The sequence below is a fragment of the Pseudopipra pipra genome, chromosome 2 (assembly GCF_036250125.1).
Source record: "Pseudopipra pipra isolate bDixPip1 chromosome 2, bDixPip1.hap1, whole genome shotgun sequence".
Taxonomy (NCBI): Eukaryota; Metazoa; Chordata; class Aves; order Passeriformes; family Pipridae; genus Pseudopipra; species Pseudopipra pipra.
In genome coordinates, this window is record NC_087550.1 from 45124187 (window position 1) to 45181805 (window position 57619).

The 57619-nt window shown below is 37.0% G+C and overlaps 1 protein-coding gene across 7 annotated transcripts; it reads left to right on the forward strand.

The window, feature by feature from the left end:
* Positions 1-6550: 6550 nt before the first annotated feature.
* On the forward strand, positions 6551-51844 carry IFT88 (intraflagellar transport 88). Of its 7 annotated transcripts, none has more exons than XM_064645318.1 (26): positions 6551-6761; positions 7482-7575; positions 8528-8590; positions 9339-9395; positions 10539-10592; positions 10892-10955; positions 11032-11101; positions 12093-12183; positions 13576-13680; positions 14757-14859; positions 15496-15610; positions 15710-15941; positions 16632-16702; positions 17365-17451; positions 20020-20119; positions 24905-24991; positions 25641-25827; positions 26361-26469; positions 27935-28085; positions 29246-29361; positions 32664-32716; positions 34540-34605; positions 36246-36352; positions 40637-40691; positions 50081-50176; positions 50868-51844. In XM_064645318.1, exons 2-26 carry the CDS (start codon positions 7486-7488, stop codon positions 50987-50989), a joined length of 2451 nt encoding a protein of 816 aa, XP_064501388.1. In that variant the 5' UTR covers positions 6551-6761; positions 7482-7485; the 3' UTR covers positions 50990-51844. The 7 variants fall into 7 exon arrangements, 6 of the variants coding, with proteins under 6 accessions (XP_064501388.1, XP_064501390.1, XP_064501387.1 ...); XM_064645320.1 differs by lacking the exon at positions 6551-6761 and adding an exon at positions 6771-6999; XM_064645317.1 differs by lacking the exon at positions 6551-6761 and adding an exon at positions 7006-7373.
* Positions 51845-57619: the final 5775 nt, after the last annotated feature.

Genomic DNA, 57619 nt, shown 5'->3' on the forward strand with positions numbered 1-57619 from the left:
CATGGGAAGGACAAAAGCTGCCCTAAGCCCAGAAACAGCAAAGAAAGGACTTGGGCTCCACTAGGGAATGAAAAGTAGGGCTTGTCCTGCCAGTGGGAGGGGCCCAGGTGGAGCAAACATGCGCTCACCAGCGTTTTCTTTCTTCTAAGCCCAATAGCAGTTAGGAGCAGATTCAGCTTGTGTTGGGAACTGCATAGTTAATCTCTCCATGTTTTTAGTCTCTCTGCTCCTCATGTGTGGAGCTGAAATCTGCTACTGGCCATGGACAGGTGGGTTTACTGCAAGGGAGTAGCAGGGTGGTATAAAAGGGTCATGTAACAAGCAAGGGGAAATAACTCACATTAACTGGGAGCCACATAGAGGCAGAATACAAAGGAGATGTGAATTTCCCTTTAGAGAAAATAAAGGTATTGTATGCTTTAAGGATACAGAGGGTTCTAGATTGAGCTTTTGGCATGGGATGAAAACAGAGGCATAGTTCACATTTTGTTAAGTATTAGGTCTGTTTAATACATTACTTGCTCACTGGAGCGACCACAAAGTACATTTGTTTGGTAATGGACTATGGCACGTTGCTACTATGATCCTAATGGTTTGGAAAACATAATGCCTTAAAAATTATAGCTTTAATTAATTAATAACTTTATTGCTATTCTGTAGAGTTCTAACTAACGGTTTGCATACTGTAGTTATGACTAGTGATTATACTGAAATTACACTACAATTAAAACTATAATTTTAATTATCAGTAGTTTGTGCTGTTAATTTAGGTGGTCCTTTACAGTGCAAATGGTCTGATGCAAATACTCCCAATAGTGCTAAAATGCTGATTCTTAATGAAGCAATCTGCAGGAATTGGAAAGTAAATAGTAGTGAGATAGATATTACAAAAGATTCAGAAAAACTAGATAGAATTATATCCTTCAATAGTAGAAATACCTGTTAACAAGATAATTTTCCTGCTGCAAATGTATTTGAAACCCACACTATAACATATGGTGGGACATATAAAAGCACGTGGTATGATTCCTGGGGTGGTCCTGTGCCAGGGCCAGGAGCTGGACTTCGATGATCCCTATGGGTCCCTTTCAACTCATCATATTCTATGATTCTATATACCTTACCTGTAACATATGGTTTATTCATAATGAGGTTCTTCAATTAATTTTGTTTTCAAACTGTACATAAATTGATTTATTTACTTGCTTTACTAAATATAGACTATATAGTAAATTGATGTTTAGAACAGAACTATACTGAATATTTTCTGCCTTTAGAACTGTTCTGAAGTAGCTCTTTTAAAACTTTTCAATATAAATCTATAAAATATTTTTACATAATAAATTCCTTATTAAGAACCTAACTCTGAAAACATTCTGATGTGGTACTTATCATTGCATCAATAGTAGCTGTATACACTTTATTTTCTACCTTAAATTATCTTACTGTAATTTATATATGTTTATGCACAGAAACCTGGAGATCATAAAAACAAAATGGATGTTTAAATCTCCTTCAAGAGATGGAAGGCTTCTTTAACATACTGTTTCTATTTTAGAAAACATTAACTGAAAGAAATTGATTTTAAAAAGTGCTACAGAGGTATATTTTTAACAGCATTGAAATAATGAGCTAATACATAAAGATTCTAACACTCATACTGTTCATACACTTGAAAACAGAGGAAAGTAACATGCAACATATACCTGCTGATGGGATAAATAAGCTCAGAGAATCAAGGCTGTAAAATACACCAGTCAGCAAAATAGTAAACAGTTGAAGTTTGAATTTTCAAGTTTAGGGAGAGTATGAACCATCGCTTTAATTTTTTAATTGTCTTTATAATAAATGTAGTTATCATTAAGTTCAATTATCATTCAGCTCTTAAATTTTCAACCAAAAAAAATCTGAAAGGTTAAATATTATACAAGCTTTAATTTTAAATGAATGCTCTATTTTTGGGGGGTTTTGCCCCTCAGTAATTTTAGAGGTATGCTGACAAGATACATTAATTCCCTGAGGAATACTTAGATGTAGCTTCACTGTCTTTGGCAGTCAAGCTACCTGAAGATTCTCTGCATAACAGCAAAAAATCCTGAACACCTGGTCAGTCCAAAATTCCATGCTAAAAAATTACTTTTTAAAGATTATAATGGGAGAATTACTTTTTCAATTTAGACCATTTTCTGAAAACAATTAGTGGCTGATGAGACGAACAGTTCAACTGACAAAGCAAGGGTAAGGTACACACTAACAGTGATTATAACAGGCAGATGGTGGCCAGTAACCCCTGAACCCGAGTTTGTAGGTCCTGGAACAGTCCTTATTTTGAAATGGGAGCCTAAAAGAGGCCTAAAAGAGTTAACCGAGATATCTTGTCCTGCTAAGAAACCCCAATACCTGTTTTGCTAGAACAACATTCTAGGAGCATTGGTTAATATCATGTTCTATTCTCCTCACTGGACCAAAGGCCTTATTATAGAAAGAATAAGAATATACAGGGCAATAAATTAGGTAAACCAGACGTTTGAATAAGATATAGAAGGCCCAAAGCCAGGATTTTGCAAGCTTCAAGAATTCAGGTCACCTAATAAAGAAAATTGTTGAGCTGGCTTGCTCCCAGTGTTGAATAAACAAATACCTTGCTGCTTAAAGATGAAAAAGTCTCTGAGCAGTTAATCATACCGAGGTTTTTCGGCATCAATTTGCAATGTTACCACTGCAAAAAGACAGATATACCATGTGTTGAAAGGAAAAGAAGTTCATACTTAAGAGTATAGCTTCATGGTCTCCTTAATCTGCCCTAATTTTTCACTGATGTCCCTGCATCTTTTACTTCATGTCTTGAAAGGTATCTGAAGAAAAACCTCATCAGATCTGCAGTTTGCTTCAGCTGCACAAGTATGTAACTTGATGCCAGTCAGAGGACTGATCTGGGGCAGGGATGAAAATCAGAAGGTGGCAAAAGAACAGGAGAACTTCATTTAGTGACTCTGCTGGCTTAATGATTAGGAATTCACAGCATACGATGTTACTTGGACTGTATACTAAACTTGCTACACTTCTTTCTGTCATATTCGTGTTCCAGCTTGCCCTCTGGATTTAGCCAAAACCAGTAAAGACAATTACATCATCTTACATCATGGTTTCTTCCTGTAGCATCATCTTGTTAGCATCATCTTATAATCACAGCCCACTAGTATGGTCCTGTGTTGTCACAAAGGATCCTGAGGGTTTGTGTTAAATCTTCATCCATTTTTATACTTCACAGCACCAGAAAAAAAAAAATCATAGATTGACACAGCTTTTAGAAACATGAAGAAAGTCTGTTGAGACTCTCACGTTGTTGTGAGGATGTCAAAAGTAACAGCTGTACTGCAAGGCCTAAGGACCTGGGCCAGGGAGTGTTCCCAAGGTCCTGACCACTGGTGTACGCTCCAGCAGCACAGGCAACATGCAGCATTGGGAGGGGGCTGGACTGAGTGCTGGAGTGCTGGAGCTAAATGTCTCTGAGGTTGAAATAGCCCATTAAAGTGTTGGCCAATTACCATTCGCCCATATAATTTCCAGTATGGTCAGAGTCCATAGAGGCCAGGGACCACTTCCAATAACTGGTTTGAGTGTATACACCCAATTTTGGAGGGTAAGAAAATTTGACAACATGAACATGGTCAGATTCCAGTGGTGCCTTGGCACCACCTCTTTTACAAAGTAGATGCACTGCCGCCTTATCACAGTGCCTCCTCTCCACTGCCCTAGGTATTTGGGCTGAAACATCAGAATAGCGCTGGGCACCCGTATGCCCAGGTCTCCAATATGGACAAGATGGATAGCAGAGCTATCCACAGAATCTACCTACCACTCAGATACATATTGATGCATCTGGGGACAATGAGAAAATTCTAAAAACCATAGGTTCAATAATATATGAGGAGTCACAGGCAGAAAAAAGGGTGCTATAAATGTATATATATTTCTTATGCTGAAGTTCATAATTTGTGGCAAGGAATGCAACTGAAATATTTTCCCACCTTAAGTCTGTTATGCTGCAAAATACTTCTATTCCAGAAATTTAGAGTATAAAGATTCTCATGTCCAAAGTTCTCAAGTTTGAAGTTTCTGTGTGAAAGTGGTTCATGCATGGAACGTGAACAGGTTAATGCAAGAAGTGATAATGTCTTAATACTTCCTTATGTTATCTTGGTTTCTCTTGATGGGAGTCAGAGTAGAAAGACCTTTCACTCATATCCTCTTCACCTTATCTCTCCAAAAAGGACTTTGAGGCTGAAAGGTGAGCAGCAGAAGGCCCTGACATTGCATAATGTGCACAACCCCTGACCACAAAAAGGGTGTTCTGACTGACTTTGTACTGTATATTGTCTTTGCAGCCTTTTAATGCCATTATCATAAGGCAGTAGGGGTAGGTTACAATTGGTCTCATAAAATATTTTCTCTCTCAAAAATACTGTAGGCTTGTTCAGAGATCCCTGCTCTATTCTGTTTCCCATTTAGGCACATGAAACTTTCCCCAGAGTTAATGATTTGCTGTAAGCAAATCAGCTGACACTCGTCAGGGTTTCCAAAATATCAACAGAAACTAGTAAAAATGGTAGGAGGAATCATCTTTTTTTAAGACATTAGGGATTTTAATTTTTTTGTTTTGTTTCAGAGACTGGCCTATGGGAAGCTTTAATAACTTTTTTTTTTAATTGAGCTTTTCAGTTTTGAGAGCAGATTTCTCAGCTTATTGGAAAAAATGGTGTAGCTGAGCACCCTGAGAGTGAGTGGTGATTGTGATGAGGTCTCTGCCCAGAGGTGCTGGCTGCTGCCTGAGAGCCATCCCTGCAAGTGGAGTCCTACTGTGCTCCAGAGGACATGTGCCAGCAATAATTTGCAGCTCGAGAAACATGCTCTCAGGTACTCTCAGGTATGGGGCACATGCTTGAGTGCAAGCTTTGACAGCTATGCAAGAAGCCATTTACTTTATCAGAGTATATTTGCTTTTCTCTCACGAGGAAATCTATAGCATAAAATAACAATTTGCACCATAAAATGACAGTAGGTTGGCTTTACTATTGGGAAGAGACACAAAGAAATTTAAACTAGGTATAAAGATGGGAGAGATGTCCTGAGGTCCCTTCTACAATCCTGTAATCCTAAATTCCCTGCTATGGAGAAGCATAGATTTTTTTTCCCCCATTCTGAACTTTAGTTGCCCTCTATTTAATGTTTCAGAAACACCAACTAATTTATTCTAATAATTTTCCCTTTAAAGTCAGTAAATATCACCCACACCACAGAGTTTTATTTGCACACAGCAAAGCAATGCCTAGCAGACAATAGATCTTGTTTCCATTTGTTTCCTTATCCCATGGACAAAGGTAGGCAGTCCGATGAGCCCGCAATCCTTCACAGTTGTTTTGTGTTCCTCTTCCATAAGACAAGAAAAGCACAGGGAAAAACAAAATTTTATTTGTATGTCTATCACGTGACACAACTTTTGTTTCTTAGCACTCAGGCTCCCATATTGGTAACATGGATAACCTGACACACAGAGTCACAGAATGGTTTGTGTTGGAAGGGACCTTAAAGATGATCTAGTTCCAAGCTCTCCTGCCGTGGGCAGGGACACCTTTCACTGGACTAGGTTGCTCCAAGCCTGTCCAACCTGGCCTTGAACACTTCCAGGGATGGGGCAGTCACAACTTACCTGGGCAACCTGTAGCAACACCTCACCACCCTCATAGGGAAGCACTTCTCTAAAATATTGAATATATTCGACTATAATAAGCTATAATAAAGAAATTCTTCTTTAAAATATTGACATGATGAATGGAGCATTCAGATAAAGACCTTCATCTTAGGTGGATGCTGTAAGCAATGGATACAGCCCACACATCTCCTGGAAGCAGTGGGGTAAGATGGCAAAGGCAACTTCACAGAAGTCAGTTGTTTGAATGTTTGGATTAAAATCCCTTTGGGGGACAGAAAAACGCGGGTGTTTTTTATTCCAGTATGTGCGTTGTCCTAGTTTACTCCACCAACACAAGAAAAGGAAGTTTTATTCAAAGCCGACTGTAGTCAACAAACTCTTCTCACTCTTTGCCCCGAGTTATACCCATGGGAAATATATAAACGCCATAAGCACTAGGGAATCGTCTGCAGTTTTAGGCCATATCTGTAACGTTTTGGATTGTGACTCGGAAAATCAGGCGTACACTTATACGCTCGAAAGACCTTTTCTTCCTGTTTAATTTGCAGAAACGAGGTGAGGGCGAGCTCTTTCCACACCTCCCCGACGTTAAGCACGCCCAGGCCGAGGCGGGGGAGCAGCGCTGTCCCTCACGGCAGGCCCCGCCCACCCGGGGGCCGTGGCTCCGGCTGCGCCCGGCCCCGCTCGCTCGCACCGCCCGGCCGCGGTGCATGCGGGGACCGCCGCCGTGTCCCGGAGCAACGCCGCCGGGCCGCCATCGGGGCGCGGGCAGCGGGCCTCTCTGTGCTCGGGGCCGCTCGCCCTCTGCCGCCCTCGCCAAGGCGGAGCCGCCCTGGGCACATCACCGCCCCGGGCACATCACCGCCCCGGGCACATCGCCGCTCCCCGCCTCGGGCGCGGGCTGAGGGAGCCCGCCCAAGGAGCAGTTCGGCCGCGGTGGCTCCGCGCACGACGGGGAAGCGGCGGGGGACATCCTCCTCCTCCTGCTGCTGCTGCTGCCGGAGAGGAGCCGTGCGCTTCATCCTGGCTGAGACTCGCTTGCTGAAGGGCACGTACTTCATGTTACTGATGAAATCAAGCGCTGCCTTCTTAAGATTTTTATGAAAATAGGAAGCCAGGCAAAGAGAGACCTCCTTAGTGTCTGTGCTCCGTGAGGGAGAGGCCACCAGGCGAATGCAGCCGTATTAGTGGAGTGTTTGTGAAGAAAGACTTTGGAACCTGGGCTTGTTTAATGCTGGCATTTAAAAACCTTTTTGACTCTTCCATCTATATGCAACATTCTTCGTGTATGATAGATTCTTCATATATGATAGATTCTATTTACAACATTCTTCCTATCTTCGTATCTGTATAATACCTTTGGCTATGCTGATATAAGGACATATGAAGGAAGGAAGATTTGAAGCTAGGGGAGATACCTTTCATTAGATTTAACTACTATGGTTTGGCCTAATAAAGACAAACTTTAGAATATGAAAGAGTTATCGTAAACCTGAATTAACTGACAATGGAAAGATACTATTGGAAAAGTAGTAATACAGTTAGTTGTTATAATCATTTAGTTTTAATGATGAATATCTTTTAAACAGTTTTCATAACTGGTATAAGTACAAAACAAAATATAATTCTGTGAAATGGTGCCATTTAATACTGTTTATAGGTGAGTCCTAGCTCTTTTGAACTTGTAAACCTTACATTTGTATTTTACATTTTTAAAGATTTATATAAAACCACCGGGGTAACATTTGGCATGTTAAATGTTTCACAGGAAAATGATGCAAAATGTCCATCTGGCTCCTGAGAACGATGAAGATGATCTCTATTCTGGCTACAATGATTATAATCCCATGTTTGATACAGAGGTAAAAATTTGCTATTTTCCACCTTTCCCATAGATAGAATTATAATTTAGAAGTACAAGATAAGAACTTGTGTACAACTTTACTACTGCTTTGAAGTGAAATGTACTTTATTTAGCAAGAAACATAAAAAGCTTCACCAAGATTTTTTTTAATAGTTAATTCTTTGAGAGTTTTCTATTCCAGCAAAGTAGTTGTGTACATCTCAGGAAACCTAATACACTATAATAGTTAGAATTTATGAAGTATAAAATCTTAGTTATTTGTAGGCACATTCAGTGTGGTGTTTCCCAGATTACGTGCAGGAGCACGTTTTCTGACAAAAGAGGCTACTCATTTGCCAATAGGTCATTGATCTCTTACTGAGCTGCTGCTGCTGGAGCTCACAGTGAAATGGAATACTGTAGGTCTCTGTGCAATCTGGGATGTCTTAAGATAGCCCTGCAGACCACTTTCTGGTAACTGCTGGTATGGTGGAATTGGAACAACAGTGGGCTCATTTGATCCAAACCCACTAGACGTGGCATCCTGTGTGAAATCCCAATGCCAAATTCATAGGAGTTGCAGCATGACCTGAGAGACATGAGATGTCTTAATGTATTGGGATGGCAGGTCTTAATGTTAAAATTTAGAAATAGCGTGAGTAGTAAACATTTGGATGGAGATAAAATTTCATATTTTATCACTTCAGCACTGCTTCCTCAGTATGTTTTTACTTTTCAAAGAATAATGAGTTTTTACATTTCCTAGTCTAAAATACCAAAAAAGATAGACAAATACTGTCGTTGTAATTTAATGTCAGTAAAACCTGTTCTTCAGTTATCTTCAGGTCAAGTATTTTGGGAAGAATTACTGTGTTTTTACCTTTCTGCTTTTAGTAGTCTGAAGGTTCTGGAATTGTGGCTTTGGGTGTTGTCATTTTAAAAGGGTTGATTTTTTATTTTATCTTTTCTAGGATTTAGAAAACGATGTAGCTTTTCAACAGGCAGCAAGGACAAGTCATGGAAGAAGACCCCCTGTAAGTACCTTTGAAAATACATTGCAATAATGTAGAGCTTCTCTAGAGCCTTAGCTCGAACTTTGGCACTGATACAAACTTGAGAATCTCTTACTTTTTTTTTTTTTTGTCTACTACTAACATGAAGATACAGACTTTAGTTATGCATATGAAAAATAAGTAAAAAATTAGCAGAGCCTGATTAACTTCATTGCATTCTGGAGTTAATCTAGAACAACAAGGAACTTTGGTTGAAAATGCGTCTTCCTGTTTGATAAAATGAGGTAAAGCCTCGTTCAAGAGCACAATTATACATTCACAAAGGACTTTGTTTAATATTCCAAACATAGAATTACTGGCTCTGATGTACCATTACAAGATTGAAATATATACTAGACAGTGGGATTTAGAAAATCATGTGCTATTGTTCTGGTAACTTTTTCCTCCATATTAATGTAACTGACATCAATTCCCTTGTTTTCATCTAGCTTTGACTTAATCTTACATCAGTTTTCAAAACCAAATATGAAGTTGGTACCTGCACTTTAGAAGTACCTACTGAATGCCTAAAGAAGAGCTGGAACTGTCTGATTGTTACTTCTTTGCCAGAATAATCTGCTTCTACAATGAGAATTCTTTCTGTAACAGTTGAAGCATTATATCTGTGAAATCACTACAGAACTTATATAGAAAGACTAATAATTGACACATATGGTTGTTAATTGGTGAGGATTTTTTTTTTTGGTTCTTTGTTTTTTTTCCCATTCAGGTGACAGCCAAAATTCCTGGCTCAGCAAGTTCAAGACCTTTAGCTACTGGATTTGGGGTAGGTTTTTGTTCTATTGTATCCCTAATGAAAATGGTATTTACCAAAAATTAAATGTAACATTTAATTCCTTGCACAAAGTTAGATTATTTTCTTTTTTCTCCCAAACCATACTGTAAATCTACTTCCATACTTCATAAGGCATTAGAATCCAAGGAATTAACCAGATTCTCTTGCAGGGGAAACTGAATAGCTTGTTATTTTGGCTTGGGAAAATTTTTCTGGAAGTCTGAGTTGTTTATCCGCAATAACAGAGCTAGAATTTCCAAGGCATTGTCCACAATACTGTATCTTTTGCTCCACAGATTTGCTTCTCCTACACAATAATCCTTGCTAAGGTACATTGATCCTTAGCAGTAAAAATGAAAAACAATCATGGTGTATGTGGATAGTGAGTATAATAGTAAAACATAGGCCTTTGAGTGGGAAGTAGGGGAATACTTTTTCATGGCCTGAAACCCTTAATTTTTGTCCGTTTGTATTGTATATTTGTCGCAAGCTTTAGCACTTACTAATAAATGTTTCACATTTGTTTCTTTACATTTTTAACCTTCTGCAGGAAGACAGTATGTGTCATTCAGGAAACGGGAGAGATATCCATTGGCAGTTAAAAAGTTAAAAAGTGTGTCTGTATTTATGATAAAATAAATCTGCATGAAAGTAAAACTTAAGAATTAATTCGGGGACAGATTTTATCAGCTCAGAATTTTACTGAAGTATCTTGTGTAAATCACTTGTTCAATTTGAAGATAGTAATTTCAATAATTTAATAATGGAAAGCACTGCTGCCTCAGATAATTTTCTGAGGGAACTCCACAACATTTGCAGTAGCCTGCAAGTTTTACCTCAAGTGCTAAGAGAAACGGCAGGCAAATTCCCTCAAGTTCCCTCTTTTTAAAAGAGCTAACAGAAGTATCCAAATACATAAAAAAAACTTTATTGCAAATTTGTGCTAACAGAAGTGTTGAACATCTTTAAGTCTGCCAGGCACTGGCAGTATATTGTTTATGAATAACATAAATGGGAACTTTGCTTTGAACTTATGTGAGAGCTCAACTTTTAAACCTCAGCGTTGAGAAGACTGTACTTAGGCTTCTTATGCTTTCTGAATGCCAGTTTCAAACGATTTACTTATTTTTGTAGCCAAAGACAACTTTACCTTCATCTATGGGAAGACCAATGACAGGAAGTATACAGGTAAAGATTCAATATGTACATTTTATATTCATTTGGAACAATAAAGTTTTCTGATAAGTGTTTGATACAAGTATTTTTAAAAGATTGTAATATTTAAGTAATAAAAGCATTTAAAAAAGTTTTCAGTTTAGTGAGGTGGTAACTAATTTTTGTATTTAAAGGTTTCGTAGTATATAATTATATATAAATAATAAAATATATAAAATTATATATCTATAAATACATATAATGATGTTCTGTATTGTCCACAATATTATTTTTAGTAAGTCTATTTTAATATATCTTCTTCTTTGTTTGAGGATGGGGTTTCTCGACCAATGACAGCAGTGCAAGCTGCAGGTTATACTAAGGCAGCTATGAGAGGTATGGTTTGTAGAAACTGCCAGCTGCCCCAGGGAGATGTTATTTTACAATTTTCAGTATGCCATTAATTTTGCAGGTTCTTCATTTGATCCTCTTGGCCAAGCAAGAGGTCCTGCTCCACCTCTGGAAAAGAAAAATTCAGACAGGTTTGTTCAGTTTTGCATTAAATTATTTCAAAGCATTAACAGCAACAGAAAGCCAACCATGCATAGAGTTCAAAAACATCCAGGCAGTTACAAAACCTTGAGAGGCCAAACTCTTAACTTTGTGGAATAATGCCACAAACAGTATGCATGTGGTTAGCTGACTTGCTGGAGCACTTGCATTGACTTTCAGGAACATTTGATTTCAGTGATTTCTAGTTCTGAATAGCTCAGCAGCCTGGATGTAGGTGTTGTCACACAAATGCTGTTATACAGAACTGTGGAGGATCATGGAAGTGTGTGTGACTGGCAAGGAACACCATGATTCTTGCAGCTCTCTGGGAAGAACTTGAGGGAATTTGCCTGCCGTTTCTCTCAGCACTTGAGGTAAAACTTGCAGGCTAGTGCAAATGTTGTGGAGTTCCCTCAGAAAATGTCGTTGAGCTTTCCGATACAAAAGTTACGTTCCCCAAATGTAACTATGTAGGAATAGGGAATCCTACTGAAATGCTCAATTATTTAGCAGACGAAAAAATCTAGATGAATAAAAACTTTTTGTTATAATCTGCATGTGCAAGCAGTACTTTGGAGTTATCTGTGTAAATAAAGGTTCAATTAATTGCTTTTAATGTGATATTTCATTTCACTGGGTGTTTGACTTGAAACACCTTATCTGTTGTTCTGTTGTTACTTCTCCTGAACAAGCTGAGTTAATGAAATTTACCTGTCTGTATTGTTCTCTTAAGAGGATTTATGTTTTCTTAGGTCTCTGTTCTCAAATTGAAAGTGCAAATGTGATATCTTTGGAGGATCTTCTTTGGGCATAGTTTCTTGTGATATTTTCATTGATGGGAAAACCAGTTAGTTGCGACGTGTGATACATCACTGTGCTGTTTTACTGAGTAGTGTGTAAAAGAATTGAATTATGTGTAAAAGCTTAGTGTTTGCAGTTATGTTACTAATGTTAATCCTTTTATTGTTATTTTTGTTTTAGTCCAGAAGAGAAGTTGAGGCAGTTGGAAAAAAAAGTGAATGAACTAGTTGAAGAAAGCTGTGTTGCCAACAGCTGTGGAGACTTGAAATTGGTAATTTTTCTAGATTTCACTTTTGCTGTTGTGTGAAGAACAATTTGTATAGATAAGTGTTTTGTCTGTTATAGAAGGTACTAGAGCAATGTTGTGCCAGTGAATAGTGGCTAAGTAACAGGCTCTCACCTGTTCGATTTACATCTAGTGTAGATGTTTTTGGAGAGCTCAAGCTGTTTGGACAAATTAGCACTTTTGATAAATGTGGTCTTTCTGTTTGACACAAAGGAATATTTTTCTATGCTACTCCAATTCTGACAATTTCAAATATCTCCGTAGGTCTTATGAAATGTGGTGGGTACAACATCATTTAATCTTACTTCAGCTGTCTTAATGTACTGGATATGTTGGTGGATTATCTTTTTTCAGATGTCTTTGGTTTTGCTTTGAGATCTAGAATTCATTCAGCTTTCAGGAGATGAGCTAACTTGCTAATTTTTCTTGAGCCCCTTGCATGTATGTTCGAGAATATTCTTTTTTTCTTGATGTCAAAGGGTTGTTTCTTATGTAGATTATATCAGATTATTCCAAGGGTCCTCTAGGATGTTTGTATTAGTTTCTGGCAAGTCCAGCAGAATATCCATTTTTCTGCAAAAGCCATCAAAGTTGCCAACTCATTATCTATAGAATAGTCAAGTTGGATTTGCCTTCTGTCATAAGGGATAATAATCAAGCTGTATCTTGAAGTACTTCCTTCACTGCTGGCTGCCAAATCGCTACCTGGAGTGGTAACCATTACTTTCTTAATGATTGTACCCTTGTGAAGGCATACAGGACTGCTAATGGCACTTCCTAGACCCAGAGCATTAGTTGTGCAAAGGGTCTTGACACCAGTCTGCAGAGAATTATAATTGGGTATGTACATGTGACATAACCACTGTGGATAGATAAAAAGGGAAAGCAGTTTACCAGCACCAAGAATTAGTAAAGGTGTATGTACAGAATACATTTATGTGGTTGTAACCTGCATGTTTATTTCTTGCCTTCACTTACTTCCTTCCAACACTCTCCTACACTGAGCTTCTGCAATAAGAAAACATGCCAAACCTAATTGCTCCCTCTTTTTTTTCTTTTAACCATTTCTGTGCACTTTCTGTGATTAATAAAAGTAGAATAATCTTTTAGGATCATGATAATGTAGTGATTATGGCATATGCATATGTGTGACTGTACTTCTCTAAAATTATACAGCTAAGTAGACTGTATGTTTGTTTAGTGCTAAGTAACACCTTTTTGTGGGTTATAGTGCCATTTTTCAGGCATTTGGTACAGTCTATGCATCTAAAGAAAATCGACATGAGTATATTCTCTTCATACTTTTTTTGAGTATACTTTTGTCATCTTGGGTCAATAAGATTCAAGGCACTGTTAAATTCTAGCATTTTGTTTAAGGCTCTGGAAAAAGCAAAAGAGGCTGGAAGACAGGAAAGAGAATTGTTGAGACAACGTGAACAAATTACTCCTCCAGAAAATATCAACTTAGACCTCACTTACTCAGTAAGTGCTTAGAAATGTTCAGTGATTGAAATGTTGCTAAACCCCCCCCCGAACAGATATTTCAGTGTTTCCTGAAGTGTGTGTGTTGTAATGCTCCTAGCAGGGTACCAGAGGAGATCCATTTATGTCATTGAGTCTATTACCATGTAATCTCAAGTACCAGAGAAACCAATGTTAGGTGGAGAAGGATGCCCATGAATATCTACTCCAGCTATCTACTCACATGCAAAACTTGCGTATCAAAATGTAACAGATATAAACCCTGTACTTCAGAAATAAATGGTCTAGAAAATGTGACATGCCAAGAGAAGAAAACAGGAAAGATCAGATGTTGTCTTTAAATTAAACCATAAAGTGACAGAGAATGTATTACATGAAATAGAATACAGTAATATTCTTGAATCTTAAAGCAGATATCTAGGTTTACATTCTGGTTTTCAAATTAATAGTAGACTTTTTAAAAAAAAAGGGTACAAGGTGTATAAAAATACTTGAGGTGTGTTTAAAGTTGTACCCTGGGTAGTGCTGTAGAGACAACTATTAACAGTTAAATTAGGCAGACCTAATAGTTTATTTTACTGTGAAGGTCAGGGTAAAGCTGGGGAAAAAACGTGGAGGTGTTTTACTTGACACCAGCAGAACTTGTGTTTTGAAACAGCAGTTTGGAAAAATTCTGTCTTTCTAAACTGAGTGACCTCAGGCAGTGGGACCGTTTTCCACATGTTGGGAGCCATAAATTACACACAGTTTCTGAGAATGAACTTGTACGAATATTTGTTAATAACTTTGTATTATAACATTGCATTTACTTGGATTTAAGGCTCACTTAGTATGACTTTGAATGGTAGTTATTTATGTACAAAATAAAATAATTACCTAGAATAAGTTTCTTTTAAACTTGTTTCCTCTATGTCCATATGCAAGAACAAAGCAACATTAAAGACGGGAAGCTTAAAACTGGTACAAACAGGACTTCCCAAGTAAAATTAATTTCAAATTATCTATTATGAATTCAAGTTTATTACTGTTGAGAGGACAATATATTTTGTTGTACCTATAATTCCAATTTTCTATAGGTTCTTCTCAATCTGGCCAGTCAGTATGCTGCTAATGAAATGTATGCTGAAGCACTGACTACTTACCAAGTCATAGTGAAGAATAAGATGTTCACCAGTGGAGGTAGGTTATATTCCAAGGTGGATTAAAATTGATAGTTAGGCATTCAAAATGAGGGCTGCATCTGTATGGTGTTGATTCATAGAGATCTCAGCCCTCAGAGTCAGCTGGTCAGAGTGGGCAACAGATACCCAGTCTCTGACTTGGAGAGCCAAACCACATTAGGTTACACCGACTCATGAAATCTTTTTTTTCCATAGGCTAAGCTAAACATAAAGATAAATCTATAATTTTCTCATGCCACACACACTATGTTGTCTGCTCTAATACTAATTTTTTCTCTTTTGATTTGGCTTTTCCCTCCTGAAAGATTCTTTTAGTATTTTGCACATCTTTGAGACAACCACAGTGCACTTTTCTTAGAGATGTTGATTTGCAGCTGTTTTTCTGGAGAGCACTGTAAATAATCTCTACCTCATCCCTCAGTTCATAGTCAAAATCAGAATACATCTTACATGGTAGTTCTTTCCTAGGTTTCATCAGTACTTCATCTTCTCCTGGGTGAAGGCAGTTCTGTGCAGTGCTGCTTTAAAGGGACACTGGTATCCTGTAATGAAGACAAATTTATTAGGAACTTGTTCTACTGTGCCACTTTGAAACAATTTAAAAATCTTGTAACTCATTGACTTCTTTTGATAGGTATACTGAAGGTAAATATGGGAAATATATATTTAAAACAACGGAACTATTCCAAAGCTATCAAATTCTACCGCATGGCTCTAGACCAGATTACTAGTGCCCACAAAGAGATGAGGTGAGTTTCTTCTAGGAGGCCTGCTTATGAAACACAAGATTTGGATACAATATGATTTGAGAGTTAAAAATATAACCTAATCCTGATTTCTTTACTTAGGATGAAAATAATGGAAAATATTGGAGTTGCATTTATTAAAACTGGCCAATACGTTGATGCCATTTCTTCATTTGAAGATATAATGAGCATATCCCCAAACCTGAAGGCAGGCTTCAACTTGATCCTATGTTATTTTGCTGTTGGAAATGGTGAGCAAATGAAGAAAGCCTTCAAAAAACTGATTGCAGTTCCTTTGGAAGTAGATTTTGATGACAAATACATTTCATTAAATGTAAGTTTGAAAAAAAGAAACTGTGTCTTTACATAGTAAATTGGGAGAAAGAGGGAGATATATGTAATGCTTGGAAAGTACTGAATATGTAAATCAATGTGTACTTAGATATCTAAAATAACTTTTTTTTTACCAACATGAATTTAGTGTGGCACTACTGCTCAGAAGTGTAAAATAATGGAAGGACATTCAAAGCCTTTCTTCTCAGAAGATATGATGTACATAAAATCCACACCATTGTCTTTTGAATTTAATTATTAGTTCTTTTGGAGCTAGCTAGAAAGATAGAAATCATAAGATGATCATGTGAGTTATTGTAATGAGAAGGTAGCACAAGTCCTTCTCTGCTGAATGCAGTTCAGCAAATGCTTATTTTTAAGCATGAGAATATTCTCACTCTGCAGCCTTCCCAGTCTGATATACATGACACGATCTACATCCATTAACAACCCTAACGTGAGCTGTGACAATGTATATGAGCAGAAAAACAGGATTGAAGTAGTTGTAATGCCAAATTTCAGATTTTACAGTTAGAAAACTACTTTAAGCTGAAGCTAGCTTTTTCAAATGTGGAAAGTAAGTGACATTATAGACTATGTATTCTGCATCAATTTATGTTTGCAGTCATATCATCTATAATTAAAATGTTTGTATACTGGCATAATTTGCAGTTATTTTGTCCCCCTTCAGGATGATCTACATACCAATCTACTGCTCGAAGCCATTAAAAATGACAGTATAAGTCAAATGGAACGTGAGAGGTAATGATGGAATCTATTCTTTTTTGACTGTGGTGCCTGGATTTTGGCTCCTGAAAGGATTATCGGACTCTCACCTGTCAACAGCTCTTGTTACGAAAGTGTCATAATTCTTAGGAAAGAACACACTCAGAAGAACCAGTTGGATCACTCGGTTTAGTGTACTACACTAAAGTAGAATATCTGCCCCAAATGATCTAGGTTGCTTAAAACTTGCAGCATTAGAGTTTTTTTAAAAATACAACTACAGTTTGCGGTGAAAGGAAAATAGAAAAAACTGATACAGGGCAAGATACAGGGCAGTGTCAAGATACAGGTAGCAGGGGACTGGTTAGACTGACTTCTGAGATTGTCCTGAGTGCAGGAAAAAGCAAGAACAAGATTTGTTGTTTTTTTTTTTCTATACATGTTTTTGAAATGATGACATAGAATGGTTTGGGTTGAAAGGGACCTTAAGGATCATCCAGTTCCAACCCCTCTGCCGTGGGCAGGGACACCTTCCACTAGACCAAGTTGCTCCAAGTCCCACCAAGCTGGCCTTGAACACTTCCAGGGATGGGGCATCCACAACTTCTCTGGGGCCACCAGTGCCCCACCACCCTTGCAGTGAAGAATTTCTTTAATATTTTTATGTTGTGTTTTTGTTTGGTTTTCTTTTTCCTTAGGAAATCCATGGCAGAGGAATACATCATGACGGCTGCTAAACTCATTGCACCAGTAATTGAGACATCTTTTGCAGTAGGCTATGACTGGTAAGAGTCAAATGGGGCTTCTTTTTTTCTAAACTATATGTGAGTCTCTTGTGCTGGTTATGAAACTAGATTCACAAACATAAACAGCCTGGGAAACACGGTCTGCCCCACATCTCCAATGTGGTATCCAGGCTGTTTACAGTTTGCCTCCATAATCCTATGGAGAAGAACAAAACAAAGCATTAGAGTCTATCACTGAAACTCAGCTGTTAAATATATATTTTGCACTGTTCTGTGTTCACGCAGAAGGAACTTCCAAAAGCTCAATTGAATTTGAAAATTCAACTTGAAAACTGAAAAGCTTTTAAAAATCTCAGTAAACAAACACTATATGGAAGGTAATTATCACTACTCTTTAGTGTAAGTTTGAAGATAGCATGATGAAAACTTGGGGTGCCCAAGAAGTTTTCATTACTCCATAGACTCATTATATAAAATACTTAAATCCAAATTTTTATTGGAAAGGTTTATTTGCATTTCATTTAAAAACCTAATATTTTTAAATGTAAACTTAATCTACCATTTCTTAAACATTTTACAAGTATATGCAGGGATAGGCTGCTGATACAGTTCACCATTTGAACTTTTTTTTTTAATTTTTAGGTTAGCTTTTGCTTTCTGTGGTATTTTCCAAAGGAGAATACTCTTCTCTTTAAAACAAAATCAAGTAGACACACTTACTCTAATGACAATATAAAAATGATTTGTATAACTTTCCCAAGATGTATTTTTAACTTACTTTTAGTTTTCTATTATAAGGACTTTGATATTTTTATGTATTTTTAGTAACACTGGAAAAATAACGTACACAAATGAGTGTTGTGTATCTGCAGGCACAAAATTACTGACGTGTTCAGTGTTTGGGTAGTGAAGGACATTTGTTGAGAAAAGAGGTCTGTCCTTTACCTGGGGTTTTTGGCCTGTTAGGATTATTTTCAGATTGTGCAGATCCTATCATTATAATTTACAAGGTTGTTTATACTAATATGAAATAATCTCTCACACAGATGTGCTTTGTCTGCTAGGGTCCACAAGGTGGTGTTTGATGGTTTAATAATCATTATAATCTTACAATTTCACTACTTCTGCCATTCTGAATTATCAGAACTTAAACAGTATGTCCTGTGAAAATTAGCTTGCCACTTTAGAATTTGTTAGCATGAGTAAGTCATATTTGTTTGCTCTGTATCTTGTTTTTTTTGTTCAGGAAAATTGGAAAAGGTTGTCAGATACTGTTTCCTTAGTGCTATCCACAGAATACTTGTCATGAAGTAACACACTCTTATATGTGTTCTGGCTAGTTAGACAACTTCTGGTGAGATATGTGGGATTGTTTTGTGTGTATCAGGATAGATCTACTCTGTTATTTTAGGCTGAGGTATTTGAGCCCAGTGAAAAAGTTTAACCAGCAGTTTGAGCTTGGTTTTTCAAATTATAAACTTTTTAATGAGTTCTCTGAGTATTAAATGTGCTTTTAATCAGATTAATTGTCTTTAGAGAAATTAAGTGGGGACAAATAGTCTTTGGATTTCATAACTTCTTACTTAAAACGTGACATAGTCATGAGACTATTCTGCCATATTCCAAAAACAACAGTTGGATAGTTAGATCTCATTGCATTTTATAGTTAAAAGATGTTAGCAGTAGCAGTTGAAAACTTTTTTGACTTTGCAAAGACATCTGTAATAAAAGAAGAAATTATTATTATTTAATATAATATTTCCTCCAGCATAAAAGACATTTGTATAGAGACTGTCCATGTGCCAACCCAATTACAGCAGGAGGCAGTTTGTTAAATTAAACTTCTGTTGGCAGTGTAGCCAACTGTGGGAAGGAAAGAAGTGAGCTCTCCACCAGTTAAAAAAATAGGGGAAGGGATGAAGGAAGCATCCTGCAAGTTGTTCATTGACTGTGCTTAATTACCAACTGTTTGAGAGAACAGTATGTGCATACAGTAAATAAAGGTCTTGCTTCATATGATCAGGCAGCTTAAGGTAGACCACATCAAACCCTGGAAGATGGAGTTTGTGAATGAACATCTGAACTGTCTGCTGCATTCTCTTCTGCACTCATCTTGCAGAAGACCCTAAGCCACAAATAACTGGGAGATGACCAGTTATTATGACTTTATTATTATTATAGAGCTCAGGGACACAATCTGCAGTCTCTGCAGTTTGTTCACTAATCTGGTCTACAGGTTTGGTAATATATGCAACAGGAGATGAGGTTTGAAAAACCACTGTATAGAATGTATCCAAAGAAAATAGTTTGAAAACTTGTCTTAGTGAGTTTTTGATATCAAGTATTGCTCAGTGGTGAAAAATAAAGTGATATTTAGACAGCTGGCTTAAAAAAAAAAAAGAGATAGCAGAGGTACTATTATTAAGGTAAGTTATGGGTATAAATATTTTCTCAAATATTTTTTAATCAGAGTGCTCTTTTCCTCTGTGAAGAAAGATTAGCTAAGAAAAACTGAATTAGGAACGCAAATAAGATGCAAAAGTGTATAACTTAGAGGGGTTTGCACAGGTGCATTTTGTTTATCTTTATGGATTGTTTCTGTTGCAGGTGTGTTGATGCGGTAAAAGCTTCCCACTATGTAGAGTTAGCCAATGACCTGGAAATAAATAAAGCCACTACTTACTTGAGGCAGCAGAATTTTAACCAGGTATAGTAACTTTTCACATTACTGCTTTTATGTGTTTGGAAAGATACCTTTCTTAGCCACAGCATATTTTTTGGTGAGGGAAAGAATGATTTATGCAAACATAATTATTTTTATGCTGATCAGTAAAATAACTTTATAAAAACACTGGCAAGAGATGAGCTTTATCTAAATAAAATTTCTGCCACGGAAGCTGGTGTGAATGCACTTCAAAATCAAGACACTTAGATTTAGTTATCTTCACTGGGTGTCCAAGCTGTCATTACAGTTAGTGGAACTGAGGTTAGTACAGTCAATAGAGCCTAGAAAGCTTGTTGCTAATCAACATGAAGGTGTTTTCATTAATATGAGCTGAATCTTGTTAGGTTGACTGACAAAATATATGCAGCTGCACTTCATATATATCATTAATGCTTATGCTCTGGTATTCTCACTGTTCCCCACGTACTACAGCTTTTATAGGATTTTACTATAAACTGTTCTTATACTTTAGTCGGCCCTCCTATTGTTCCATTGAAATACAAATTAAAATTAAATTAAGCATCTGCTCAGGAGCTTGGACAGTTCTGCATGTCTTATAAAAATGCTTGCCCCTCTGGAGAGCACAGGGGGTTGGGTGAATCACCAGTACTGGGAAGATATTACAGCAGTTTAAGCCACAGTGTGTATTAGCAAATGAAAAAAGTCATAGAAAAGATACAGTATTAGTACTTCCAGGTAAAAGTATAGCTCGTTGCTCAAAACTCAATAGCTTGCAGAAGTTCAGAAGATAGATCTACCAAAACCATTGTGACTTTATATTTTTTTATCTTGCACATTATTGCATGTTTAATTTTAATTGGTTTGTTGTATTTTTAAATATACACGTGAGATAACTTTTGGCTATTTTGAAATGATGCATATTTATGTAGGTAAGATCTTTCTCTAGCTGGCTGCCCAATCACTAGAAAGATAAATTTCTGCCAGTGAATTTTATGCCGAACTGCCTTCATTTAAAAATTTTCACCAGTCTCTTTCTAATAAGTACAGAAGGCTGTTAACTCTAGCTTTCCTTTTCTATGCATTGCCAATATAGGTGTACAAATTAATACCACAGCTTGCCACATTTAAGTTTTTGGTATCTGAGTGAATGTGCAGCTTTCTGACAGTGTTTTATTTAAAGGCAAATGCATTTTTTTGCACTTAATCTTTATGGGTTGTGGCACAATTTATAATACCAGGTTTTCATCAAAATTGTAATGTAATCTTTTATTTGCTTGTGGAAAAGGCTTGGTTTGAAATGTGAGCAGTTGGAAAACAGCTTCATTTGAACAAAAGGAAGCTCAGATATCTGACAGGATTTGATCAGCTTCCTTCTAACATACACTGGTTGGTACATTCAGTGATAGGAATGCTTAATAAATAAGAAGGAATATCAACCCCCAGTTTTGCACAAGTGGCCAGAAGTATGAGAGATCATATACAGCAAAATTACTGCTGAAGCTGTGAATACCTCCATCATCTTCTAAGGTCCTTCCCCTTCACACATCTTGGACAGGTACACACAGGGCCACGTGCTTGACTTTAACTCCTTTTACTTCTCATGTTTAAGCTTTTCTAGTTTCCTGAACAGCTCTTCCTCCTCCTGCCTGTCTTGTCCTTCCCTGTAGATACAGCAAGAGAGTTATACTTTGTTACACTGCATGTCTGAATGTTGTGGTTTAACCCAGCTGCAAACAAAGAACCAGGCAGTCACTTGCTCACTCCCTGCCCTGCTGGCATGGGGGAGAGAATCAGGAGAGTAAAGTGAGAAAACTCGTGGGTAGAGATAAAGGCAGTGTAATAGGTAAAGCAAAAGCTGCTCATACAAACATTCACCCCTTCCTTCTTCTTCCCCTACTTTATATACAGAGCATGATGCCATATGGTATGGAATATCCCTTTGGTCAATTGGGGTCAGGTGTCCCAGCTGTGTACCCTCCCAACTCCCTGTACACCCCCAGCCCACTCACTGGTGGGGTGGGGTGAGAGACAGAAAAGGCCTCGGCTCTGTGTAAGCCCTGTTCAGCAGTAATGAAAACATCCCTGAGTTTCAACACTGTTTCCAACACAAACCCAAAACACAGCCCTATACAAGCTACTGCGAAAACAATAACTCTATCCCAGCCAAAACCAGCACACTGATAGCTTTTCTGAGATCAGGAAGCAATTTTGAGAGTTTGGAAAATTTGGGGCAAATCTGGTAGATTTTGAAGGGTGAGAGTGTTATGGGTAGGTAAACAGTCGTACAAACTTAAGAAATTACTATTTTGATGGTAATTCCTTGTGATTTCCAGTTAGTATCCAGTATAGGTTAAAAAGCCCCCTAGAATCAATTCTCAGAAGTAAATGATATACAGAGATCGCTGGTGATGTTTCTGTGTAGTACTTAAATGGAGGGAGAGGGAAGGGTGTTGGAAGTTAGCAGTAAGGGGAGAACTCCTTTTAGTTGGATTATGTGATTATTATTTAACCTGCACTGGAACCACTTAATGGTACAGTGGGACTGCAGAATGGTGATTGCAGAGTCATTTTGTTTTGTTCTAGTAAAACTGCAGCTGCCATTTAAATTCATCCAATCTGCCTGTTGTTCGTATACTTACTAACTCACCACCTGCTCAGCACACCTTTGGCTGAAGAACAAGAATGGAAACTTTTTGAAATAGTCAGTTTCAAGGCTTAAAGGGTTTTTTTTGTGTTTAAAAAAACCCCAAAACACTGAAATAGATGGGTTCATTGTAATGAATATGTTATTTTAAAATAGTTCTTGCAAATAAAAAATAAAAGAAAATTCAAGAGGAAAATTACCATACTGTGTCTGGTTTTGTGTATTAGACGTTTTGAATGTTTTTTAATATCAGAAAAAACCTTTGAAAATTAATTTAAAACCTAAATTCTGCAGGTTAACCATGCAGCTCCTGAACATCTCTGGCACACCCTGCTTGAGTCAGGCAAGCTGCTTTGAAGTTTAACTTCTGTAAGCAAATAATTTAGGTACATTGGAAGCATGTCACAAAGAATAGTTTGGACAGTCAGTGTTTTGATTGTTGAATCTAACTAGTAATTATTATTGGGATAAAAAAGTTAGAAGTTCTTTAGAAATCTTTAAATGTAGCTGATGAGACAGTGCTGTGTTGCAAGGACAAAAGGAATATTGCTATGGATTTTCATCCTAGGGCTCATAATTGCTGAAAGGGTTCAAGAGACCTGCAACATTATTTACCAGTAAATGACCAGTAAATGAATTGAGTTCAGAGTCCACGTGAACTTTTTATTATACATGAAAAGGACATTACTTCCTCTCTGATCTTTATCATCAAAAATACCTTTTAGCAGTAAAAGCAAAGTTAAATAAATCAACCGTAATGGGAAATAGCTTTTCAGAAAGTAACTTTGAACTATATAGCTCTAAATTCACTAAAAATTCCATGAAGAATTTTCTTAATAGTAGAGTACCTCAGATATAGTAGTATGACATCTGAAAATATTTGGGATCATTCCTTTTTTTGGAGAAAGTCACAAATATATATATAAAATTTAAAATTATCATAGTTACAATTCTTACATTTCTAAGACCACAAAATCCAGAGCCTTTTGAAATGCTTTTCTTGGTTAAAATTGGTGTATTTTTTGAGAATTTTCTGTTATTGGAGAATATTAAGATCATTAGTAATTCATAGTTCTTGGGTGGAATGTAGTTGACTAAATCAATGAACTACATTTAGCTGTGTATACTTTGTCGTTTTACACATCATTCGTTTTTTGTGTAGACTAACTGTGAAACATTGTATGTATGACAGTCAATTAAAACCTGTTTCATTTATGTTTATTTTGGCATTTGACATACAGTATAGTGCATTTGCTTTGATATGTAAATAGCAGCTGAAATGTTTCATGTCAAGAAAGAGGGAAACTTTTGAATTGCTAGTGTTGATGGCTAAATTGAGGTTACCACATCTGTGTTGTAATACATGATGGAACTGGGCTCACTGTGATATTCTAACAGTTTGTGTAGTTAATATAAATATTTGGCATCAAGAAGACAGATTTTTCTTAATCATTTAATCTGCAGTTAGAAATGTTGTCCAAAAGAAAAAGCTGCCTTTTATTTCAAAGTTTCTCTCGTAGTTTAAATATGCTTACTTTTTATCTTTATTTTGAAGTTGATGAAATTTAGTTTTCATGTAAAAGTTTTTAAAAAGCTTTGTGGCCTCAGGCTTCACATTTGAGTACTTCCTAGACTTGGGCAGTTGTCGTTGTCTTAATACACAAATCAACTGCAAGTTCAAGTCCAGTCCTATGCTGTTGTGTGTATTTTTTTACATATAGCACGTTCTTTTTTAGCTTTTTAATAAGGATTTTAATGTCAATTGTTTTGTGTTCACTTAAAGAACTGGAAAAATATGTATGAGAATTTTAATTAGCCAGATTAAAAGCAAATCATCTAACGTTGTGTTTTATATGTATAGAATTGTCAGATATCTGTGTAGTTCACAGTAGCCTTATCTAATCTAAATTTTGGAGAAGTAATAAATATTCAATATTATAGAAATTTTGTGACCAAAATTAATGTTATGTATAATACAGATGTACTGTTGCGTGTACATGCTTATAAGTATGTGTTACAAGCTCTAGTAATTATCAGATATGTGAGTACATGAATTGATAATTTTAGCTGATTGTTACTGTGAAGTTTATCAATGCTTTCTGAAAGGATTTTGGGGTCAGTTTACTTCAGTTGGAAGTAAGTTGTTTCCAAATTACTTCTAGGCACTGGAGACTTTGAAAATGTTTGAAAAAAAGGATAGCAGAGTAAAGAGTGCAGCTGCAACAAACCTTTCATTCCTTTATTATTTGGTAAGTGTTTGTTTCAACAAAACCAGGTAAGAACTGCGGTTTATGTAGCAATTTCTGTATTTTTGTAACAATTTTTGTGTCTGTCTAAATAATCCCTGTAAACAAGAAGAAACTGTGAGCTAGAAGAGTTAACCTGGAACACCAGTTCTTGGCTGTAGTTGCAGTTCGGATCAGGTCTTTTTGTATCCTGTTGCTGGGAAGAAGAGTGAGATCGAGCCCCAAGCCACAGAAGTGTGTCTGCAGAGGGATTTGTGCAGCAGCTCAGTGGCTCCATTTAAAACATGGGTCCTGGAGACCCAGATTGAACTTAGGAAGACCTGAACTACGTAGCTTAGGCAGGTGTGTTTGTGTATGAAATTTGTAGGGTATGGGTATTTTCTTTCTTTTTTTTTTTTTTAAATAAATGCTACTTTAAAAGAAAACTTCCAGACCAGGTGGGACACAACAGTAAGACACATCTCAAGTGTTAAGTTATCAGCGACTAGAAAGAGATGATCTGCCTTTTGCAAATATATAAGAAATATTTTGGGAATGAAGAATCTTTTTTTATTTTTTTAATCCTCAATCTTTTGTAATTCCTGTAAGAAGCCACAGCTGCAAGAAAATTAACTGACAAAGGGCTAATACAATGTTTGTTTTGTTCATGTAGGGGAATGAATTGGCACAAGCAACTAACTATGCAGATTTAGCTGTAAATTCTGATAGGTATAATCCAGCAGCTCTAACTAACAAAGGAAATACTGTTTTTGCAAATGGAGACTATGAAAAAGCAGCTGAATTTTATAAGGAAGCTCTCAGGAATGATTCCTTATGCACTGAAGCACTTTATAACCTTGGTAAGTCATAGGTACTTTTGTGATTTAGCTTTTGTCTAAAGGTAACAGTTTTTTCTGAGAATCTGTCTTTCAGAGTGTTCTTATGTAGAAATATATGTGAATTATTATTACTTTATTGAGTAATTTATGTTATAGCAAGATATTAACTTGTACTTCCTGTCTGTTCTGCAAAAAAAATCCCCGTGTTAAGAAAATTGACTAGTAATTCCAGATAAATAAGTTACTTTGAAGATTAAGAAATTTATGCTACCTACTAAAAGTATACCAGTTTTAGCATTATTAAACCCTTATTCCCCCATTCATCGTGTTCAAAAAGTGAGATTACACGCGTCCTTGCACTTTGATTGGGTTCACGTTCCTTGTGTTTATCAGTTTGGTAGGTCAAGCATGGCTCTCACAAAGAGTCTGTTAATGTCAAGGCAGTCATACTTCCTCCAAGTACCAATTTTGGTTTTCTTGTTATTCTGTCAGTTAGTAGGCCAAAGTAGTCTTTTTCTCACTGCATTGAATCTGTAACCTTTATTTTTTTTTAGGTTTAGCGTACAAGAAGTTAAACAGGATAGACGAAGCTTTGGATTTTTTGCTGAAACTCCATGCAATCCTTCCAAATAGTGCCCAAGTCCTTTACCAGATAGCAAGCATGTATCTTTTTCTGGATTATGATAAGGGTGGTGGTTATAGTAAACTCATTTAGTCTGAAGTACGTGTTTCAATCATGACAGGGTGACTTAGAAATTTACTGCAGTGTCCGTTATAGTAAAGATGATTTGTTCTCTGATGTTTGTGAAAATGAGACCAGAACTTAAACCTGCTAGAGCATTTCCAGTGAAGACAGTGAAGAAATACATTAAGACTGCTCTGATTGCAGGGAATTAGTGATTTACCCTCAGTGTTAAATTGTGTCCTGGAATATTTCAAATGCTGCTGATTTTATTATGAAAATAATATGGCATATATAAGTACAAGTAAGTAAAATATTTAAGAAAAAAAATTATGGTTCACAAATATGATGTTCTCTTCTGAAAGCTGTTTTCAGATTAGTTAGTGTATGTGTAAGAAAATAATTATCTCCCAATACTGCAAAAACTCAACAAATTGAAAAGCTGAGGAAGGGAGGAATTGGCTTTGCACATCACCAGTGATATTCTGCACTATGAATTTCTTTAACAATTCTGAGGATGTGCAAACTAATAAAATCCTTCCCAAGGCAGAACAGATTTCAGTTGCTGTACTACACTTTTAAGAATAGTGTAGATAATAAAAATATATTTTAGTCAGTAAAATAAGTAACCTCCAAGAATACCAAAGGACTCTGATCTCTATTGCTTGTTGTATAGCCCCTTTACAACAGCATAAATGGCCCAACAACTCCCAGTTCCCATCTGGAGCAGAGCTTATCTGCTTCACTGCTGTGTAAAACTGTTTTCCACCAATACTCACAAGCTTTTTGCATGATAGGTAGGATGCAGCAGAAAGTGAAAAAGCAGGTTGGGCAGTAGCTCCAGCTCACACTGCTGAGAGCTCTGACCCATTGTGCCCCTCAGGGGTGACTGAGGAGGGAATAGCACACTACAGGCTGAGTTACAGCTAATGCTACCTCTCTGGACCAGAATCTGGCTTGTGCTTTTTAGACATACAGCAGAAAACCTCACTACTGGCAAAAGTCTGTTCTTGGGAATAGCAGTTTTACCTTATCACTTACAGTAAAACAAAATGCTGTTAGTATGAAAAACTAACCAAGTTGTAAAGGCTAAAAATCAGTGACCTGGTTGTCAGACTTATTCTTATAAACGAGGAAGTCAAAGTAAAATTAGTGTCAGAAAGAGAGAGGAGAATTGAGCCCAAAGTTCTGTTGAGCCCAACCTGGTTTTAAGGTGAAAGAGCAGCCAAAGTCTCTGAATATTTATTTTCCTTTAGCGTAACAAAAAGACTTTCTAATGGAAATGAAATTATGAAAACAATATGAAAAAAAAAGAAGGCCAATGTATCTTCACGCTACAGTGACTGGTGTATCTGTTCAGCACATGGATTGCATTAGGTAAAGTAATAGGAATTCTGAGGAAAGCAAACTACCATCGGCATCAGTCCTTGACTGAAGAAAACTCAGATATGAGATCATGGAAGATCCCAATCAAGCCATAGAGTGGCTCCTGCAGTTGATCAGTGTAGTACCAACTGATCCACGTGTACTTTCAAAGCTAGGGAAATTATATGATAATGAAGGTGATAAATCCCAAGCTTTTCATTATTACTATGAGGTACTTGCTCTTATATTGCTTTTTCAGTGCGCTTTATAATAATTAAAGAAAATTTTGCCCTAAGTTCCTATATCAAATTAACAATTGATTCATTTAAACTTTTTAAAATGTCCTCCAGAAAGGAAAAAAAAAAAGAGATACTGGGAGAGACAAAATCTCATTTTTGTGGTCAGAACCTAAGGAAACACATAGCCTGTGGTTCCATGTGGAGACCGACCCAGACTTTCATGTTTCTTTATGTGGTCATTGTTTACACTGACCTGTAACAGTTTTATTTTAAAATATAGTCTGGGACAAAATAAAATCTGAATATAGCAAATTTAGTAAATGTAGTAATTTTAAAGGTGTGTAATGTGACTGAGTTGATTGGAGGCTGTGTCTGTATAATAGATATGGAGATACGTATATAATGTGTTTATATATGTAAGTTTATATATATATATATTAACAATATAGCTATACATTATGTATACGTGGTTGCATAAAGATATGCAACCTCTTTAATTTCAAGCCAGCTGTACTACTATCTGTAGTTTGGAGAGATTCTTCTGTCTTAGAAAAAAGAATGATGGGAAATGGCTTTGTTGCAATATGAGGGTTCTTTTTATCTCTGAAGTAAGGATGACCAAAGGCTGTGTTGCAGTCTGAATTACTAGTTGAGTTGTGCTTGATGATAATTTTGCTGCCTATTTCAATGGGAATTTCTAAAAAGCCGAAAATGTTATTTATGTACGTATGTATAGAAAAGAATGCTTTTAGTTGAGTTTTCCAGCAGACTGATGTGAATATGAAATTGTACACGTATTAGTTAGCATTGTTTAATGTTTTAGGTAACTTACTCATATGTAGACATGAGCTAAGTAAATGTTTTTGTTGTTGCAAGCTATTTAAAATAGTATTTCAAATAAGGCTGGATGGAAAATGTGACAGACTCATCTCAGGTAACTTCTAAAAAGCATTCTGCAATTAGAAAACTTGGCATGCCTTTTTTTTTTTTTTTTCCCAGGATCACTTAGTACAGCACACTACTTCTATTCATTTATATTACACATTTTGGGCATCTGGAGAATTAAACACTTGAGTAAGATATTCCAGAAGTACCATAAAGATGTTGTTTATCACTAAAATTGTGGGGTTTTTCACCTTTCCTGTTTTGTCAGTCATACCGGTATTTCCCTTCAAACATTGAGGTCATTGAATGGCTTGGAGCATATTATATTGACACCCAGTTTTGTGAAAAAGCCATTGAGTACTTTGAAAGAGCAGCACTTATCCTGTAAGTAGATATTATTTTATGTCTACTCAGATTTGTGATTAGACATCCATAAGTATACCTAGAGATAAATCAGTTGTATAACTTTATTAATACTATAAGCAAACATCAGAATTAAGAGTATTTGGGATATTACTTAATTTTCTCAACTCTCTGTTCATTTACAGTGTGTTTTTGTTCTTACTGTGCAACTTCAATGTTAAATAAGATCCTCCTTTGGGCCCAAGAAAGTATTAGGTATTAGACGCTCTTTTTCTCTGTTATCTGCCATTAAACACAGCTACAAAGTGGGCAATAGCTCTTCAAAGCCACCAAGACCTCTTTCTCCATGGCTTTATGTGAAATATTTCCTTTCTGTTGTTTTGTTATGCAGTGATGATTTGGTGGTTCAGGTAAATGCGTGTTTTAGCCGTTCTTGCTGCATTTCCACTTTTTGCATCACTCCTACTTCCATAAAAAAGCTATTACAAATAAGGTATATAAGTAAGCAAAATTGTGCAGTGCAGTGCAGGGGTCAGTGAAAATAAGTTTACAGATTAAATCGATCCTGATAGAGATGTTTGAAATATACTGAGTTCAGTTCAGCAACTTAATGGCTAAAATTGTCCATTAGCAGAACATGATGCACTTCAGAAAGTATATAGGCTATATACTTTATTTTAGTTCAGAAAGGGAGCTTACCAGAGAATGGTTAAATAAAATTTGGTCAAATTTAAATCTATAATCCAGAGTTCAAAGATAATTCTAAAAAGACATGCATATGGTCTTTTTATGTGGAACTCGTGAAGCATTTTGTGTTAACAGACCAATTCATGCAACTGAAATTCACTTGAATAAGTGTGAATTTCTCTATTTTGTGTTTGAGGAAACCTACCAAAAATCATACTAAACAAAACTCTCTTGTTTCTTGTCTTGTGATGATCTAAAATTTGACATTCTTTTTGTTCTGGGAATCTGAATGGACATGCATGTACAAAGACAGCATGTGAACAAAAAGTTTGTACACTATCACTCAAGGAAAAATTATACTGCAAATAGGTTGTTGCCATGGCCAAGAATGCGCTCAGATATCAGTCGTAGTCCAGGTGTAAAGTGATCAGGAAAACTGTTTATTGCTCTTAAGTGTTTCTTTTATATTCTTTGCATACTATCGTGCTACAACATAATTGGTTAAAAGTCTCAAGCATACTGTGCAAACTTTCATTGGTAACACAGAATACACTGTACATACTTTCATTGGTGACACTGAAGACACTGTGCACACTGTCATTGGTGATACTATACACATTTTGATTGATGACCTTTGGTCTGGGCTGCATTAGGTTTGTTCCGTCCGGCTTTGCAGTAAATATTTCCTTAGAGTTGTTTACATTCCTCTGCAACTTCAGAGCTGCAACTGCTCAAATTCAAGGCCTACCATTCAGTCGTTTCCCACAGGTTGTAAGAAGTTCAGTAAAAAATACTAATTCTGGCTTTGAGACACTTGAGTTGGAATGGACATTAATTGTAGAAGAGAAAATCCAAGGTTTAAATAAGGATTAAAAATGAAAAAGAAATAATAAAAAAAGACATAGACTTCACCCTAATGGTGTTATAATTATAAAGAAATAGAGATGTAGATAAGATAAAAATACCCAGTTCACAGGTTTGCCAATATTCTTTTCCCTATAAATACTGGCCATCTTAAAAAGTTATATTTTAGTCAAACTATGAGATTACAAATACTGGTGTTCATGGCCTTGTTAGAAAATTTTGAAAGAAACAGATGAAACTAAAAAGAATTATTTCATAATCTTGTTTTGGCAAAGATATAAAGATTTTGTGCTTGTTATCTCACTCAGTCCATGCATGAAGCATGAAGTATATGGATTGTAAAGTACTTAACGAATAATTGGCATATGAAATTCTTCATTGTTATTTGTAATTGTAATCTATCTGTAATAGAGAGAAATTATTTCTCTGTGGGAGGAGATTTTTAACAGTAGATAATGGTGCATAAATATTTTGGTGTTTATTTGGTACTAGAAATAGAGCCTAGATATGCTAAATGGTAAATATATATGTAAATATAAATTGCTACTGATTTTAAATAGTTATGTTTTAAAATTATTTTAACTGTGAACAGCATTTTTTAGTTTAACAATTTTTAGTTTGTTTAGTTGTTTACAATCTATATACTTCATGCTTCATGCATTCAGTATTTTAATCACAATAACTACATTTTAAATTGCATTCTAAGATAACATGTTAGACAGTGAAGTGGACAACAGCTTCCATTGTTTTATTTTTACCAGCATGCACAAATCTATCGTTAATAAAAGGAGTTGTGCAGTTAATGCTTGCTGCTGACAATTTCTTCTCTCTAGAATTTTCATACTGAACTATGTAATAAACTTTATTTTCGTGTCTCCTTGACTGCCTTTGTTTGCAGGAGACACTTTCAGCTGAAACTAAAAAGGTGCAGCATCTGTATTTCATGAGCTTTTTTGGCAACTACCAGGCAAACAGATAATTTAGAGTTAAAAATGGCCTGTGCTATGATTAGAAGGAAAAACTGAAGAGAATAAGTACAAAACTATTCTGAAAATGTTGTCTTACAGTACCTTTTGGATATGCTACTATTGTATTGTAAGCCACACATGGAAAGTGCTTTGGCTTATAGAGGATCTTGACACTATTGACATTAAAATTTTCCAGTTTTCACATTAACTTGAGAAGAATGAGGAAGGAGTCCAACTATTTTATTGTACATGCTGAAACATCTCAAATATTTTCTCTGACATACCTGTCACCATTATGTGCTAAAAAGAGAAGGAGCATATAGGCAGCAGCTAGATGCTGCAATGGCATCTTAGGCAAAAAGGAGAAACCAGAGTTTGAAGCTGTGAGTGGGGAGTGTGCTTCCTAGCAGGGATCTCTTGGGCATGCACGAAATCCTAGTGGTAGGGCCTCCTCAAAATACAGTTTAGCATTTTCTTCTTCCCCACTGCTTGGTTCTGTAACTCTGACAAAGATTAGTGGTTCACCTGTCCGGTCTACTAATTGTGTCTGGGCACAGAATCACGAGCAGGAGGAAAGCTATAACATATGACTGAAAATGAGTGACATCTAGGCCTGAAAACAGGTGCATGATGGAGGGGTAAACTGTGTGTGAATTGAGCTGCATAAGTTCTTTCTAGGAAGGCAATAGGCTAGGTGAAAAATTTATTAGTAGTTTAATAGTAGGTCTTTAGCAGTGCTATGCAGATTATTTTGCTTATTCATTCTTTGGCAAATGTGCATAACTTTATTTTATTTATATACAGGCCAACACAAGTGAAGTGGCAGCTGATGGTTGCAAGTTGCTACAGGAGAAGCGGTAAGTTCTGTAACTTTTTGGTGACTGGTTGGAGGTTTGTAACATTTTTTTTTGTAATCCATGGGGGTTGCTCAGACTATACAATATATGAAGGGAGCGTATAGAAAACATGGAGATAAACTGGTGTCTGCAGTTCCAGGGCAAGGAGCAACGGTTTTAAACTGAAAGAGGGTAGACTTACATTGGATATTAGGAAGAAATTCTTTACTGCAAGGATAGTGCGACACTGGAACAGGCTGTCCAGAGAAGTCATGGATGCTCCATCAAGGCCAGATTGGGTGGGGCTTGGAGCAACCTTGTCTAGAGGAAGGTGTCCCTGCCCATGGCAGGGGGGTTGGAACTAGATGATCTTCAAAAGTCCCTTCCAAACCAAATCATTTTATGATTCTTTGTTTTGTTTTGATTATGTTTTGACTTTTTTCTTTTGATCTTTTCTGACTGATGTGAATATTGGTGCTAAAGTTTGTGTGAACACTCAGTTATGTATTATTTTGTTATAAATTTTCTCTGTATATGTAATAAAACATGAAGTTTCTTTTAAGTCCAGGAAGTGTGCCTGCACTGACTTATATGTGAAACATTCCTTGTACTCTTAAATAAATAAAGAAAATAGTACAGCACACGTGATCTGATAGAAGGTTTTTTGAATGTAATTATACTACCAACTGATCCAACATAAACAGTTAGTTTTTCAAGTTGCTTAATTCCCTTTTCTTTTCAACAGCAGGTATAATTTTTCAATATTAAAATAGTATTTGCACTACACAAGCAGAAGAGAGTCTTAATGTGCTGTATTTCCATACTGGAAATAGAATACACTGATAAGCAAAATTAAAAGAGACTAACCTTTTTGGGGTTTTTCACCACCTAAAATGCATTCAGGGTACTTGATGATGTAAATTATACTCTTCTTTCTTCCTGTTCCATCTTGTCCCTCTCCTTTATGCTTCTTTAGAACTTCACAGAACAGTCTTCCATAATAAATAAGTGCATTTTCTCACTTAGCTCAGTTATTTAATACAAGAGTGAGAAAAGGAACAGGACCTGGGGAAGCCAGTGTATTAAGAATAATCAGCACCACCCAAAACTAGACAGATGAAACATTTTCCCAGCAAAGAAAAACAGTGGGCTTGGCTGCTTCTTAGATCATTTATGGTTCATTGGCAAAATTCCCGGTTTATCGTGTTAACACATAGCCTCACACCAGGAAGAGAAAAACAGTGATATCTCAAGAAACTTTTTTTGTCAAGTATTTAATGGATATGATATTTTAGATTTACGGGGTCAGTCAGTCCTTTCCATAATCAATCTGAGTCAAAATTGAAGGCAAAAGACTTAGGGAATAATTACTTCACTACCAGATCTGGACAAAGGAGAGCCACACAATTTGTATTTTGATGTCAGGAAGGACAGGCAGAGCTCTGCTGTTAGATATTTCCATTTGATCAATCCATACATTTGCAGTCCCAGATAAGTCCTGTTAGGCTTGATACAGTTCATCTAGTAGTCGTGTTGTAGAAACAGAGTATTAGAGGAAGGTCAAAAAAAAAGGCAAAAGTCAGGAAACTGCTCTTCATTAATTCTGTTATTTACAGAGTAATTTAGACTGTTTTCAGATGTTCTTAATTTTTACTGTTAAAGTAAATCACTATTATACGTAATTAAAGAATTTTAAGTTTGGTCTCACCAAATTTGGTCTTATAATATTAAATTATTTACTCTAACTAAAAAGATTCATTGATGTTAAAGTGTATCAGTTTCACATCAGATATTCTTTTTTTATGTTTGACTGTGTGGATAGGAGATGTTTGTTTTATTTGCAGGTAACTACCAGAAAGCTCTAGAGAAATACAAAGTCATTCACAGAAAATTCCCAGAGAATGTTGAATGTAAGTTGTTTAATTCCGTGGTACAACTATCAAAGGAAACTTTGTTACATAGAATATGTGTGTTAGTAATCATATGACATGTTTTTCATATGAAAATATTTTTATGAACTAACATTTTTATTCATGCTAATGCTGCGTGTTTTCTGTGACAACACTGAAGTGTGATTTAAGAAATATTAGGTCAATGCTGAAGAAGAGTGATGAAAATAAACTTAGTTACAACTGAGTTGGATTGGTTGAGTTCTTTCTCGTACATAACTATGTTACTTATTAGATATTTCTTGTGATAAAATATATGTATTTGTGCTTCTAGTTCCTGCTACTTGAAATTCCTGCTGTAACTTTCTAGATATGAGAAAATCATATTGCTAAGTTTTACTAAAGCCAGGCTTTCCAAAAAATGTAGAGGGTGAGATTTTGTTGCTGGGTTTTTAAGTGTAGTTGGTCAACCAGTCTCTGGAAATCTTTGAAGAGTAAGACATTTTGCAAAATCAGTCACACCTGTACTCTAAATAAAAAAGCCATGTAGAAAATAGGGGTTGTCAGTGGTTGTGAAAACATTTTGACATCCCACACTCTGCCTCACAAATTCCAAAATACGAGGTTGTCACCAACAAGTCTATGCTTTTAAATGCAACATGGGAAGAACATTAATTCAGTTTTATTTTAAAATTGTATCATTCTGCTTTAACAAATGTATTGCTTTTTTAAAGAGGAATCACACAGCTCTCTTGTACAACTGAAGTTCAGTGCTATTAACTCCTCAAAGTTATAAGCAAAATATGGTGTTCATTTTGGTCACACATATTTTGGAGGGGTATTTAGTAAACCTTTTAGACTGCAAATATGTTTCTGAATGTAGTTTCTACAAATTACATAAATGGAGGCAGAAGTTAGACAAGACAATTTAACTGATTTAAGTTTTCTGCTGCTGAAACAGTGGTTCTTCACTCATCCCTCCCTGACCATGTCTTCCCTAAACCAGCAGAAAACTAGCTTAGCACATAATGAATAACATGTTTGTTAAAGTGTCAGCAGAGAAATGTATCGTGTCATGCTTGTTTTGGCTTCAGTTCTTTCAAAGGAATGTTGACAAACACATAGGAATAGCAACAATGTCTTCAGTTTGGTATAGTGTCTCAGGAGAATGTTTTTAGGGGTTCTTCTGGTTCAATCATACAGTTGTAGTTAATTTTCATGTCAGGTTTGTTGGAATTTTTTAATTCTATAAATACTACTCTTTAAAAATCAACCACAGCAACAGAAAAAAACGTTTTGATTCACTTGGCATTTGTAAAATTGCTTTCAACAAAATGCTCTTGATAGCAGCTCCTCAGTAATGTCTTAGTATCGTTACTATGCTTCCAGCTTCCAAAATATTTTGCAAATGTTAAGAGTTCTGAGCCAGGTGAGTTAGTGCCTTCCACATGTATAAATGGTATTTGTACTCTTCATGGATATAGACACACAGAAAATGTTGAATTACCTGCAACTCGGATGGCGATACTGGACTGGAGTCACCTTATTTGCACAGTTGCTTGCACTGTTTGCCATTCTGCATGTCCAGTTCTGTTGGGGTACACTTGTAGTTGGACCTGCTTGTAAGCCTTTTTTAATGGTGCTTTTTGCTTTTCAATTAGGCCTCCGATTTTTAGTTCGTCTCTGCACAGATATGGGGCTGAAAGAAGTCCAGGAATATATAACAAAGCTCAAGAAAGTGGAAAAATTAAAAGAAATCAGAGAGCAGGTAAGTACATAGATGAAGCTAAAATAGTGTTTATTTTACTTCAAGATAAAATGTGTTATTAACTTCCTGGTTTAGAGAGGCTTATGTTTTGAGGTTTGGGAAGTTTGGTTTTAAATTACTGGTCAGTCTTATATCTGTCTGAATAGTTTTTGAATACCGGATTTTCTGTGATTTTTAATACTAGTGAAAGATGGACTGTGGATGTGATGGGAATGCCGGAGCCACTTGCATAATTCAATGTCTCTGGAATGTCATCTTTCCTACCTACTTGCCAGATTTCATTTAATACTTTAGTGTACTTGTGAGCCAAGTAATAATGCAACTACAGGGAGAGATGGGGAGCCTAAGAATTTGTCTTTTTGTTATATACAAAGCTGCAACATTGACAGATTACATAGTTACATGTAAACTATTCATATTAGTGCCAATTTTTAAACTGAAAAAAAATGCATGGAACAGCAACAGGCTGTGAAAGGTATGAGATCATAACTTGTGTTCTGCTCAGAAGTGAGCTCACATTTGTGTGTGTGTGCACTCGTGCATTGTTTTCTTGCTGTTCTGGTGATAAAGTAAGATTTTAAAATGAAAAACAGCTGCTTGTTTGAAAAGCAGTAACCCTGCTGTTGAACTGCAAAGTGTTCAAGTTTGCTTTTCCTATTGCCTCAAAGCTACATAGTCACATTAGGACGCATTAAGTCTTAACTAATTTACTGTGCTCCTAGTAACACTTACTGGGTCCCCTTTGATGCCAGATACTTTTACTTAAGTTCCAGGGAGTCTGAGTATGCACATGGACACTAGGACATTTTAAAAATGAAACTCACAAAGGGAAACACTGATCAAAGGATTCCAGCTTTATGCTACAACCATACTTTGAAGGACTAGCTCTAGTATTGGTTTGAATTTTCAGTAAATGTAAAATTTAAAGCACTTGCAAAAATGGACAAAAGTGGGATTAGTATTCCTCCATGTCTCCCCATAATCATATCAGTAAGCAAAACAGATGACCGGATATTATGTTTCTATTCTGCAAAACTCATAATTAAGAGATCTCTCTAAAGTGTGTTAAACAGGTTTTGCTTGGTTTCTAGGGAGTATCAGTTCAATGTCAGTAATATATATAGCTCTTTGCAATAACTTTCAATACCTCAGCACTTTACTTGGGAAAGCTCACCAGTTAAACCAGTTACAACTGGATTATTTTATAGTTCATAAGAGAGAAAGAGGTGGAGAGGCTATCTATTTCCTTGCATGTAATTCTGGCTTTTTTTTTACACTGAAGGTGTTAATTATGTACAACAGATCTGCAAATGTCAAGGATTTTAAGGAAAACACCTTTTTTCCTTGCAGAAAGTTAATGTTCGAATATGTTAAAAAAAAAAAGTCACATCTCTTTCTGTTTATTTCACATTGGAATTGTGAACTTTCCCAAACCATTTCTCTACTTTCTCATGAGGAAAAAGCTACCAGTAGAATATTTAGAAGTTTTAATCATCTAAGTTACTTAAGATTTTAGTAACAGAGAAATCACACTTAAATTATGGAGTTTTTTTTCATTCTGACTTCATCATGTTAAGGGAATTCGTACCTGTCATATCTGAATGACAGAGGTATCAGTGGAATCCAGTACAGATGCATGGTAGCACAAGTTACTGCATAGTAAAGGAACAAAGACTAAGAAAAGATGTTTCAGGATGCACTGCAATTTAGTATGTGGCTGTCCTGTATTAGAAGTTGAGTATCTCTGTGACAGAATCCCAGCATCAGCGCTGTCTTGCAAACAATAGCCCTGCAGTTCCTTTTTTTGTGATTGCATCCGGGTTCCATAGCCTGGTTTTGGGTTGGGGATTTTTTTTTTTTTTCTTTCGTTGGTTGGGGTCTGTGTGTGATTTTTTAGCCTTATGTCTACCATCTGGCTTTGGAAATTACTAGGGGGTTTTTGTCCTAAGAATTTTCTTCTGTCTTCCGTGACCATATAGTCATAAACTATACTGTCAAGTTCTAAAATTACCAAAATTTTATTTCACCACCTAAGTTTCCAATAGGAATACTGGTTTCAGTTAGCAGTACCAGATATAGTTCTATTCCTGCTCCCAATTTCAGATTAAGCCATGTTCTCCCGATTGCACCCAGTAAACACAAAATAGTTAAATGTTAGTGTAGTATACCTGCATTTCAAAGTCTGCACACAGACTTTGTCTTCCTGTAGAAATTTATCAAAATTTGCTATTCTGGCATTGTTTTTCCAGAATAAGTACATCCACACGGAGTTTTTACCAAAATAAATATTCTGGAGTAGTTATTTCTCTCAGTTCTCAAATATGGACAAGTTGTTAAATACTTCCAGCCAAGAATCTGAGAACATCTGTGGAGTTCATTCCCTGTAGAAATTTTTCTCCCTGCCTCTCACAGCATTCAATTTTTACTGCAACCTTCATATGTTGGGGCATTCTGGGGGGCATGTTGGGTTCGTTGTTTGGTATTGGTTTGGTTTTTTGCTGCATTAATCTTCCCTTTTCATGTTTCAGTTTAAAAAAGACAGGTAATAGTGTAAAAGTTCACACAAGCTCCTTGGCACTGATGTATACACACATTACTATTTATTTCCGTTAAGTGAGCTTAATGACTGAAAATGAGGGGCTGCTGGGGTGTGCTGTGAAGCAGTGATGATAGGTGCAAATGCTGGCAGGGACTTACTGCCCTTACCTTCAGGCATCTACATCTGGGCTAACCATCCTGAATGTCTTTTGCAGTCATGGAAGAGAAACAGGCATTTTTAGGGTGGAAACCTATTTTGAATGTCTGCTTTTAGTATGGGATTACTTACAAACTACTCGCTTGGAACTTTACAGGAATTAATCATATGCTTAAGCTGTAGTACTGATGTAGTATTTTGGGAGTAAAGTCCTAGGATGTAAGTGCCGAGAGGGCACTATCATCTAGGGACTGCTTCCCTCTGGCAGTCAGAAGTTGAGCTTCCACTGTCAGACTTGATGTCAGTCATTCAATGTTTGGAGAGTCTGAACATGCTTCCTGAAGGATTGATATATGCTACTTCACTGGACTGTGAAAACGATATTTAATACAAAATTCAGAGAACACATTTTAGACTTGAGGATTTCCCAAAATAAATAAAAAGTATGAGAAATTCTGGTTCCAGACTAAATTGCTCCTAGACTAATCCTGGTTTCACACTAGGCTCAATGCTTTCCTGTCTGACTCCTGTGAGTTTTGATTTAAGAGTTCTTCCTTTTTCTGTTGGCATGAATCTTGAAAATTCTTTCACTTCTTTGGTACCATTCCAACTTTCCCAGACTCCATTATATTGTTCTGGTGAAAAATGAGTGAAGAAGCTTCAGTAATTGACCTGAAAACATGGTTAGGTAGTGTGTTTTATTCAGATCCTGAAGTCATATTTTGAAATAAGATGCAGAGATACTTTATTAATATCTGAGTGCTTTAAACACCAAGTTTTTGTACCTACCTATCAAAAAGTCCCTTGCTGAGATATACATTCTTGTAATTGACAAGATGTATGCATGAGAAATTCGGTGTTTTGCCAGGAGAAGCTGAGTCTGCCATGTCATACAGAGATATTGTTTTGATAAACCGTTAAAGTTTTCAAATAACACTTAAAAAAACACAGCTGGAAGATGTTTATGGTACCTTCCTCTTTGCAAGAGAGCTGACTTTTTAAACACAGCTTTTAAAGTATTTACCTTCACCTTTATCTTGCATTTAACACTCAACAGCAAATTAAATTTTGCTGTGAAGTACAGTACTGTATCAAGAATTCAAAATCTAAGATCCATAGGGTGAGTAGTTTTTTTATAGATTTCCATACTTCTCCCCTTTGAGTCTTTACAATAATAAAATGCTTGTGGGATTTACAAGATGTTAATAGGTAGAGGCTACTTTGAACTCATGCAAGGAGGGCTATGTTGCCTGTTTTTTCAGCTGTACTTTACAAAGTAACATCTGAACTATTTTTATGCACATTCCTTGTATAAATTTTATCTGAAGAAAAATAATTTATTGAAATATTCTTTTTGAAATTTCACAGAACTCTTGTTTTATTGGATTTAACAATGATTTTAAGGACAATTTTGTATGTTGAAAAAACAGGGTTTATTAGTTGCAGTGTAGTAAGTCTAGTTTAATGTTCTTCTACTGTTTTGTTAATAAGCTAAGTTAAATTTCCAATAATTATCTCTAATATATATATCTATTACTAAATGGGGTTTTTTGTTCTAGTCTTTTCAAACCTTTTTCACTGTTCCCCAGCGCATTAAGTCTGGCAGAGATGGCAGTGCACGTAACCGCAGAGAAGGAGGTGGTGGTAAGTACACAAGGCCTCTGCTTAAATATGCAATTTTTCAGGATCCTAAAGAAAACAGTTTTTCTGAAAGTGTTTGTAAAGTCTCCTTACATTCTGAAATGCACACAAATATGCATTGAGCAATATGGAAGTACTTCACAAATTGTTTCAAACTTTTTGATTATCTCATTGCTGTATGAAACCACAACTGGTACAGTAGCATGGATTTGGTCTAACATTTGTGTTTCATATACAGATATCAGGGTATTTCTAAGGCTAAATTTCTGCTTTTTTTCAGTACTGTGGACTTGAACATTTTTATCCCATTAACTTGGTATTTGAACACTTTTATCCCGTTAACTTTGGAATATTTACTATAAGGAATCATTTATGATAACAAAACAGAACACATAAGCCACAAAAACCAGGAATTCATTGTTTCTTTATTTAATGTGCAGGAAAGGGAATTTTTTGCCCACCGTCTAATCTACTGTGTTAGATGTTCATTACAAGTTCAAGAGACTGTTCTGTGCAACCAACTCCATAATAAGGATAACATACCCTTACTGTCTTTGAGTTTTTCCTTCCCCTTTTCCCAGTATAGCAGAGGCGAAGTATTAGAGTCTTCCCCAGAGGAAAGCTTACTCACTGACTACTAAGTCTCTCTGCTTCTATAGATTTACAATGCTGACTTCCATAAATATAAAACTCATGCAATGTAAGTCAGGAAACTGTCCTGCTTCGTCTTTTCTGCACTAGGTAGCCTGCATATTGCAGAGCTAATGATTTTTCCCTCCCATTATTAAATCCATGAAATGTTAGTAATGTAAACCTAAATGTTCCCCACTGCCACTCTAAGGAAACTAGCAGACTTAAGGCTACTTCAGCCACCCGGACAAAAAAAATCTGTATTTTGACCCAAAAATGAAATGTTTCCTTTGCATTGTGCTTTTAGTTTATCTTAATATCAGTGGGTCTCATAAAAAGATATCACCTCTAAATTCTTGCATCTCTTCCCTTCCTTTTACAGAGAAATAATTTATGATTTTTTTTTCTTATTTGGTAACTTTATTTCTCCGTCTACATAGCAGATATTTTACAACATGTATCAAATTCTATAGGGACAACATGTATCAAATTCTATAGGGCCATGAAAAGTCATGGAAATTATTAGTGTAATCTGAAGATGATCTTAAAATGCTGTTACATTTATGAAGACTGCTCTCCTGGATTCTCCAAGGCTTAAGAGTGAGTGTTGGGTGCTTAAGAGAAATCTCATTCCTTTTTCAGCTCAGTAGTTTCACTAGAGAAGCTTTTAAATCATTTCTTGATATGTAGAAGAAACTCCATACACCTAGGATTGAATTTTACCTGTTCTGGGCCTCAGGCCAAAGTAATTCTTGGAGTGAAATTCCTTGATTTGGTAACAGACAGGAATGAAAATGTTTTTGGTCTCTCCTGTGTTACATAAGCCCTGTGATCAGGCAGCCAGCTAGAGATGCCAACAAAACGTTGGTGTGAGACAGGATTGGTCCTTGTTCTCTGTAATAAAGTAAGATCCACTTTGTCTTATCATAAATAGAAATGAAGAGCAGCATTGGTAGCAGGCAAGGATATTTACAGCTATGCAAAACATTGCACCAGGCATGTAGGCAAAGGGCACAAAGAATCTCTTATCCTAAAGCTCTATTTTGTAACTATCTCCACCCTTATTAGTGAAAAAGGGGTATGTTATCAGGAGAGAGTGAGTTAGTAATTTAGCAAAAGATATAAATACTGATCAGGCTGAAAGGATGCTAAAACTAATCCTCCAAACTACCAGTTTGTCAATACTTCTTTTAAAGACAGAAGTATCTATGGAAAATTGTCCTTTTTTTTTTAAATTAAAAAAAGAGAATGAGAGGGTAAGCAGGGACAGAACTGACCTAGAATTTGCCCTATCCGTAATTCTTAGATTGTTGCTGGAGATACTATGTCAAGGATATGAAAGAATGGAAGAAACCAGTTTGGGAACAAGTCTGTATAAGAGCATGTTTGAGAAGTCTTCATTATACAAATTCAGTGCCAAAGATCCAGCCTCTCTGGAAATGATTCTGCGAGCACGCAGAGGTACAAAGAAGGTCCTGTATTGAGCCTGGAGTTAACTTGTTTGCTGGGGTTCTTAATTAAAAGTTGTGGTGAGATACTTACATGTATTTTTAGCACAAGTTAAAGGCGTGACGCACATTTTAACTGGTAATATTGACTCTGGGGAGCCTTATCAGTGAAGAAACTGCACACTCACAGTGTCAGATGTTAAGGACTATGTTGCAGTTTGTCTACCTTTTACTGAGGATTACTGAGTAATTTTGTCTAATGTTTGGCATTATTCAGCTGGGTTATGAGCTGTATTTTTGAAGTGTAATAAATTTCTGTACATGGCCTGTGTCAAGACACATGTGAAATATAAACATGGGTTATTTTATTTCATAATGACTTCAAAAGAAGAATTAAAAGAAATGGTATACATTTTAAGATTAGTCTTTTCCAGTGGTGTTGCCAAGACCAAAAGGGATCGTTTTTCTACACTGTATGAGGGATTTGCCATCATTACTGAACCCAGTGAAGCATGGAATCCTCCTTAGCTCAGTACTTACTAGCTAAGTTAATGTACCTACTAGCTAAATGAAGTGTGTATGCATTCCAAATATTTTAGGTATGATGCCTGTTTTATTTCTTCCCTCTTAGCAGCTCGCTGTCCCCATACTTGCTGGCATTCCTAACAGATTTTTTTTTTCCCCGAGTATTTTGTCCCTATATAGTTATTTATATTATAAGTATTAATAATTCAGACTTCTTGGTCTAGGAAATATGATCTACAATTGCTATTAAAGAGGAAGCTAAGAGGAAAGAGAACTAAGCCAACAGGGATTGTACTTCAAAGGGCATCCACTACTTTGCCAATATAAATTAAAACAGAAGGTGTATGAGATGCACTAAAGCACAATTTGCACAATAGGATTAGTGTATGTATGAATGGCAGACAGAATGGAAACAGGGAGACCAAGAAAACTGACATGTGTATCAACATCAGTTAAAGTCTGCTCTTGTCCTGTGAGGAAGATGAGCATTAAATCTAAAATGCCTACCTAAAATTGAACACATTTGTCACTCTTATAAAAAGTGAAAATTTCTTCTCCCCACAATTATCAGAGTTATGATTTTCAATCTTATTTGGTTTATGTTGGAAGGAGATGACGTTGATACGGTCCTGTTAAAATTATTCTTTTTACTATATGAAAGGAGAAAGAAAAAGAAAAAAACCAAAACCAAAGCACCACAAAACCCCGAAGGAAGCTAACAGTACATCTCAGTTTAGGCAGTTCTCAAAGATTTCTTTTCCAATAATATTTTCTTGTTTTCGTGCTCATTTTTTTTTGTGTTTTGCAGAAATATGATGGTAACATTCAGAATTTAGAAGTTAGGGCACTGTGGTTTTTACTACCATAAGAGATTTTTATTGTTTAATAGCACGGTGCCTTTAGATAATGAAAAGTATGACTTTAAGGAATACATTGCCATAGCAGTGTTTGCTTGGTCTCTGCATTTGCCCAGCTCTCTGAATGGGTGGGTTTGTACTGGGTGAGAGGAGCCATGGAGTCTCAGACAGGAGCCCAAAGAAGCAGTGTTGAATTCAGAAGATGAAAGGCTGAGCACTTTGCATTCTCCTTATTACCTAAGCCTGTCCAGATGAATTTGGAAAGGACACCATGTGAGAGTAATTTAGGTGTCTTTTCCCTTTTTTGTTCCACCGATAATGGTGTTAGTGGAGAAATTGGTTTGTCCATCCCGTATTCAAACACCTCTTACCATCCCATAGGGATTTCCTCATATATTATGGAAGCACATTATAAATGTTACGGCTGTAGGCATTACAGATAATCTTGACTGAGAGGTAAGAGATTTTCTTCTTACCCTGCAGCCAGGACCTCATGATCACTTATATTTTCTAGACTTTGTGTGCCTGTTGATGCCTCGTTAATTAAAAGTCATTGTGAGATGGTTCCATTGGCTGTGTGTGCAAAATAGGAAAAATGTTTTCTTAATAGACAGGGAAATCTCTGAGTGAAGAGAATATCTTAAGTTTTCTGCTATGAACTCACCTGAGGAGTTAGCTGAACTGACACACCAGATCAAATCAAAATGACCTGCAGTGGAGTTAAAAATTGCATCACTTCCCATGCCGTTTCACAGTTTTAATATAATACTCTGCCTTCTACACTGAACTTACTCTTCTCTTTGGTCAAACCAATGCCCATTGTTCTCCAAAGATAGTGTCTGTATTCCAAATATGAAAGATACACAAAGCTGCATTAAAAGGCATTCTGGATTCAATGAAGCATTAACCCACTGTGCACTTTGTTACATAAGCATCTTGCAGAGGAGGTGGATTACCAAACAACCTTACCCTTTATTATCTTTTCCTAATGAGTAAAATGGTACTAAAAATTCTAATTTACATCCTTTGTGATCCTGGAGGAGTATCGAGTGCAGTAGTCTCATCACTGTAATTGCAACTAGTGAGATTCCTTTAAAAAATAAATACAAATACTGTGGATTTTATGAGTTGGAGTACAGACAGGTATCATGCGACGTAGAAAGTACAGAAACACATAAAAGATTTAGAATGGTTTTTGCTAGATATCACTTCCTAAAATAGGATTATTACAAAATAGGATTACTCTTGAAGTATGTTGCTTTATTTATTTTTCTGCCATATAAAACTAACCAATTTTTTTAAACTTAAGTTTTATGCTTTTATTCTTTTTTTTTCTCCTCCAAATTCTATGTGGAGGAATTAATTCAAATTAGTTTTTGTAAGATGTTGAACAAATATAAATAAATGGAACATATTATAATAGAATAAATTAAATAACCTGAATATAGTAGTATGGTCATGACTTTTAAACAGATGAGAGAAAGGAATGCACTGTAAAAGGTATCAGCGTGCAGTCTATTATTTATGTCTTTGTATGCATAGTCCCCAGTTAAGGCTACTGAGGGGAAGATAATGTCAGCACGATAATCCAAGTCTCAAGTATAATTGTTTTACAGAGTAAATGTATTTATAAATCAGATTTTAAAAATATATTGACCAACTCTACTTAATTAGTTACTGTTGCTTTTTCAACTGAAACCTGGAGCCATGTTCCTGCAGTCAGTTTATGTGTCTGTGACCACATTTTCACCCCAAAGTGAGTACACAGGGACTGCCTCCACATGAACTATAATAATAACATAATTAATAAAAGCATAATAAGTAAATAAGGAACAGGTATTCGTTGCAGTGAAGGCTTCTTTGATACAGAGAACAATTTAGTTCAGCAGCGGTCGTCCATTATTCAAAAGCTGTCTTTAATTAGGAGCATGTGTTTGTACAGTTAATACAGTAATGCAGATAGAATTAATTTGCAGTTTGAGAAACGGCTGCTTGTAGTCCTTTGATTGCAAGTGCAATCAGAAAGACATTAACACTCAAAGCTGTGTTATTAGCAGAGAAAAACTACAAATAAAGCTTTTTATCCACAGTTTTTATTATTATACTTTGACCCAATGTTAGTTTTACTTTCTTCTGTGTATTACTTTGGTGAAAGTTAGTTTCATTCCCTAATCCAAAACGTGTATAAAATCTTTTTCCTGGATAGGGTGAGGGCAGCAGGGAATGGTGAGTAGAATCTGTAAGACTCACCTCCCAAAAGTATCCGTGTCTGTGATAAAATGCTTTAAAAACAATTCCTTCCCTGAAGTTCTCTTCACTGTAGGATACCAAAATCCTGAAGTCTGCATTGCAAGCTTGTGTTCCTTAACATTGCCAAATTATGTGTGAATGTATACTGGATAAAAACATGTAGATAATTTATCTGCAAACAGAACTAGAAAAAGTAACTTGAAATGAGATTTAAACTTCCGGCAGATCATGTTAAATGGTCAACAGAATTTTTAATAGCTGCCGTATTGGCAGGCAAATCCTGTATCTCATGGCAGAGTGTCAAGAAAAGCTTACCCCAATTGGCTCAAAAACTAGGACATTCCTTCTGAAAGCTGGAACTCTGGGTTTGAACTCCCTCAGGTGAAGGAAGGCATTGAAGCCAGACCTCTCTGTTCCTGAGCTGCTGTCTGACATCTCCATGTAATGCAGATGTTGTCAAGCACCTCTTACTTTCTTCCGTATGTACTTTCAAAGGAAAGATGCTTCTCTTCCATGTCTTTAGATATGGTCAGAGCATATTGCAGTCCATGGAGACTTGATGGGGTTTTGCCTGTTAGCCTTATTTAAACTAACTGTGGGCTGCTACCAGAAGAGGTGTTAACCTTGCCTTCACTCTTGCTGAAGATATAATGCTCATCTAGAGGTAAGGTGAGCTGCATTGCTTTGCTGATCCACCCGAAAAAAAGTTTTCATTAGGTTACTTCTAAATGTATCAGGAAGATGCTCCAGCACAGCCTGCTGCCACTGGACAGCATATGGAAGGGGATACGATGCAGGGCAGGAAGGGCAGGGTGCTCCTTTCTATGGTGAGATGGGGCTAGAGTTGTAGGTTCAGAGGAAACGAAAGGTGGAACTCCTTACCTCAGGTTCTTACACATGCAAAAATTTCACAGGGTCACAAGAGAAGAATGGACAAGTTCTTGGAGAATAAGTCCATCGATCCCATTATTAAACACAAAGAGCTGCCCCGTTTCCCCGAACGCACGTTTGATTTACAAACTGTTGGAAGCTAGGAAATTATTCTTGGAGAGCTGCTGTATACGCTTGCTTTACTTACAATGCTCTTCCCTCAGCATCTTGTGATCTTTTGTGTGGACAATAAGCCAGTTTAGACCTTTAATCTAGTAAGGCATCCATATGTTCTTGCTGCTTAAGTGTTAAGAGGACACTGTGCCCATAGACACCTACTCATAGTTTTTTCCAGGGTGTGTTTAGTCAAGGTGGGATGTATTGATCAAATAGAGTACAGTTTCTGGAAACAACAGCCCACCCCCTCTCAGCACTTCTTTTCTTTCCCATTCCTTTTCCTGTGTTCTTGCTGCTTTCCTTGCACTACTTCTAGCATTAATCTCACCCTTTGGTGAGTTGATCCAGTCCATTAAAAACAGTAAATAATGTGTTGGGGCAACTGAATCAAGTCTGAAGCCTGAAAAGCTCTAGTTGTGTGAAGAGCTACATTTACTCACTGTTACAGCACTCCCCAATTCCATGTACTGTATTGGCTCATAAACAGAAAGGGGAGCTTAGGCTCCAGGGTCACAGGCTGAACAACCTGCAGGCATGGCCATTTTGGGCAACTTGATCATAGCAATATGTGCTTAAGGAACTTCAGAGCTATGGAAGGGGGAGCAGGGTTGGACATCCAGTAGATGGGGAGAGAAAAAGAGAGAGAAATAGACTTCAAATTTTGGACTTACTGCCTCATTCCTTTCTTGGACATAACCCTAATAAAACTTAAGGGTCTTAGGGTGTCCAAGAAAGGCTCTGTTTTCAATTGTATATTTTTAGGGCAATGAGATGTGCAGGTAACTTGTGGATATTATGTTTATCCCAGCCAGTTTGGTTTGTTTACCATCCATCTTTTAGTTAATACAAAGTCTTTCACCTTCCTCTGGTAGTATCACTAAACCCCACGTGTTTTCCTCCTTCACAGTCAAAAACCTTTGATATGCCATCTTCTTCCTCTTTTATTTTCATTATACCCAGTTCTTCTGTTCTGGAACCAACCAATTAAACCTGTGGAGTTTCTTTGACTAGCTCATTCTTCCCTAGTCTAGTTTCTGCTGTGTTGTTCCTGTCTTTGCAACTCTTTACTGCTTCTTCCAATTTTATTCATTATCTTGTAAATTATTTCTTTTCCACTGTGCAAGACTCTGTGCCTACATCTGTCCTACTCTTTTTCTCCTTGTTATCATTTTGTATTTTCCTCTAAACTGTCCTCAAAACATTTTTATCCACACCATCTTTGTTGCACAGGCCTGTCCAGAGCCTGCTGAACTCAAGGGACGTCCCTTTTTGTAGTTTCTCAGCCCTTTGGTTGAGCCCCCCCCAGTCCAACCCATTGATTTCTCTCCATTTCTTCAAATCCTTCGTTAAGTATTCACTTCTTTCATGAAGCCTTTCAGTGAGAATTGGTCTGAGGGAGGTAGATGTACATTAAAATACATTTTCTTCGTTTTGAAATTTCACCTGTAATCTGTATCTTGTGAACTTATTCAGTGTTTGACATGTGACTGTGTGTATTAGATCTTGCTTGGAGCAGAGACATTGTTCTTCCAATTTAGGGCTGATCAAACGAAAGTCTGCAATAGTATTTATAGAGAAATTAAGGTTTGTCTTCTTTGTAGAAGTTTGGGGTTTTGTTTGTTTTTTTCCTTCTAATTGCAACAATATTTATTAAAATAACATTTAGAGTAAATAAGGCAATGGAAATGTGTTGCCAAGTCCAGACTTTGTAATTAATGTTTACTGAATGAAACCCATTTTTGCTCCTTACAGATGGAAGACTTTTAATAACGGTGTTCTTTGGTGTAGTAAATGAGCATGTTTGTATTTGGCTGTATGGCATGCCCTGCTTTCTAAGTATACCAAGTCAAACTCGAAATATTTTCTCCTAGGACAAAATATATGTCATAAAAATTTGTTGTAGCAGATGAGATTGAAAGCTTGCCATGAATGTGAAAAAGAGATTGAGAGGTGAACAGAATATTTAAAGTGTCTGGAACACTGCTGTGGCAAGAGAATGTTAATCTGATGTTGTCTGGGCAGGAGGCAGCCCTTGGAGCCGACACATTCCTTGGGGCCCCGCTGCAAACCGAGCTGCCAGCACAGTGTTTACAGCAAGATGCAGGGCTAGGATGGTCTGTATACATGAACTGTGCCTGCCTGCCATGCAGACAGCACGTGTCAAATATACCCTTCTCATTAGAAGCAAAGTCAGTGTTGTGTTTAACCTTGACAGTACGGAGCAGGTGGATCACACTGATATATTGGTAAGCACATAGACATAGGAAATGTCCCGTATACCCTGTAACGGTGTTTATATTCACTGTGCTTATTTTAACTCCAAAATGTGACTGTAATTTATAAGCAACTGAAATGTCAGCATTTGAAGCAGAAATATTTTAAGGTGTTTACTCCAAAGTAAATAAGGCTGTATAGATTTTTTAAAAAACATTAACACACATGTGTATGGACACAGTGTCCATTGTGTTTTAAAGACCACTATTACAACTGAGTACTGTATCCATCATGAAAAGATGGTTTCATCCAAACCTTGTTTGACAGATAGTAGTAGCTAAATTGATGTTGTTCTTGTATCATGATTTCACAGAATGTAACAGCATGTTATTTGTCTTCCTTTTTTTTTTCTGTTCCCCAGACAGTGGTGGTACCAAAGGGGAAAGACTGAGTGCCAAACTAAAAGCTTTGCCTGGAACAAATGAACCCTATGAAAGTAGAAGCAGTAAAGAAATAGGCAAGTGGACATCTTAGGCCTTCTTACTTTCCTGGCCCTCACAGACTGGAAAAATAAGGAGAGAGGAAAACATAAATTATTGGAAGAGCATGTAAAATTAGATATTTAGGGAAACACTTTCCTCATTAAAATGAGATTTTAGCTTCATTGTTCAGAGCTCACTATAAAGTAGTTGCAAATATTAGGAAATGTGGCTCATTTATTTTCATATTACTTTCAGTATCTGTCTTCTGCATCTTTTAAATCAGTTTCTGTGGGTCTGCAGTCATGAAATCTTCAGTAAGATTGAGTTTTCAAAGGGGTTTAAAAACTCAACTCCATGTGGAATGTGGTACTTCCTAAAAAGCCATTCTTTAAACAAGTAATCAGGCTTGCTGTTCCTTGCACTTTTCCAAAGTCTTTTTCTCACTGTTATATAATAAAGAGAAATTTATTAAAAAAAAAAAAAGAAGGGGAAAAAAAGGCTTCTATCACTAGCACTCAGGAACTTCACTCTAGTGCCCTTCATCAGTTCCTAAATGCAATATTTTGTTCTCCTTTAGTGTTCATATGCTCTTTCTGGTCTGCATTTCAAAGACACCTTACAGATGTGTAGTGCTAAAACCCAATCTTGTGTTTGATTTTGTATGTTTGAAACAAAGCTAAAATTACTTGCAGGTAACCATTTCAAATGTATTTATTTAAATCCCAGATGCCTCCTACATAGATCCACTTGGCCCACAAGCAGAAAGACCAAGAACAGCAGCAAGAAAAAGAACTGAGGAAGATGACTTTGCTGATGAAGAACTAGGAGACGATCTGCTTCCAGAATAGCATATGGGCCACTCAACATTTTTTTTAATCCCTGTAAAAGTTTTAGCTGAAAAACTTTAATTCATTATGATTTTGTAGTAGATTTTGATAAATTATTTGGGAAATATTTTGGATATATGGTACCTTATATTAAAAACCTGTATATTTGAAATTGTGGTATCTTTTATAATTGATTTTTAAAAAATAATGGTTATTTTACTCATGCATAAAATCTACACAGGTACTAAAACTCATTGCAAACTATATCAAATGCATGAAGCTTTTCCTTTCAGAGATAGATATGATGATCATATGAAACACAGAAGCCTGTAAAATTTCACCTTTCAGTGTGAAATACCTCAAAGCAGTGCTTACGAGGTTGAAAATGCCATATCCTTCATCCAAAGCCAGAATTTATTTAAGGCCTGTGAACTGACTTTCTGAAAATGTTGGATGTGACCTTGGTCTTCCTTAAGGCCCCAGTTCAGCAAAGCACTTAACACTGATACCAAGGAAAGCATCTTAATTTTAGTCTATGCTTAGCTGAACTAGGGCCATTTTGCAGTCTCTTGGCAACCTCCTTATTGGTCAGAGTTGGCAGGATTTCAGTCTAGTTTGTTCAGAATTCCTAAGTAGATTGCAGCTTTTGAATCTTATATTGGATACTGTGGCACTGACTACACAGTGGTAGCTTTCTGCAGCCCAGGCTGAGTATGGGCAAAAATGTTAGTTACAGAAATCATCATTTTGATTATGAACTGAGCAAGTCTGACCTGAAGTTACTGAGACACATTAAATTCCTTATTTATATCACTTTTGGGTGATAAAAATACTAGTTGTGTGTTCAGAATTTCTTAATAAATATTTGAAAAACTAGTCCACTGAGGTGGCTTGTTTTTAGAACATTAGCTAGTTAGAGTTTGGTTATTGTACTTTGAAATGCAAGGATTTAGTCTTCTAAAATTTCCAACACTGGTGTTTCCAGTGCTTGGTGTTGGTGCTCAAACTGTTTCCCAGCTAGTGACACTGGAGAGGTCTCTTCATATCTTCACAAAAGGTTCCTTCCATGTTTTAAAAATATCTGCCCAGCCTCATAGTGTGTCTCTACAAGTGGTCAGGAATGTTGTCCTGTGGGGTTTATGGTACAGCTAATGAGCTACTTCGTATGTACCTGCTTCCCATGGTACTGGTGCAGCGCTTGGCCTGGGACTGCACCAGCTTCCTCCTGGTGGGACGAGCAGAACATACGCAGAGTGGCTTATGAACATCCCGAGGAGCTCATCAAAGGAGAGAGACACAGAAAGCTATGGGGTCTGATCCTTCTAAGGGATGGAAAACAACACAAAGGATGTGGATTGCACCTGTCTTACTTCTCCAAGTCGTCTTCTTGCCTGCTCCTCAGTCCTGCTGTATCTATTGCTCTGGTCATGGAATGACATATTCCTGGATGTCATAGTAGTTCTTTTCTGTCAGGCTTAGTCTTGGAAGAGCTGGACCCCCAGGATGCAATGTGCCAGGCAGGAGGGAGCATTTTCAGCTACAGACAGCAGTGGTATGAGATATCTGACTTAATCACAGTGTGGCAAGGAGCATAAACAAACCTGTGAAACAGTGCAAAAGAGAAGACAGACAAGATGCTGTCATGGCGTTCTAACACAAAAACATTTGCGTAGAGCATCTAATCAAACATTGCAATCACACAGACATGTCCATGATGAAGTGGTAGGAATTACTAATAACTTGGGATATAGGTCACAAGTTAGTGAGTGTAGAAACACTCCTGTGGACATCAGAGAGATTTTGACCAGCAGCAGTTTCTTGGTTCAGTTTGACCTAAGTAACTGTACATTATGTAGAATCCTGTGGATTACAAGGAATTGCACTTTTGTTCCAGTCTTGCACAAACTCAGGCACTTCTGGAACATGTTGTTTCCTATGCATTAATTCCCAGGAACTTCTGGAACATGTTGTTTCCTACAGCATGAGGATCTGATTATATAATGCTCTGGGTTATAATGTATTTGCATGTTATTTTGTAAGCACAGTTGAGCTCGTTCTGAACTGACAGAAAGCCATGTGATCCAGCTCCAACACCAGAATAATCAGTCCCACTGACAGTCAAAGTGATGTAGCCCAGGTTCATCTACTTCAAAACCATGTTAACTGTGGCTACATCTCTACTGGAATCGCAGTGTTGCCAGGGCAAGCCCAGAGCAGAGGAGCTGATGTGTAACTGTCTGTACTGTAAGGCCAGTAGCACAGGGGTGCACAGGAGTACAGTTTTGGACCATGATAAATGATCTCCCAGACAATTGCCTTGCATCATCCAAAGGTGAGCCTGGGCCAGGAAGCATTCTTTGTAAGCAGTTTCAGTGCAATTTCCTTCTTCTTTGGTGCGAGGCATTCTGTGTGAGGGAACACAAGATGTGACATCCCAGCTGGACCCAAGGCTGAAGAGTGATCCTTGATGGGGACTAATACACTGGAATCTGTAGAGAAAGAAGCTGCAGGAATGTCCAAAGTGCTGTGTCAGCGTGTTGTTGGAAGGCCTCAAAGCTGTCGGGAGGTGAACACACCTGCAAGATTCAGACAGCTCAGGTCTCGAAGGAAGCATGGCCAGGCCAGTGGGGTGTTGTGTCTAAAATAATTACCTGTGTTATATGGGATTATTGTGCTATGTTGATGTGATCATACTGCCCCTGTCCTGAAGATTGGTTGGCATTTAGCTCAGGTGCAATGAGTTACATTGCCTGCTGCCATGTAGGATGCCCTTAGTCTTGTGATAAGTCTCAGAAACCACAGGAGTGGAAGCACTGAATGAGCTAAATAATTCTACCTTCATCCCAGAAATTCAAACAGAAACATTTCCTCGGGTTTGATTGTACAAAACAGACTCCATCTCCAGAAGCCACACTGTGGGCATGTGCTTCCAGCAACATTTAAGCCCCAATTTTGTGTTTATATTCTTTAATCAGTAGATCAATCATTTTAAATTCCTGAATAAATTTTAGCAAATGCAATAGGACTGCTATTATATTAATTTTTTCTTTTATATTAGAAGAGTAGCAGTATTAAGCCTAGGAAAATGCTAAGCCTCTTGAGGAACTGACTTGTGAGCTATTTTAGCTTGTATTATCATGAAAAATGTATTGGTCCCAATATTAAACAATCCTCAGTTGACCTCTCAGACTTGAGATCTTCCTCAGGATTTGCTGGATTTAGTTACATACAAAGTTGCCTTTCTCTTTACATGTATGAAAAATGTACAGTAGCCAAATGTAAATGATTACTTGGGTAGTCATTTATTTATTTATTTCTAAACAAACCTAATCCCACAATATCAAAGTATTCTTAATCATGTATTTCATGTTTTACTTTGAACATTCTTCACTACAGATTGCATAACTCATTACTTTTAAAAGAAAGCTATTCTAGAGTAACATGGGAATTAAAAGCTGTACAAAGAAAAGATATATAGTTCATAGAATCATGGAATGCTTTTGGCTGAAAGAGCACTTAAAGATCATCTAGTTCTAACCCCCCATGTGTAGAGGGGACACCTTTCACTAGACCAGGTTGCTTCAAGCCCCATCCAACCTGGCCTTGAACACTTCCAGGAATGGGGCATCCACAGCTTCTCTGGGCAACCTGTTCCAGTGTTTCATCATGCTCACAGTGAAGAATGTCTTCCCAGTATCTAATCTAAACCTACTCTCTTTCAGTTTAGAGCCATTCCCCCTTGTCCTATCAGTACAGGCCCTTGTAAGAAGTCCCACTCCAGCTTTCTAGTAGACCCCTTTATGTACAAGAAGGCTACTCTAAGATCTCCCTGGAGCCTTCTCTTCTTCAGGCTGAACAACCCCAACTCTCAGCCTGTTTTCCAGCCCTCTGTTCATCTTCATGGCCTCCTCTGGACTTGCTTTAACAGGTCAATGCAGGGCACCCCAGAGCTGGATGCAGCACTCCAAGTGGGGTCTCACAAGGGCAGAGTAGAGGGGCAGAATCCCCTCCCTCAGCCTGCTGGCCACACTGCTTTTGATGCAGCCCAGAATACAAGTGGCTTTCTGGGCTGCAGGTGCACGCTGCTCGGTTACATTGAACTTCTCATCAACCAACACCCCCAAGTCCTTCATTGTCCACCTAGCCTGTATTTGTGCTTGGAATTGCCAATAAATAGATCTGCAGGTATTATGAAGAAGTGCCGTTTCTCTTCTTGGTTCCTTTGCTAGCATAGTCTGAGACTGTTAGAAATTAATTTAATTTGCTAGGCTTTGATTGTTCTTGATGTCAAAGGCACCTTTATGGTAGAAAGGCTATTTTTAACCTGTTTGCTCCTTGGTTTCCACCTTTGCAAAATGAAGTCCATTGAGGATTCTTCACTTTGCAAGAATTTCACTTTTGCAATGCTGAATTGCCTAACAACTGTAAATCTCAATGCTGAGATCCTGCTGTAGAAGATGTTATGCCGTGGAAGCTGCAAAGTGGTATTACAATCCTTACAAGTGCAGGGAAGATGAATGGGAACAGAACAATTTGGGTGACAGGTTATCTGCAAACAGAATGCGAAGGAGAAGGGTATCTTTGGGGAATAATTTAATTCTCTGTCTGAAGATTTATACCTACTGGTGATGGCAGCTGAATGTTTGGTCCACCCACAATACAAGTCGTTCAGCTTTAAGGTCTATATGATGATTTTTTAAATGTTTTTCAGATCATTATTTCAGATAGAGACAGGATCTCATTAATGTACACACTGCTGTAGCAGGATGGGGATAAACATTTGGAATATGCCAGTTTAGGGCAGTTCTGCCATTGCTGTGACAAGCACATTATGTGGTGTCATTAATAATGCTTGTCAAAATAATGTGATTTATTTATGTGTGAGCCAAAGTATCTGGAATCAGCTATCATGCAAGGGCAGCTATGGAAGACAACAATCCCAACCAAGAAAAAGTCCTGACAAGGTTGCTTGTTGCTCATTAATGTGTCTGGAACAATGAAGACACAAACCTTCTGTGTTTTTCATTAAACACATTTCAGTGTTTAACATGGCATGAAATGCTCTGATGGAACCACATCAGAAAATGTTTCTTCTTATTCATACAAACTCACTAAAAATGTCTGCCTTATTCTTGCACAGCTTAGTTTTCTTTTGAACACCCTGACTTTCTCATAGCAGGGTTTTGTAGAACTGAAATTCTTATTATCTGGCATTGATCACTATGGTGATAATCTCAGGAGAGAGGCAGATGCCACTCCCAAGTATAAATGTTGAAGGACAATTGCCAGAAAGAGTATTTAGAATATTATGTGAAAGTGAAAGAAATACGTTTCCTTCTGTCTCTCCTATAAGTGACAAGTTTCTCTTCCCCTTCTTCTCAAAATTTACTCTTTGTTTTGGTTAAAAAGGGATAATATAAGGGGAATAAAGGAGGATAAGAAATGGTAAGGCACACCATGAAGGTCACCAGAATCCAATAAAATAGAATGTGAAGATTTGATCAGGCTATAGATTAAATGTTTTCATATAAGGAGATGAACTGTTATCTTCATTTGTAATACATTTGGGTCAGGAAACTGGAAAGTTAAAGTGTTGTTGGAACACTAAGGGGAAACACCAGAAGCTTGGGACACTATCGAGAAGAACACTTATGACTGGAGGCTGGCAGGTGAGGGAGGGCTGAGAGGAGAGGGCAGGGAGGAGGGCAGGGAAGGGAGGGCTCCTGCACTTCCATGAGCAGGGCGAAGGCAGGGGGTGCCTTTGGTGCAACAGATGGTGGTTGTTCCTCCTTTGTCCTCCAGAACTGGAGGCTCACCCAAGGACATGACCAGACCATGGTCCACTCCTTTCCTCCCCTACTCAGCCAGAGAGATTTACTACTTTCTACAAGGACACTGATATAAAGATAAGGAATTGAAAATGATACCAACTTCTGGCATCAAGCCCAGTGATGTAGTGGGAACGGGATGGTGGGCAGCAGACTGGCAATGGCCTGTGTCACTGTGGGGATGGTGACATAGCCAGCCTGCTATGGATGTCTCCTGGATGCTTGTGAGATTTGGCAGTGGTAGCCTTGGCATGATTCTGGGAGGACCACAGGCAGGGAGGCAGGGGCTGCCCATGGCAATGGAGGGTTGCTGCTCCAGCTGACCCTGTTGTCAAGAGCATGGGCTGGATGTTCTGTGCTCCCATTGCTGGGAATTTTCAGCTGAGGCTATCAAAGGAAAACATCTCACTGCCCTGTTTTCTCTTAGCAAACAGCATGAGCCATGGAATTCCCTATAGATTCACATACAGGTGCATATGCCTGTTATTCTGAAATCATTGATTGAAATATTATCATGTATTGCATCAAATTCAGGACAGACTTTGTATTAATAAATATTTTTTTCCAGTATTTAATTACATAGATGTTTTAAGCCCCCCTCAAATTCTGAGAAACTTACAGATCAGCTCCAATGACAATGACACTGGCTAGTAATTTCTCCAAGTCAGAGAAGAACCTAATTTGCCAAATGTATTAGTGAATTTTTTATAACTCAGATGTCTCTGGGGTAGAGTATGCCATGAGAACTGTCATTGTACTCTTTCAGATCCTGTGTAATAGAATCTCATTTGCTGCCCTTCTGTGATTCTTATTATTTGAATCA

What these genes read in the sequence shown, in the direction of transcription:
- IFT88 (XM_064645317.1), top strand. Translation starts at nt 7,348, where the DNA reads ATGGTGCCATTTAATACTGTTTATAG. An exon ending in TTTCATTCCTTTATTATTTG is followed by an intron (nt 24,992 to 25,640) that starts GTAAGTGTTTGT and finishes TTGTTCATGTAG; the next exon opens with GGGAATGAATTGGCACAAGC. An exon ending in CTTTACCAGATAGCAAGCAT is followed by an intron (nt 26,470 to 27,934) that starts GTATCTTTTTCT and finishes AAGAAAACTCAG; the next exon opens with ATATGAGATCATGGAAGATC.